Source organism: Caretta caretta, chromosome 14, assembly GCF_965140235.1.
Source record: "Caretta caretta isolate rCarCar2 chromosome 14, rCarCar1.hap1, whole genome shotgun sequence".
Classification (NCBI taxonomy): Eukaryota; Metazoa; Chordata; order Testudines; family Cheloniidae; genus Caretta; species Caretta caretta.
Window position 1 is genome coordinate 39,258,833 of NC_134219.1, and position 70,119 is coordinate 39,328,951.

Consider the following 70,119-nt stretch of genomic DNA (forward strand, 5'->3'; position numbering starts at 1 on the left):
TCCACTAAGGATTGGTGGATAGCCGACACTTGTGCTCCAGTGTCCCTTCACACTGTAACCTTCTTCCCGCTCACACTCAACTTCCTTTGCTCTGAGGGTATCTGGGAGGCATCTGGGCCTGAGGACCTTTCCTGTGACTGGTGCAATGAACAGTAGTCTGTTGGGGTTCTTGGGGCAGTTGGCCTTTACATGCCCCGGCTCGTTAAATTTAAAACATCGCCCAGCTAACTGGTCACTGGGGTGAGGTGGGTTGCTGAAGAATGGTGTGGTTGGACGATAAGGTGTCTGGGGTTTTCCTTGGGGTGTAGTTGGGGCCTTGGGTGGCCCCTGGTAGTAGGGTGTGGTCTGAGCGTGTCCCTTCTGGTGTTCGCTTAAACTGCGACCAGGGTTGTTCCTTTCTGCTTCCTCCACCTGGATTTTTCAGTTTGCCCTGCCTCTTTGGCGGTCTGGGACTGCTCGTATTGGTCAGCATACGAAGCAAGACTTTCTGCTGAGTCCATTTTCTTATCCCACTGTTTTATATTATCATTGGTCATATTTAGGAATTGTTTCTGAGTCATCAAATCACACACTCCTTCAAAGTTAGTTATACCCCTTCCTTTGACCCATTTATCTAACAGATCCTTTATCTGGTTTACATAAGCCACATTACTTAGTCCAGGCCCTCTCTTAAGGGCTTTAAATTTACTCTGTAAGTTTCAGGTGTAACTTGAAATTGTTTCAAAACCAAATCCTTGAATTTATTATAGTCAGAAGCCTCATCAATAGGCATCTTGTTGAATACGTCCAGAGCTCTTCCAGTCAATTTTGCTACCAATGTGGTCATCTTGTGAGCGTCAGGAATTGCATGAATTGCAATAGTCTCTCAAAGGTGAGGAAATATTCAGCAATATTACTGGATTCATTATACTGTGGACATAGTCGCTCCCATCTGTGGATTTTTGGGGAAGGATTGTTAGGGTTATCCAGTGGACCCATCTTAGCGCTTTCCAGATCTAAGCATTTCACCTCCATCTCCGCCTCCAAGTGTTTCACCACCGCCTCCATCGCTTTCCTGTGGGCAGCTTTTTTGGCTTTCTTTTTTCTTTCAGCAGCATCTTTCTCGAGTTGTTTTAATTCGATCAGTCTTTTATGTTCCTTTTCTTTCTCTTCTGCTTTCAGTTTGGCTAAATCCAGGTTTTGTTGGACATTGCTTTTTGTCACCCTGGTCTTTTTGTGTTTAACCAAGCTATACCCGAGAGTTAGAAAGAAAAAAAAAGCCAGCTTGTGAATTCCCTGGCTGTAATCGAATACCTCTGCCTCCAGGCAAAGAGACAGAACCTGTAGCTGTTTTCAGCTAACAGAAAACCTCTTCAGTCTGTGCTTTTGGTTCAAAATGATCTCACCTCTCCCACCATGTCAGGGTTCCTTCCCCACTCTGAACTCTGGGGTACAGATGTGGGGACCTGCATGAAAGACCCCCTGAGCTTATTTCTACCAGCTCAGGTTAAACTTTCCCAAGCACAAATTTTGTGTGTGTGTGTGTGTGTGTGTTTGAGATTCGGCACGCTGCCACCACCGAGTGATTTAACAAAGGATCAGGGAAAGGACCACTTGGAATTCCTGTTCCCCCAAAATATCCCCCCAAGCCTTACACCCCCTTTCCTGGGGAGGCTTGAGAATAAACAAGATGAGCACTGACCAGCCTTGGGTTTTTAGGACCCTAAAATCCCCAATCCGATTTTAAAAAAAAACACAGAACTTTATTAGAAGAACAAAAAAGATAAAAGAACTAGCATTGTAAGATTAGGATGGAAGATAATCTCACAGGCAATTAGCTTCAAAACATAAAGAATCCCCCTCTAGGCAAAACCTTAAAGTTACCAAAAAAACCCCCCAAAACAGGAATATACATTCCCTCCAGCACAGAGAATTTCACAAGCCAAAAACAAAAGAAAATCGAACGCATTTTCTAGCTCGATTACTTACAAACTCTATAGGAGTTGGATTGCTTGCTTCCTTGATCTGTCTCCAGCAGAGGCATCACACAGACAAAAAAGCCTTCTCCCCCTCAGATTTGAAAGTATCTTCTCCCCTTATTGTTTTTTCTTGGTCAGGTGCCAGCCAGGTTACTTAAGCTTTTTAACCCCTTACAGGTAAGGAGGAATTCTAGGCTACCCTTAGCTGTATGGTTATGACAGTCCTTCTCCTCATCTCCATGGCAGGGGGATGCCGACTGGGAGGGGAAGGGAGAGGGGGGAACTTCAGCCAGGCATAGGGAGCAGTTGGAGGAGTTTCTCTCTCTCCCTTCCCCCACCTGTGGCCCATCAGCTCAGCAGCCAGGGCTGCAGCAGGGAGGAGGGGCTGATCGGGGCTTCTGCTCCTTTGTCTGTGGTTTGCTTAGGCCAGGCAGAGCCAGAGGGTCACTGACCAGCTGATTCTCGGCTGCTGCTGGATCCTTATCTGAGTGATGGGCAGCTGGGTCCTTGGGAGCCAAATGCCCCTGATGTGTGTGGGAATGAGGAAATGGAGGCGTCTCTGATGTCCACTGTGGGGTTACTTTCATTTGGAGCATTTTCCACACTGAGAACATCTCAGAGGTTACTTCCCTGTGCAGATTTGCAGATGCCTGATGCTCCGGGAGCAGCACGCTGAACTTGATCAATTAGGACAAACTGCAAAGAATGGGGCAGACAATCCCCCAAACTGGTGGATATTCCAATACTTAGATTCACCAAACCAGCAACAAAACACCTTCTATGCCTATCTTACTGGTTACCCAGAAGCCAAAACACAGTTCCCTGAAAGCACAGGTAGTCAATTCTTTTTTTCAAGGTCAAAATTTCCTTGTCAAGCTATAGACAAAGTCCACACTCCAGAGAAAATAATAATAAAGAAACCACAACAGTGATGATAATAGAGAAATAAAAACATTTCAGGGTTCCATTCGAAAGCACCTGGTTGCCTAGATTTGGCCCATGTCTGCCTATTGACTACCCCTGCATTAAAGACACCCAGCCTTGGGCTCCCGCCCAGACAGCCCAGTTAAATATAATGCGGATTACTGAAAATCTTGTTCATCATCTAAAAAGTTCAGCCAACCCCAAACGATTGGATACATTACCCAAGAAGTTAAGGAATACTTCAGTTCTTACCCAAATACATGCTTACAGCCAATTCTTATTAACTAAAGTAACATTTATTAAAAGAAGTAAAGAGAAAGTCTTGATCATTATACACACAGACATGAATAGAGTCCTTAGGGCAGTTTCACTGCAGGGATGGTGCTTTAGAATTGAAGGGTCCTTTTTCGAATCATTTCATCAGGTTCTTGTCCAGATGTGGGCAAACCTTGGCCCGCGGGACAATCCTGCCAGGCCCCCAAGCTCCCAGCCGGGGAAGTAGCCCCCAGTCCCTCTCCTGCTGCCCCCCTCCCTCACAGCAACAGCGCGCCCCGCGGGCAGCGAGCTCCTGCCGCTTTGAGCGCCATGGTAAGGGAGCAACGGTGGGGGCAACAGACGTTCGGGGGGGCCGTCAGGGGACAGGGAACGGTTGGATGGGGTGGAGGTTCTGGGGTGGGACGGTCAGGGGTCGAGGAATGGGGGGGGTGGATAGGCGTGGGAGTCCCGGGGGGCCTGTCAGGGGGTGGGGGTGTGGATAGGAGTCGGGGCAGTCCCGAGACCGGGAGAGGTTGGATAGGGGGTGAGGTCCCGGGGGGGCCTGTCAAGGGGTGCGGTTGTGGATAGGGGTCAGGGGGGGAGTCAGGGGACAGGGAGCAGGGGGGTTGCATAGGGGGTGGGGTCCGGGGGAGGGTGGTTTGGGGCAGGGGTCCTGGGACAGGGTGGTCAGGGGACAAGGAGCAGGGTGGGGTGGATAGGTCGGGAGTTCTGAGGCCGGCAGTCAGGGGGCAGGAAGTGGGAAGGGGCGGATGCCAGGCTGTTTGGGGGGCACAGCCTTCCCTACCCAGCCCTCGATACAGTTTGACACCGCAGACGAAAAAGTTTGCCCACCCTTGTTCTAGTCTAATGTCCAAATCAGGGCAGTTCACTATCAAGGCAGTCCAGATGGGACTGGAGATCTCAGTCTTATGACTCAAGCTACCCCCAAATAAAGCTTAAGAAGATCTGAGAGAAAAGGATCAGGTCCCAAGAGTTTTTATACAGATTTTTACAGCCTCTCGATGGCACGCAGTCCTGGGGTGAAAAATAGGCTTTTGAAATAACCTTGAATTTCCTCAGCATCACCGGCAATTAACTACAGGGATTAACAGAAGGTGATTATCCATTAAGCAGTTCATGGACTATTTACTACAAACTTTAGAGAGACATGCAGACAAGGACATTATTACACCTAACTTTTATCTAAATGTTAATATTTCCTTTTGATCTCCAAGTTAACAGAATACAGCCCTAGAGAGGAACTGTTTGATTACATTGTTAACCTCTAATAAGACATAGGTAAACACAGACTACTATGGTTACCATCTTCCAATTCTTTAGGAATACAAGTTTAGATTTCAAAGCTCAAGCCTATAGAACATGCAATGGCCCTAAATACCATTGACACACTTAGGGTATGTCTACACTACGAAATTAGGTCGAATTTATAGAAGTTGTTTTTTTAGAAATCGGTTTTATATATTCGAGTGTGTGTGTCCCCACAGAAAATGCTCTAAGTGCATTAAAAGTGCATTAACTCGGCAGAGTGCTTCCACAGTACCGAGGCTAGAGTCGACTTCCGGAGCGTTGCACTGTGGGTAGCTATCCCAGAGTTTCCGCAGTCTCCGCTGCCCATTGGAATTCTGGGTTGAGATCTCAATGCCTGATGGGGCTAAAACATTGTCGTGGGTGGTTCTGGATACATATCGTCAGGCCCCGTTCCCTCCCTCCCTCCGTGAAAGCAAGGACAGACAATCGTTTCGCGCCTTTTTTCCTGAGTTACCTGCGCAGACGCCATACCACGGCAAGCATGGAGCCTGCTCAGCTCACTGTCACCGTATGTCTCCTGGGTGCTGGCAGACGCGGTACTGCATTGCTACACAGCAGCAGCAACCCATTGCCTTGTGGCAGCAGATGGTGCAATAGGACTGGTAGCCGTCATCGTCATGTCCGAGGTGCTCCTGGTCGCCTCTGTGAGGTCGATCAGTAGCGCCTGGACAGACATGGGCGCAGGGACTAAATTTGGAGTGACTTGACCAGGTCATTCTCTTTAGTCCTGCAGTCAGTCCTATTGAACCATCTTATGGTGAGCAGGCAGGTGATACGGATTGCTAGCAGTCCTATTGCAGCATCTTCTGCTGGGCAGGCAAGAGATGAGGATGGCTAGCAGTCCTATTGTACCATCTTCTGCCGAGCAGCCATGAGATGTGGATGGCATGCAGTCCTTCTGCACCGTCTGCTGCCAGCCAAAGATGTAAAAGATAGATGGAGTGGATCAAAACAAGAAATAGACCAGATTTGTTTTGTACTCATTTGCAAACCCCGCCCCCCGTCTAGGGGACTCATTCCTCTAGGTCACACTGCAGTCACTCACAGAGAAGGTGCAGCGAGGTAAATCTAGCCATGTATCAATCAGAGGCCAGACTAACCTCCTTGTTCCAATAAGAACAATAACTTAGGTGCACCATTTCTTATTGGAACCCTCCGTGAAGTCCTGCCTGAAATACACCTTGATGTAAAGCCACCCCCTTTGTTGATTTTAGCTCCCTGTAAGCCAACCCTGTAAGCCGTGTTGTCAGTCGCCCTCCCTGCATCAGAGCAACGGCAAACAATCGTGCATCTGAGTTGCGAGTGCGGTCCAGAGCAGTCACAATGGAGCACTCTGGGATAGCTCCCGGAGGCCAATACCGTCGAATTGTGTCCACAGTACCCCAAATTTGACCCGGCAAGGCCGATTTAAGCGCTAATCCACTTGTCAGGGGTGGAGTAAGGAAATCGATTTTAAGAGCCCTTTAAGTTGAAATAAAGGGCTTCATCGTGTGGACAGGTGCAGGTTTACATCGACTTAATGCTGCTAAATTCGACCTAAAGTCCTAGTGTAGACCAGGGCTTAGAAGCATGTCTCGAAAGGCTGAATCTAGATCAATTAACCTGCAAGTTGCTTCACCCTTTCTGGCCATGGGTCACAGAAGTTTAAATGCTGTGTGGATTCTCCCATGTTTAATGAGGTGTGATCTCAGTGTGAAATTTTTCCCACAGTCCAAGCACTTATAGGGTCTCTCTCCTGTGTGGATTCTCTGATGTCTTATAAGGTCTGACCTCAACGTGAAACTTTTGCCACAGTCCAAGCACTTATGGGGTCTCTCTCCCGTGTGGATTCTCCGATGTTTAAAGAGGCCTGACCTCCATATGAAACTTTTCCCACAGTCTAAGCACTTATGGGGTCTCTCTCCCGTGTGGATTCTCTGATGTCTTATAAGGTCTGATCTCAGTGTGAAACTTTTCCCACAGTCCAAGCATTTATGGGGTCTCTCTCCTGTGTGGATTCTCTGATGTTTAAAGAGGCCTGACCTCCATATGAAACTCTTCCCACAGTCTAAGCACTTATGGGGTCTCCCTCCTGTGTGGATTCTCCCATGTTTAACAAGGCCTGATTTATCCTTGAAACTTTTCCCACAGTCCAAGCACTTATGGGGTCTCTCTCCTGTGTGGGTTCTCTGATGTGTAACAAGGACTGATTTCTGTGTGAAACTTTTCCCACAGTTTAAGCACTTATGGGGTCTCTCGCCTGTGTGGATTCTCTGATGTCTTATAAGATCTGACTTCCAAAGGAAACCATTTCCGCAGTAGAGGCATTTATAAGGTTTCTCTCCTGTGTGGGTTGCCTGATGTGAAAAAAGGGCAGATCTCTGTATGAAACTTTTCCCACAGTCCAAGCACTTATGGGGTTTCTCTCCTGTGTGGGTTCTCTGATGTGAAACAAGGGCAGATCTCCATGTGAAACTTTTCCCACAGTATAAACACTTATAGGGAACCTCTCCTGTGTGGGTTGCCTGATGTGAAACAAGGGCAGATCTCTGTATGAAACTTTTCCCACAGTCCAAGCACTTATGGGGTCTCTCTCCTGTGTGGATTGCCTGATGTGAAACAAGGGAAGATCTCTGTATGAAACTTTTCCCACAGTCCAAGCACTTATGGGGTCTCTCTCCTGTGTGGATTCTCCCATGTTTAACAAGGCCTGATTTCTCCGTGAAACTTTTCCCACAGTCCAAGCACTTATGGGGTCTCTCTCCTGTGTGGATTCTCTGATGTGTAACAAGGCCTGTTTTGTGTGCAAAACTTTTCCCACAGTCTAAGCACTTATGGGGGCTCTCTCCTGTGTGGGTTCTCTGATGTGTAACAAGGCCTGTTTTCTGTGTGAAACTTTTCCCACAGTCTAAGCACTTATGGGGTCTCTCTCCTGTGTGGATTCTCTGATGTGTAACAAGGCCTGATTTCTGTGTGAAACTTTTCCCACAGTCTGAGCACTTATGGGGTCTCTCTCCTGTGTGAATTCTCCGATGTGTAACAAGGCCTGATTTCTGTGTGAAACTTTTCCCACAGTCTAAGCACTTATGGGGTCTCTCTCCTGTGTGGATTCTCCCATGTGTAACAAGGCCTGATTTCTGTGTGAAACTTTTCCCACAGTCTAAGCACATATGGGGTCTCTCTCCTGTGTGGGTTCTCTGATGTCTCATTAGTGCTGACTTTGAGTAGAAAGTTTTCCAGCACTTGAGGCACTGAGAGGGTTTCTCGCCTGTGTGGCTTCTCCCATGGTTATTCAGGTCTGAGCAATTATTGAAGCTTTCGCCACGGTCCAAGCATTGAAGGGGTTCCTCTCCAGTGTGGATTGTCTGATGTGTCACAAGGTGTGAGCTCAGAATGAATCCTTTCCCATATTCGAGGCACTGGTATGGTTTCTCTTCAGTGGGATTTCTCTGCTGGGCTGTGGGATCCTTGTGTCCTCCACCACCTATAATAGATTCATCAACTTCCCCAGGAACGTCCTCATGATTCCCATCCTCACTCTCACTCACTCTCTTAGCACCTGCTGGGAAAGAGACAATCCAGACAGGAGTCATCGTGCTGGGGAGAAAGAGGAATAGCACAGAGGGAAAACCCAACACACTAAAGTTGTGAAGAATCAGCAATTGGATTTTGACTCCACATCCCACCCAAACACTCACAGGGAAGGAAAGTTGGGAAGGAAGCTCCAGCAGCTCACAGGGTGGGTGGAAATGGCGTGAGCGATATCTGCTGACTACGGCCCTGCCCTGGCTGAGATGAGGAAGAACAGAGGGCGCTTACTCACACCACACATTTGGGATTCTCAACTTTTTCCTTCATTCACCACATGGTTTCTGTGTCAGTCCTCACCTGTGCGGGTGCCTCTCGGGATCTCTTTTTCCTCACAGGCCTGGAGATCCGCGACCCACAACTCTTCCCCTCGTTCCATCTGGGCGATCAGCTCAGGCTTGGGAATGGGAAACCCTGCGCAGGGGATGAAATCAGACCAGATCAGGGTGCATGGAGGATTGAGAGAGAGTCTGTCACAAAGGGGATTCCATGTCCCGATGCTGTGCTGGGGGAACGTGGAATCCAAGGGGAAGGGAACATGGTCACTGAGCCCCCTTGGGAGAGGCAGACATCTGGGGAAGTGAGGGGAATTGTCATGCCCTCACTAGGAGTTTGCAGAATCTGTGCATTCTGCGGGCCTTGCTGACAAACACACAGCTCGAGAGTTAAACCCCTGCCTCCTTCTAAACCTGCAGAGCCCAGAGCCCTCCCCATGGCGAGAGCTAGACCCACGGAGGGAGATGAACAGAGATGCTATGTGTGAATGAGAAATAATAGACAGGACAATTCATGAGTTCTGCCCCACTGAAAGCTGGAGGTGGGTGGGAATGGTTTCGCATGTCCATTAGGTTTTGACACTGCGGTCCCATTGGAGAGGGTACAGAGATGCAAGTCTCTCTCGCCGCAGCTGTGGACTATGGGACAAATTCTCCTCCAATCTAACTGACCAGGGAAGAACGTAACCAGAGTCAGAAATACAGGCCCTACATTTTCTAATAACCGAGGGAACGGGAATCGCTTACCCAGCGAGGTCACCGTCTCGTAGTTATCCTGCATGACGTCCCTGTAGAGGGCTCTCTGAGCGGGGTCCAGCAGAGCCCCCTGCCCCTGGGTGAAATATACAGCCACCTCCTCGAAGGTCACCGGCATCTGGAACAACAAGAGTCCCCCAGTCAGCACCTGCTGCTCCAGCCACAATCCCACTAGTCACGGGAAAGGAAGAAAAAAAAGCTCTGGGAGGGCCAGAGGAGCAGAATCCCTCTCCCACCCTGCAGCAGCCATGTGGCTTCACTGGGTGAGCAGAAAGTGAGAGCTCCTTGTCCCCCCAGCACACAGAGCAGGGCAGGGTCTTCTCATTTCCCACTCACCTGCCAGCCACAGGCAGATACGGGAAGCAGAGCTCTGAGCCGGGGACAGGAATCCCGACAGCTTCCCTTCGTATTTCACAGCAGCCTCTGGCCAGTGGGGTCAGGCTCCAGCACTGGGAGTCTGGAAAATGTTCCAAGCCCTGTTTCCTGTTTCATAAATGAGGAAAGTTCCCCTCCTGCCAATGGGCCTATTCAGAAAAGCAGCAGGTGTGAGGATGGAGAGATGCAGGCCTGGCTGTAAAGGCCGATACGCTAAGAATTTAGGTGTATTCTTATCACTTGGCTAGTTCAAGCAGTATAAAAGAAAGAATCAAAATCACTGTCTGCGGGTGGAAGGGCCTTCTCTTACTGTGACAGTCCGAGGCCCTGTGCTTAGGCTAAGGCCTTTGGCTAAGCAGCAGAGGCAGCCATATGCCGGGAAGCGACCGGTCACCTCCTCACATTTCAACCTAGTCACATTGAAATAAGGTGCTATTGGGCTGTTAGGAATACAATCCTCTCCTGATAATGCCCATCACCTCCAGAGAAAGGGAAGTGCCTAGAAAATGTAAAAGGAAACTTAGTTTGATAGCATCCTGTCTGGCAAGAACTCACTTATCAATAGCTGGGATGGGAAATCCTCACTTCTCTATTGTTTTGTCATTATAGTTCGCACTTTGCTATTGTTTATTTGCATGGTCTCTGTCTGGTTCTGTGATTGTTTCTGTCTGCTGTATAATTAATTTTGCTGGGTGTAAACTAAGGTGGTGCGATATAATTGGTTACATAATCATGTCACAATATGTTAGGATTGGTTAGTTAAATTTCAGGAAAATGATTGGTTAAGGTATAGCTAAGCAGAACTCAAGTTTTACTATCTAGTCTGCAGTCCATCAGGAAGTGAGTGTGGGGGGGTGGGGAAATGGGAACAGGGAATGGGGGTGGGGAAATTGGAATCATGTTTTGCTAAGGGGGGAAATGGGAACAGGGAATGGGGGTGGGGAAATTGGAATCATGTTTGGCTAAGGGCAGGAATGGGAACAGGGACACAGGTAAGGCTCTGTGGTGTCAGAGCTGGGAAGGGGGACACTAAGGAAGGAAACTGGAATCATGCTTGCTGGAAGTTCACCCCAATAAACATTGAATTGTTTGCACCGTTGGACTTCGGGTATTGTTGCTCTCTGTTCATGCGAGAAGGACCAGGGAAGTAAGTGGGTGAAGGAATAAGCCCTCTAACAGCAGGCTTATCACACCCTGTTTCCTCCCTGCCTCTCCCTTCCACCCCCTCCTCCCAGCAGCTCCCTTAAAATCCCCTACCTGAGCTGGCTCCATCACAGCCATTTCCCTTCCCTTTCTCCTGGAAGATGGGTTGATCTGGAGCGAAATCTGGATGTGATTTCTCAGCCTGTTGGGGTGAGAGGGGCGATGGGGGAGGTTTCAGAAGGGGCTTGAGTCCATTTCACACCCTGATTTTCCCCCAGGCTCCTTCCCTTGAGTCAGATGCTCGGGACTTTGCCATGCTGGGAAGAAACCCAGTTAGGTTATTACCACCCAGGCCAGCCCCCTCCCAGCAGAACTGAACCCACCGGGACACTTTGAAACTCTCCCTGTAACAGTGTCTCTGAGCCAAATGCTGGAAAAAGAGCAGAATCAGAGAAGCCACTTTTGGGGATTCCCTCTGACACTGTCCCCAAAGGCAGCGCCTGTCCCTCCACTCTACAAGCAATGCAGTGATTCCAGGCAGTCAGCAACTGGCTTTTCCTCTCTCAGCTCCTCTCCTTGTGCCCAGGAGAGTCAGTCTGCCCGGGATAATGCAGGGAATGGATCTGGGTAGGTCTGGGAACTTCTCTTCCTGCTGCTCCTTCCAGTCTCTCCACTCTCCCTTTTTATCATCTTCCCTCTCCCTGGAGAACTGGTGACTGCTCCATTGACGTGGGCCTTTGCTCTCCTTCGGGAGATCAGCCACTGACACTGCTAACAGGGGTTTGAACCCTAGCAGTATCCATGAGGACAGCAGCTCTGGGACTCATAGACACACGGGGAGCCCCTCCCTCCTGTACTTCAAACTCGCCAGCAGGTCCCTGAAAGGGGCCCTTTGTGCAGAGTCACTTTCCTGCCATGTGGAGGAGCAGAAACTGCTCCCTGTAGGAATTTGCTACTTAAGGTGCACTGAGCATGCTGACGTGAACTGAGCACGCTCAATAACATCTGCTGAAGTCACTGCCCTTCACCCTGCCCTTATTACCCATAAGATTCTGCAGACTTTTACAGGGGTTAAAAAGGAGGAAAGGGGGCAAATCAGAGGAGGGAGGGGTTGGTCAGATTCTGAGCAGGGGGCAAAAATTCACTGGTCGGGGGGTCAAGCAGCTGGAAGCAGGGTTAGGATAGGGGCTGAAGGGCAAAATCAGGGATGGGGGGGAAGCAGCTGGGGTTAAGCCCAGGGGTGAGGCGCTGCCAGAAGGTAACAGAGGGTAAAACCCTGGCAGAGGCAGGGGCAGACAGGGTAAGAGTTACCCCGGTGGACTGAGACACCAGTGTTTCGAAAAATAGGGTGTGTGTGGGTGGGAGAGGGTCTTTTTTATTTCTCCTCTCACAGACAGCTCCTGTCAGCATGGGCTTCCCAGGGCTGGGTTCTTAGCCCTGGTCTACACTAGGACTTTAGGTCGAATTTAGCAGCGTTAAATCGATTTAAACCTGCACCCGTCCACACAATGAAGCCCTTTATTTCGACTTAAAGGGCTCTTAAAATCGATTTCCTTACTCCACCCCTGACAAGTGGATTAGCGCTTAAATCGACGTTGCCGGCTCGAATTTGGGGTACTGTGGACACAATTCGATGGTATTGGCCTCCGGGAGCTATCCCAGAGTGCTCCATTCTGACCGCTCTGGACAGCACTCTCAACTCAGATGCACTGGCCAGGTAGACAGGAAAAGAACCGCGAACTTTTGAATCTCATTTCCTGTTTGGCCAGCGTGGCAAGCTGCAGGTGACCATGCAGAGCTCATCAGCACAGGTGACCATGATGGAGTCCCAGAACCGCAAAAGAGCTCCAGCATGGACCGAACGGGAGGTATGGGATCTGATCGCTGTTTGGGGAGAGGAATCCGTGCTATCAGAACTCCGTTCCAGTTTTCGAAATGCCAAAACCTTTCTGAAAATCTCCCAGGGCATGAAGGACAGAGGCCATAACAGGGACCCGAAGCAGTGCCGCGTGAAACTGAAGGAGCTGAGGTAAGCCTACCAGAAAACCAGAGAGGCGAACAGCCGCTCTGGGTCAGAGCCCCAAACATGCTGCTTCTATGATGAGCTGCATGCCATTTTAGGGGGTTCAGCCACCACTACCCCAGCCGTGTTGTTTGACTCCTTCAATGGAGATGGAGGCAATACGGAAGTAGGTTTTGGGGACGAAGAAGATGATGATGATGAGGAGGTTGTAGATAGCTCACAGCAAGCAAGTGGAGAAACCGGTTTTCCCAACAGCCAGGAACTGTTTCTCACCCTAGACCTGGAGCCAGTACCCCCCGAACCCACCCAAGGCTGCCTCCTGGACACAGCAGGCGGAGAAGGGACCTCTGGTGAGTGTACCTTTTAAAATGCTATACATGGTTTAAAAGCAAGCATGTGAAAGGATTACTTTGCCCTGGCATTTGCAGTTCTCCTAGATGTAGTCCTAAAGCCTTTGCAAAAGGTTTCTGGGGAGGGCAGCCTTATTTTGTCCTTCATGGTAGGACACTTTACCACTCCAGGCCACTAACACGTACTCGGGAATCACTGTAGAACAAAGCATTGCAGTGTATGTTTGCTGGCATTCAACCAAAATCCGTTCTTTATCTCTCTGTGTTATCCTCAGGAGAGTGAGATATAATTCATGGTCACCTGGTTGAAATAGAGTGCTTTTCTTCAGGGGACACTCAGAGGAGCCCATTCCTGCTGGGCTGTTTGCCTGTGGCTAAACAGAAATGTTCCCCGCTGTTAGCCACAGGGAGGGGAGAAGGTTGAGGGGGTAGTCACGCGGTGGGAGGAGGCAAAATGCGACCTTGTAACGAAAGCACATGTGCTATGTATGTAATGTTAACAGCAGGGTTTACCCTGAAAGAGTGTAGCGACTGTTTTATAAAATGTGTCTTTTTAAATACCGCTGTCCCTTTTTTTTTCTCCACCAGCTGCATGTGTTTCAATGATCACAGGATCTTCTCCTTCCCAGAGGCTAGTGAAGCTTAGAAAGAAAAAAAAACGCACTCGCGATGAAATGTTCTCCGAGCTCATGCTGTCCTCCCACACTGACAGAGCACAGACGAATGCGTGGAGGCAAATAATGTCAGAGTGCAGGAAAGCACAAAATGACCGGGAGGAGAGGTGGCGGGCTGAAGAGAGTAAGTGGCGGGCTGAAGAGAGTAAGTGGCGGGCTGAAGACAGGGCTGAAGCTCAAATGTGGCGGCAGCGTGATGAGAGGAGGCAGGATTCAATGCTGAGGCTGCTGCAGGACCAAACCAGTATGCTCCAGTGTATGGTTGAGCTGCAGCAAAGGCAGCTGGAGCACAGACTGCCACTGCTGCCCCTCTGTAACCAACCGCCCTCCTCCCCAAGTTCCATAGTCTCCACACCCAGACGCCCAAGAACGCGGTGGGGGGGCCTCCGGCCAACCAGCCACTCCACCACAGAGGATTGCCCAAAAAAAAGAAGGCTGTCATTCAATAAATTTTAAAGTTGTAAACTTTTAAAGTGCTGTGCTTAAAGTGCTGTGTGGCATTTTCCTTCCCTCCTCCACCACCCCTCCTGGGATACCTTGGTAGTCATCCCCCTATTTGTGTGATGAATGAATAACGAATGCATGACTGTGAAGCAGCAATGACTTTATTGCCTCTGCAAGCAATGATTAAAGGGAGGAGGGGAGGGTGGTTAGCTTACAGGGAAGTAGAGTGAACCAAGGGGCGGGGGGTTTCATCAAGGAGAAACAAACAGAACTTTCACACCGTAGCCTGGCCAGTCATGAAACTGGTTTTCAAAGCTTCTCTGATGCGTACCGCGCCCTCCTGTGCTCTTCTAACCGCCCTGGTGTCTGGCTGCCCGTAACCAGCAGCCAGGCGATTTGCCTCAACCTCCCACCCCGCCATAAACGTCTCCCCCTTACTCTCACAGATATTGTGGAGCACACAGCAAGCAGTAATAACAGTGGGAATATTGGTTTCGCTGAGGTCTAAGCGAGTCAGTAAACTGCGCCAGCGCGCCTTTAAACGTCCAAATGCACATTCTACCACCATTCTGCACTTGCTCAGCCTGTAGTTGAACAGCTCCTGACTACTGTCCAGGCTGCCTGTGTACGGCTTCATGAGCCATGGCATTAAGGGGTAGGCTGGGTCCCCAAGGATACATATAGGCATTTCAACATCCCCAACAGTTATTTTCTGGTCTGGGAATAAAGTCCCTTCCTGCAGCTTTTGAAACAGACCAGAGTTCCTGAAGATGCGAGCATCATGCACCTTTCCCGGCCATCCCACGTTGATGTTGGTGAAACGTCCCTTGTGATCCACCAGAGCTTGCAGCACTATCGAAAAGTACCCCTTGCGGTTTATGTACTCGGCGGCTTGGTGCTCCGGTGCCAAGATAGGGATATGGGTTCCGTCTATAGCCCCACCACAGTTAGGGAATCCCATTGCAGCAAAGCCATCCACTATGACCTGCACATTTCCCAGGGTCACTACCCTTGATATCAGCAGATCTTTGATTGCGTGGGCTACTTGCATCACAGCAGCCCCCACAGTAGATTTGCCCACTCCAAATTGATTCCCAACTGACCGGTAGCTGTCTGGCGATGCAAGCTTCCACAGGGCTATCGCCACTCGCTTCTCAACTGTGAGGGCTGCTCTCATCTTGGTATTCATGCGCTTCAGGGTAGGGGAAAGCAAGTCACAAAGTTCCATGAAAGTGCCCCTACGCATGCGAAAGTTTCGCAGCCACTGGGAATCGTCCCAGACCTGCAACACTATGCGGTCCCACCAGTCTGTGCTTGTTTCCCGAGCCCAGAATCGGCGTTCCACAGCATGAACCTGCCCCATTAGCACCATGATGCATGCATTGTCAGGGCCCATGCTTTCAGAGAAATCTGTGTCCATGTCCTGATCACTCACGGGACCGCGCTGACGTCGCCTCCTCACCCGGTATCGCGTTGCCATGTTCTGGTGCTGCATATACTGCTGGATAATGCGTGTGGTGGTTAATGTGCTCCTAATTGCCAAAGTGAGCTGAGCGGCCTCCATGCTTGCCTTGGTATGGCGTCCGCACAGAAAAAAGGCGCGGAACGATTGTCTGCCGTTGCTCTGACGGAGGGAGGGGCGACTGACGACACGGCTTACAGGGTTGGCTTCAGGGAGCTAAAATCAACAAAGGGTGTGCCTGTACATCAAGGAGTATTTCAGGCAGGACTGCACGGAGGGTTCCAATAAGAAATGGTGCACCTAAGTTATCGTTGTTATTGGAACAAGGAGGTTAGCCTGGCCTCTGATTGATACATGGCTAGATTTACCTCGCTGCACCTTCTCTGTGAGTGACTGCAGTGTGATCTAGACAGGGGAGGAGGCAAATGAGTACAAAACAAATCTGGTCTATTTCTTGTTCTGACCCACTCCATCTATCTTTTACATCTTTGGCTGGCAGCAGACGGTGCAGGACTGCATGCCATCCACATCTCATGGCTGCTCGGCAGAAGATGGTACAGTACGACTGCTAGCCATCTTCATCTCTTGCCTGCCTGGCATAAGATGGTACAATACGACTGCTAGCAATCCTCATCTCTTGCCTGCCTGGCAGAAGATGGTACAGTACGACTGCTAGCAGTCCGTATCGCCTGCCCGCTCACCATAAGACGGTTCAATAGGACTGACTGCAGGACTAAAGAGAATGACCTGCTCAAGTCACTCCAAATTTAGTCCCTGCGCCCATGTCTGCCCAGGCGCTCCCAGCCGACGTGGCCAGGAGCACCTCGGACACGACGAGGACGACTACCAGTCGTATTGCACCGTCTGCTGCCAGAAGGCAATGGGTTGCTGCTACTGTGCAGCAAAGCCGTACCGCGTCTGCCAGCACCCAGGAGACATAGGGTGACGGTTACCTGAGCTGGCTCCATGCTTGCCGTGGTATGGCGTCTGCACAGGTAACTCAGGAAAAAAGGCACGAAATGATTGTCTGCCCTTGCTTTCACGGAGGGAGGGAGGGAACGGGGGCCTGACGACACGTACCCAGAACCACCCGCGACAATGTTTTAGCCCCATCAGAGTGCTCCATTGTGACTGCTCTGGACAGCACTCTCAGATGCCCGATTGTTTGCCATTGCTGTGACGCTGGGAGGGGCGCTTACAGGGTTGGCTTCAGGGAGCTAAAATCAACAAAGGGGGTGGCTTTACATCAAGGAGTATTTCAGGCAGGACTTCACGGAGGGTTCCAATAAGAAATGGTGCACCTAAGTTATTGTCCTTATTGGAACAAGAAGGTTAGCCTGGCCTCTGATTGATACATGGCTAGATTTACCTCGCTGCACCTTCTCTGTAAGTGACTGCAGTGTGATCTAGAAGAATGAGTCCCCTAGACAGGGGAGGGGGGGAAGCAAATGAGTACAAAACAAATCTGGTCTATTTCTTGTTTTGATCCACTCCATCTATCTTTTACATCTTTGGCTGGCAGCAGAGGGTGCAGAAGGACTGCATGCCATCCACATCTCATGGCTGCTCGGCAGAAGATGGTACAGTCCGACTGCTAGCAGTCCGTATCGCCTGCCCGCTCACCATAAGACGGTTCAATAGGACTGACTGCAGGACTAAAGAGAATGACCTGCTCAAGTCACTCCAAATTTAGTCCCTGCGCCCATGTCTGCCCAGGCGCTCCTGATCGACCTCACAGAGGCGACCAGGAGCACCTCAGACATGACGATGACGGCTACCAGTCGTACTGTACCGTCTGCTGCCACAAGGCAAGGGGTTGCTGCTACTGTGTAGCAATGCCGTACCGCGTCTGCCAGTACCCAGGAGACATAGGGTGACGGTTACCTGAGCGGGCTCCATGCTTGCCGTGGCATGGCGTCTGCACAGGTAACTCAGGAAAAAAGGCGCGAAATGATTGTCTGCCCTTGCTTTCACGGGGGGAGGGAGGGAACGGGGGGCTGACGATATGTACCCAGAACCACCCGCGACAATGTTTTAGCCCCATCAGGCATTGGGATCTCAACCCAGAATTCCAATGGGCAGCGGAGACTGCGGGAACTGTGGGATAGCTACCCACAGTGCAACGCTCCGGAAGTCGACGCTTGCCTCGGTACTGTGGAAGCGCTCCGCTGAGTTAATGCACTTAATGCACTTAGAGCATTTTCTGTGGGGACACACACACTCGAATATATAAAACCGATTTCTAAAAAACCGACTTCTATAAATTCGACCTAATTTCGTAGTGTAGACATACCCTTAAAGACACAGGTATCCCAATGACTAGCCACTGGAGCTCCTCTCCGTCTGATGTAACCTACTAAGGTGCTGCAGGAGACTTAATTCAGTGAAACAGGGACTTCCCTCCCCCGCCCGCCCCATCCTTTCCCCGCCCCGCAGTGATCAACCAGTTACCCGCAGTGTTGCCAATTTAGTCATTGGCTGGAAATTGCAATAGAAATTGAAACATTAATGCACACTTTAAAATACACATACAGTGTATGATCAAATACTTGTACCTGAAAGTATAATAGGTTTGAAAAGTCTGAACAAAGACTGGCTTCCTCACACAGCTGTTGTTTTTTCTGACAACGTCGGCACATTGGTTTTGGCAATGTTGGCCAACCTTATAATTTAAAATGATGATTTGTAAGCAAGGTGTGAATGAGCTCTCCCCTGACAGCGAGTGATGAGCCAGGGGTAGGGGGAAGGCTTCAGGACCAGACTGTATTTACATGAACTCACCTACTCTGCCAAGGTATCCAGCAGACAGAGCTGCGGTGCCCAAGTGATCAATTTTGGCTGGTGTCGGGAGTTTCTGTACTAAACATTTTTATTATAATTAATTTTTGCATAAGAACATAAGAACGGCCAGACTGGGTCAGACCAAGGGTCCATCTAGCCCAGTATTCGGTCTTCTGACAGTGGCCAAGGCCAGAGGGTTCAAAGGGAATGAACAGAACAGGCAATTATTGAGTGACCATCCCCTGCCATCCACTCCCAGTTTCTGGAAAACAAGAGGCTCTCAAGAGCATGGGGTTGCATCCCTGCCCATCCTGGCTAATAGCCATTGATGGACACATCCTCCATGAACTGATCTTGGTCTCTTTTGAATCCTGTTCTAGTTTTGGCCTTCACAACCTCTTCCCCCACCCCCACCACCCCGGAAAACAGTTCCAGAGGTTGACTGTGCGTTGTGTGAAGAAGTCCTTCCTTTTGTTTGTTTTAAACCTGCTGCCTATTAATGTCATTGGTGACCCCTTGTTCTTGGTTACATGAGGGAGCTTATTCACTTTCTCCACACCAGTCAAGATTTTATAGACCTCTATCATATTCCCTCTTAGTCCTCTCTTTTCCAGGCTGAAAAGTCCCAGTCTTTTTAATCTCTCCTCCTATGGAAGCTGTTCCATACCTCTCATCATTTTAGTTACCTTCTCTGTACCTTTGCACACAGTATTCAAGATGTGAGCGTTCCACGGATTTATAAAGTAAAAGTGGAGTAACTTGGTTTGCCTGACCAGCAAAGCCAATGCTGATAAACTATGTGAAAAGGCTGCAAAACACCAATCCTCTGGACTGCATCGACATGCAGAAAGCCTCATAAGCCAGTCATTGCTAAAGCCAATCTGAGAAGAATTTAGTGAGGTGTTAAGAATGCTGGAGACACACCACAGTTTATGCGAACAAACATGGCTGTCACATCACACTTTCTCTTTAAGCAAGAGTTACCACATGCTACAAACTGGGGGCCAATGTTAAGTGCACTGTCCAGCTGACAAGTACAGTACATTGACTTGATTCTTACATCTCTACAACAACTTTTGGATTCTATCAACCTCTACGTTGCTTTTACAGATGCCTGTCTTATAAAACACCGACAGTTGAGTGGAGTGAGGCACTCCCAGCAACGGGGCTGCCATGTGATCAGGACAGAATAGAGAATATGAACAAAGAGTGGAATATCACATGATGAACAAATGAAGATTTGATTTCAACTTCTTCATCATCATCATCTCTAATGGTTCAACTCAATTTTTGTGCTGTGTTTCCTGGGATGAAAGAAGTAGGAATTCACCTCTTCCTACTCTCAGTCACAAGAGCTACAGCTGAGTGTTCTTGTTCCTCATTGAATAGAATTGTGTGTTCTGAAAGAAGTCGTCTTCTGCCTGATCATGAGCATATCTTGAAGGAAGGAAGTATCTGACACATGAGAAGTCTCCAAAAATGAATGCCCTGCATTCGAGAAGTTCATTAACAGAGTTTGCACAGTAGGCTTGTATAGCAAACTTTAATTTGTGTGATGATTTAAAAATGAGCTAAATCTAATAAAATGGTTGTGAAACATTTTTCAGTTTTTACTATGGTGCCATACAGCCCACCTTCACCCTAACAATCTCACCGGTCATCGGTCTTCCCCCCTCCCTCCAGAGGAGGAGAAGGTGATACATCTTCGAGCAATGGTGGTAGGTGCGGTGTTTGTGCTGGTGGAAGCCAGGGGAAGCCCTGGGGCCTCCAGGAGCACTGAGGAGTGAGGGTTGCCCTCACCAGTACAGAATAGGTGTAGCAGCATACACTTCACACACAGTGCATGGCTCCTCTGGACTGCTCAGGACAGCTGGCAGTTCCTTCTGCCCCACCCGTTTGCCATCAGGGTATTTCGGCAGCAGCAACATTGCGGCTTCCACATGCATGGGCACGTTTGGGGAGGGAAAGGACTTCTTGGCCCCCTTCTCACCTCCACCACCACTAATGGCGCTGTGTGATGGCAGCCATATTTTGACCCTGTAACAAATAGATAGGAATTGTTTCTGCCAGGAAAAATGTCAGGGGAGCATAGATTGTCCTCAGTAAGGGAAACAGGAAATCCAACACACTTCTCTCTCCTTTCTACCCAACCCCCAGAGACTAAAATACACCTGCACGAAGACAAACCCATCTGGCTCATCTTTACCCTACGGATTTCAAAATCTCTGTCTGAACAAGCCCTTTCATCGCCAGTGAGACATTACCCCAGGAGCTGGCTGGAATCTACCCTCCCTTGGATCAGAACCTTTCTCAGTCAAGGCACCAGGACAAGGGCATTGCTGCCTGGGCCTGCCTGCTGAGCTGATGAACGGTAACGGTCAGAGATCACACCAGCCCAGAGTTTAAATTATCCTCCATGTGTCCCACGTCCCACCAAAGGTTACTTGCACGGAAATATCAATATCAGGATGCTACATTGTTAGCACAGTAAGTGACGCTGCAAAACAAGTGATGTTTAAATGACCTCACTATTTTTGATACATCTGTACACCAGGCAGGGTCGTTTGGAAGCTGACGACTTTATGCTTCCATCCCTTGCCACTGTCAAGTTTTACCAAATTACGACAAGTCAGCCCATAAGAACAATGTTCTTAGGTATGAGTAACTGCTACTGTTAACAATTTGCTACCTCTGTCCCAGAAGACAGGAAAGGTGAGTAGCAGCAGATTTCTACAGATAGCAGTTTCTCACACTATAGGGTGTGAGAAACTGTTATCTGTAGAAATTAGCTAAGTCAGCTAGCAGTTTTTAGCAAAGTAGGACTTGTCTGCTACATGTAGCAAATTCCTACAGGGAGCAGTTTCTCATACTACACCTACCCCAGCACTTTGCCCCAGGTCTCTCCCCTCACCTGCAGGCTCCGGCTCAGGGGCTGGTGTCAGCAGAGCCTGGAGCTGCCCCGGGGCTGGTTCCAGGAACGGGAGAAAGTCCCCACCCAAGATGGGCACTGAGGGGGCTTTAACAAAGGTCGCTCCTCTGCTGGATAAGCAGCAGCTTCTCAATTTGGGTTCCCAGGTCAAAATGCAGGAGGCAGCTTCTGATCCAGGCAGCTCAACTCCAGAGCTGTATCCTGAGCAGAGAGACACACACCAGCCTCCTCCTCCGGCTTAGCAATAGCCGGAGTCTTCTGGTGGCAACACCTGATGAATGAGTTTCCCTGGACTCCCCCTGCACCAGGGCCGGCTCTAGTTTTTTTGTCACCCCAAAGGGGAAGGAAAAAAAAAAAAAAAGGAGTGCCATCCCTTCAGAAGTGCCGCCCCGCCCCGGACTGTGGCCCCTTGAGAAGTGCGGCCCCAAGCACATGCTTGGTTGGCTGGTGCCTAGAGCCGGCCCTGCCTGCACCGCCCTGGGACAGGCAGGCAGAGACTGATCTCACTGGCCCTCTGCACTCACCCCCTGCCAGAGCCAGCAGTGACTCCGGTCTGACTCCGGTGTGGCCGAGATCTGAATCCTGCACGGAAATCAGACCAGGGCCCTGGGCAGCCCCGAACGCCCAGGAGACAGACCCCAAAATCATGATTCTCTCTTGAAAAAAAACAACCGAATAATACCTTGGGAGCACCGTGTGTGGGGGGAGGAGGGGGGTTGCCTGTGGATATTTGCTGTGGAGTTTCTGAGCGGTGAGGGGTTAGATCCCTGCCCAGCCACCCCCCAATGCTTCTGTGACCAGCTCAGGAAAAAAACTCCCACCCACCGGCTGCTGGAAGGGGCAGCCCCGCCCCCTCTCCTACTCCATGGGGCGGGGAGCTGCCTTGTGTCCCTCCCCACCCCCTCCTTGCTCTCTGGCTCTTCCTTCTCCCCCCAGCCAGTCTCCCCTTGCTCTCACATTCTCCCTCCAGCCTCCCCGCCCCACATCCCCCTTTCCCTCGCAGTGACCCCCCCATCTTCTCCCTAGTCCAGCCTCGTTCCCCTCAGCCCCATAATTCCCCCCACACCCTGATTCCCTGCAACAGCCCATCCCCCCTTCAGTGCAACCACTGCCCCCATCTCCTCCTGCCCCTGGATCGCCTTTAACCCGCCTCCTGCCCCGCACACACCCCTGTCCCCCCTTCAGTCCCCCTTTCCTACACCCCACACAGCCCCTCTCCAGACCCCTCCCGGCTGCCCCCACGTGTTGCCCCAGCCCCGCCCGGCCGGGCTCCCCCCGCCCCGCGCACCGGGGGCTGCGGCAGCTTTCCCGGGCCCGGGGCAGGGAATCGCAGCCGGCTCCGCGGGGAGCAGCCCGGGGGTGCCGGGGGGGGGCGGGTCTCTCTTACCTTCCCTCCGAGCGGGGCCCCCCGGGGCAGGGGCCGGGCCGGGAAGGGGCCCTGGCCGGGCTGGGGGCTCTGCCCTGGGAGAGGCTCCCGGGGAGCAGCGGGCAGGGCCCGGCTGGAGGTTCCCCTCTCCCGGCTGCAGCCCGGGCTCCGGGCTCCCAGCACCAGCCGCCGGGGCGCGGGGATCTCGCCGGGAGCCAGAGTCCCCGCAGCGGCTGCGAGTCACTTCCTGGGGCCGGGCCTGAGCCCCGCGATCCTCCCCCCAGAGCCGCCCCCCAGCCGCTCCTGGGTCCTAGCGATCAACCCACCGATCTGCACCCGCCTGCCCCAGACCCTGCCCCCTGGGGACCCACCTCCCCTGGGCTCCTGCAGCTTCTCCCAGCCCTATGCAGGCGTCCTGCCTAGAAGCCACAGGATCGCTGGGGGGACAGAAAGGAGACGAGCAGATCCCGGGGCGGGGGGAGAAGGGGGGTTTCTAGGGAGACTCCAGGTTGTTCCAGAGGATCCAGGGGTGACGGGAGCCGGGGACACTCTGTGTGATCCGCTCTGGTAACCGACTGGCACAGGGAGCAGGTGGTCAGAGCTGGTCTCGTCTCTCCACACCAGGCTCACTGGCGACCTGCTCTGGGCTCCCAGCTCTGCTCCCCTCGCTCGGATCATGGAGCTGTCAGAGCTTTGCCCCTGGGTTCCTCTGGTTACCTGTAGGTCCGGATGAACCCACCCCTGGGTTCTATTTAAACCCCTCTCGTGTCTGCCCCCTCTCAGGGATCCCCTCTGCCCATGTCCTGGCTGGCTCCCCGTGTGGGCACTGACTGCAGCTCCCCATCGGGCACCTGGATGTCGGCAGCGAAGCTCCTGTTGCTCTGGGTCAGGGACTGGTGCTCTGCCCGCTCAGGCTTGTCACCTGTTTCCCCCTCATTGTTTTCCGATTGTCACCAAAACCTCTCCAACGCATCATCAAGGATCTACAACCTATCCTGAAAGACGACCCATCACTTTCACAAATCTTGGGAGACAGGCCAGTCCTTGCCTACAGACAGCCCCCCAACCTGAAGCAGATACTCACCAGCAACCACACACCACACAACAGAACCACTAACCCAGGAACCTATCCTTGCAACAAAGCCCATTGCCAACTGTGTCCACATATCTATTCAGGGGACACCATCACAGGGCCTAATAACATCAGCCACACTATCAGAGGCTCGTTCACCTGCACATCTACCAATGTGATATATGCCATCATGTGCCAGCAATGCCCCTCTGCCATGTACATTGGTCAAACTGGACAGTCTCTACGTAAAAGAATAAATGGACACAAATCAGATGTCAAGAATTATAACATTCATAAACCAGTCAGAGAACACTTCAATCTCTCTGGTCACTCGATCTCAGACCTAAAGGTCGCAATATTAAAACAAAAAGACTTCAAAAACAGACTCCAACGAGAGACTGCTGAATTGGAATTAATTTGCAAACTGGATACAATTAATGTAGGCTTGAATAGAGACTGGGAATGGATGGGTCATTACACAAAATAAAACTATTTCCCCATGTTTATTTCCTCCCCTCCACCCCCCACTGCTCCTCGGACGTTCCTGTTAACTGCTGGAAATGGCCCACCTTGATTATCACTACAAAAGGTTTTCTCCCCCCCGCCCCGACCCCCGCTCTCTTGCTGGTAATAGCTCATCTTAAGTGATCACTCTCCTTACATTGTGTAAGATAACACCCATTTTTTCATGTTCTGTGTGTATATAAATCTCCTCACTGTATTTTCCACTGAATGCATCCGATGAAGTGAGCTGTAGCTCACGAAAGCTTATGCTCAAATAAATTGGTTAGTCTCTAACGTGCCACAAGTACTCCTTTTCTTTTTGCAAAATCTTCCGCCTTCTCCTAATGGCCACCTAGAAATTCCCCTGAAATGTTGGAATTGATCCGATGCAACCATCGAAACAGACCAGTGCCACCGAGTTAAGTGCTAGGCCAAAAATAAATCAAGATATTCGAAAGCACTCTTAGGTCATGGCTACTGATGCAGCCACGCCCCAGTTAGCTCTCTAGTGCAGGGGTTCTCACAACAAATGTTTTGGTGGCCTCACAGCATGGCCACCAACTACCACTGGTGGCCACTCTGACAATTTGGTCTAAAATACTTAATTAACTTTAGGAATAAATGAATCTGCCCTTATCCATGCCCAAATCATTGCAATTTATTGATGTAGGGTTGTTTTTCATACTCAATAATAAAAATAATGTACAGTTGCCTCTATTCTTTACTGGACCTACACCGAATAGAAACACAAGTAAGGTGCTTTGCATGTTCTTGACTTTGTTTAATTGTTGTTTCTTTTGCTTTTTTGGTTGCTTTTTTTTTTTTGCTAGCGAGTAAGTCTGCTGCTGTGAAAAGTGATGTTTGTACGTTTGTTAATATCACGTCTCACAGCAGGAGACTTGCTAGCGAGCTGGGAGGCAGTGAAAAGTGATTCACAAACATACAAATATCACTTTGCACAGCAGCCTTCCTCAGACCCAGCAAGCTGGGGGACAAATTAAGCCCTGGATGGGAGGTGGTCAGGCTGCAGGGCTGGCCTGACCATGAGGGGAACTGAGGCGGCCGCCTCAGGTGCCAGACTGTGGGGAGGCACCACTAGGACCCAGAGCGTAGAAAACTGTGTCTGCTGCTGGTGCATCTGTATTCTCTGCTCGAGATGCCCAGAGATGGGGGAGTGCTGTGCTGGAGGAAGGAGGGCACAAGAGACCTAACAGGCAGGCAGGAGAAAAGGTGAGGGGAACAGCAGAAAGCAGCAGGAGCTGCAGGGAGAAAGAGGAGGAGGAGCCTCTTATGTACCTCTCTAGCACCCCCAGGAGCCTGGCCTGATTAACCCCAGCTTCTCAGGCAGCTTCCTGTTTCCTGCTGCTTCCCTGAACCCACCTGGGGAGAATCATAGAATCATAGAATATAAGGGTTGGAAGGGACCCCAGAAGGTCATCTAGTCCAACCCCCTGCTCGAAGCAGGACCAAATCCCAGTTAAATCATCCCAGCCAGGGCTTTGTCAAGCCTGACCTTAAAAACCTCTAAGGAAGGAGATTCTACCACCTCCCTAGGTAACGCATTCCAGTGTTTCACCACCCTCTTAGTGAAAAAGTTTTTCCTAATATCCAATCTAAACCTCCCCCACTGCAACTTGAGACCATTACTCCTCGTTCTGTCATCTGCTACCATTGAGAACAGTCTAGAGCCATCCTCTTTGGAACCCCCTTTCAGGTAGTTGAAAGCAGCTATCCAATCCCCCCTCATTCTTCTCTTCTGCAGACTAAACAATCCCAGCTCCCTCAGCCTCTCCTCATAACTCATGTGTTCCAGACCCCTAATCATTTTTGTTGCCCTTCGCTGGACTCTCTCCAATTTATCCACATCCTTCTTGAAGTGTGGGGCCCAAAACTGGACACAGTACTCCAGATGAGGCCTCACCAATGTCGAATAGAGGGGAACGATCACGTCCCTCGATCTGCTCGCTATGCCCCTACTTATACATCCCAAAATGCCATTGGCCTTCTTGGCAACAAGGGCACACTGCTGACTCATATCCAGCTTCTCGTCCACTGTCACCCCTAGGTCCTTTTCCGCAGAACTGCTGCCTAGCCATTCGGTCCCTAGTCTGTAGCTGTGCATTGGGTTCTTCCGTCCTAAGTGCAGGACCCTGCACTTATCCTTATTGAACCTCATCAGATTTCTTTTGGCCCAATCCTCCAATTTGTCTAGGTCCTTCTGTATCCTATCCCTCCCCTCCAGCGTATCTACCACTCCTCCCAGTTTAGTATCATCCGCAAATTTGCTGAGAGTGCAATCCACACCATCCTCCAGATCATTTATGAAGATATTGAACAAAACCGGCCCCAGGACCGACCCTTGGGGCACTCCACTTGATACCGGCTGCCAACTAGACATGGAGCCATTGATAACTACCTGTTGAGCCCGACAATCTAGCCAGCTTTCTACCCACCTTATAGTGCATTCTTCCAGCCCATACTTCCTTAACTTGCTGACAAGAATACTGTGGGAGACCGTGTCAAAAGCTTTGCTAAAGTCAAGAAACAATACATCCACTGCTTTCCCTTCATCCACAGAACCAGTAATCTTATCATAAAAGGCGATTAGATTAGTCAGGCATGACCTTCCCTTGGTGAATCCATGCTGGCTGTTCCTGATCACTTTCCTCTCATGCAAGTGCTTCAGGATTGATTCTTTGAGGACCTGCTCCATGATTTTTCCAGGGACTGAGGTGAGGCTGACTGGCCTGTAGTTCCCAGGATCCTCCTTCTTCCCTTTTTTAAAGATTGGCACTACATTAGCCTTTTTCCAGTCATCCGGGACTTCCCCCGTTCGCCACGAGTTTTCAAAGATAATGGCCAATGGCTCTGCAATCACAGCCGCCAATTCCTTCAGCACTCTCGGATGCAACTCGTCCGGCCCCATGGACTTGTGCACGTCCAGCTTTTCTAAATAGTCCCTAACCACCTCTATCTCCACAGAGGGCTGGCCATCTCTTCCCCATTTTGCGATGCCCAGCGCAGCAGTCTGGGAGCTGACCTTGTTAGTGAAAACAGAGGCAAAAAAAGCATTGAGTACATTAGCTTTTTCCACATCCTCTGTCACTAGGTTGCCTCCCTCATTCAGTAAGGGGCCCACACTTTCCTTGGCTTTCTTCTTGTTGCCAATATACCTGAAGAAACCCTTCTTGTTACTCTTGACATCTCTGGCTAGCTGCAGCTCCAGGTGCGATTTGGCCCTCCTGATATCATTCCTACATGCCCGAGCAATATTTTTATACTCTTCCCTGGTCATATGTCCAACCTTCCACTTCTTGTAAGCCTCTTTTTTATGTTTAAGATCCGCTAGGATTTCACCATTAAGCCAAGCTGGTCGCCTGCCATATTTACTATTCTTTCGACTCATCGGGATGGTTTGTCCCTGTAACCTCAACAGGGATTCCTTGAAATACAGCCAGCTCTCCTGGACTCCTTTCCCCTTCAAGTTAGGGGCAGTCAACTGAAGCAGTAGGAGCCAGTTAGGCCCTTAAGACGCTGATATCTTCCCTCACTCAGGCCTGTTACCAGCCTGCTTATTTGTCCCCTTCCACTGAGTGTTGAGAGCCACTATAGCTGGCACAGAACAGCAGTCATGAGTGAAAGAAGAAAACGCCCCCTCTGGGGCAGCACTCAGAAAAAGAAAGAAAGTGAAGGAAGCTTTTCTATCTAAGCAGGAAGGAGCTCTCCTGAGATACACAGACACAAATGTTCACGGTGAGCCTTCCGGCCCCAGTGAGGATGTGAGTGGTGAGGAGATGCCTGATCTTCCAGTTAGTCGGAGTGCAGGTGACCTGGCAGCTACTGCAGCATCCCTGTCTCCATCTCAAATGGATGTAACCATGCACATTCCTGAAGAAAAGTGTAGATCAGAGAAGAGTGTGGTGGAGGCACAAGAAACAGCTGCTCCTGAGTTTAGTTCCTTAAGTCTAGATGATCCAGGATTGTGGACCCACTTGAGCAGTAACCCAAGGGACTTCCTTGTACTGCATTGGCCTCAACAAGTGAAAAACTTCATGTTCCCCAAAGACAATGAAAAGAGAAGTTTCCATCCAACACTTTACTGGTGTGAAATCCCCAATGGTGACAAAGTGGAGAGGCCATGGCTTATGTACTCAAAAACCCAGAATGCTGCATACTGGTTTTGTTGCAAACTCTTCCCGTCTAATGTTCCAGCCACATTGGGTTCTGCAGAAACAAAGGACTGGAAAAATCTGGCTAGAAATCTGGCATGCCATGAGAAGGCAGCAAATCACCAGAGAGCATTCCATAGGTGGAAAGAGCATGAGATGAGACTAAGGTTAAAGGCCACCATAGATGATCAGCATCAAGAGAAGATTGCATCAGAGTCTCTTTACTGGCAAAATGTTGTGAAAAGGCTCATTGCCATTGTGAGAATGCTTGCTACCCAAAACCTAGCACTGCGTGGCACTTCAGATCAGCTGTATGTGCCAAACAATGGAAATTAACCTTAACTGATCTTAAAATTGTGGAGCTGATGGCTGAGTTTGATGCCTTATTCCAGGAGCAGCTAAGAAGTGTCACCACCCAAGAAACGTGTACACACCACTACCTTGGAAAAACAATTCAACATGAGATCATACAGTTACTGGCAACAAAAGTCAAACAGAAGATGGTGGCAGATCTGAAGTCAGCAAGATATTACCCTGTTATTCTGGATTGCACACCTGACATCAGCCATACAGAACAAATGACTTTAATGGTGCGTTTTGTAACAACAACAGAACCTAGTGAAAATGTCCCTGCAATGGTGACTGTCAGAGAGCATTTTCTAGAATTTATTGACATTGATGATACCACAGGAGCTGGTATGACAGATGTGCTTCTTAAAAAGCTGGAAGATACGGGAATTGTGATAGCTGACATGAGAGGTCAGGGCTACGATAATGGTGCCAACATGAGAGGAAAGAACAGAGGAGTGCAGACATGGATCCGAGAGTTAAACCCTCGAGCTTTTTTTGTCCCATGCAGTTCTTATTCATTGAACTTGGTGGTCAGTGATGCAGCATCAGCTTCTAGTGAGGCTGCTGAATTTTTTAATGTAATTCAAAGCGTCTATGTATTTTTCTCGGCGTCATCTCATCGATGGCAAATTTTGAAGCAACATCTGGGAACATCCTCTCTGATACTGAAACCACTGTGTGCCACTGTGACAAAGCGGGACTGTTCGTACTGTTTCCTCTGAATATTGTGGGGGTGCCTCAGTTTCCCCTAGGCAGTTCTTAAGTATCTAGGTGGTGGGATAAGGGCATATGATCGTTGCAGAGCCCTAGAGGGCAGGTATGTGCAGGAGTCTGGACACAGAGAATGGCCAGCACCCTGTTTCCTGGCAACTGATGGCCTGGGCCCTTCCCCCCTGCAAGGTGAGAACTAAAGGGTTGGAGAACAAAGGAATCAGGTGACCTCCTGGCCCGGGAAATGGACAAAGCCCAGAAGAGGAGGGGCTGGAGGGAGTTTCAGTTTTGAGGCTGGCTGGGGACATGGAGTGAAGTACAGACGTGGTTGTCTGGCTCACTGCCCCCCAAAATGGACCCAGCTGAGGGGTCCTGGTCTCTGCACCTCAAGCTCTGTGTTAGACCATGTTCCTGTCGTCTAATAAACCTCTGTTTTACTGGCTGGCTGAGAGTCACATCTGACTGCGGAGTTGGAGTGCAGGACCCTCTGGCTTCCCCAGGAGCCTGCCTGGGCGGACTCACTGTGGGAAGCGCAGGGAGTGGCAGAGGATGCTGAATGCTCTGAGGTCAGATCCAGGAAGGTGGAAGCTGTGTGAGCTGTGTGTCCTGCAGACAGTCTGCTCCCAGAAAGGAGACTTCCCCAGAGTCCTGACTGGCTTCGTAGGGAGCAGTTCCAGAGCATCACCCAGGGACTCCGTGACAGCCACACAATAGGAAAGTTGAGTGGAGGCGATAAAGCCTATCAAACACCAAATTGGGAAGATAGATGATGCCATAGTTGCTATTATGGAGGATAATGCTATGACAGGAACTGTTTGTGGGAGAACAGTGGCAGAGGGAAATGGAATCACCAGAAACATACATAACTTCAAATTTCTGTGTAGCTTAGTGTTGTGGCATGACATAATGTTTGAAATAAATGTTGTAAGCAAGAGACTCCAAGGTGTTGACCTTGACATATCTGGAGCAATGGAACAACTGGACAAAGCAAAGTCATACCTACAGTTTTACCGCTCAGATGAGGGATTTCAAAATGTTTGAAAAGTGCAGAGAAGTTGTTAGAGGAACTTGACACTGAAGCTATTTTCCCACCCATTCAAGGATACAAGAGTCACCGCAGAAGAAGACATTTTGATGACGAGGCACGGGATAATCCCATCAGACACCCCAAACAACAATTCAAAGTTGAATTCTTTAACCAGGTGCTAGATTGTGCAATACAGTCAGCTGAAGAACATTTCATGCAGCTCAAGGAACACAGCAGTATGTTTGGGATGTTGTATGATATTCCAAAACTCCTCACTGTCCCTGAAGAAGACCTACACCAGCAATGCAGGGCACTAGAGACAGTGTTGACACATGATGATATTGATGCGAGTGATTTAGGTGATGAACTGAAAGCCCTTTCAAGATACATTTCAGCAGGATCAGCTCCAAAGGCTGTCCTGGAATATATGTGCACAAAGAAGATGACTCACCTCTTTCCAAATGCTTTTGTTGCTCTGCGCATACTTCTAACACTTCCTGTAGCAGTTGCCAGTGGAGAACGCACCTTCTCCAAGCTGCAGTTAATAAAAACACATCTGTGCTCCACAATGACACAGGATAGGCTGGTCGGCCTTGCAACCATCTCAACAGAGCATGAGCTGGCCCAGACGGTGGACCTTCAGCAGGAAGCAGTTCAAATCTTTGCAGCCAAGAAGGCATGGAAAGCACCACTTTGATTATTCAAACAGACAAAAATGCCAGTGTTCACTCTGCAGACAAGAAAAGTTACATTTGCTGTTCAGGCGTTTAAAAGTTAAATGTTACTTAAAATTTTGGAACAAGGCATTTGAATTTGTTAGTTCAACGCTACGAACTGCTGCCTGCACAATTTGCGACCTGTAGTTGCTACTGACATCTCTATTCTCCCTTTTACTGCCATGAAACAATTTGCTGCCTTTGCCTTTCCCCATCCTGCCGTCCAGAGGGAGCATTCCCATCGCAACTTGCTACCTGTCACCTTTCCCCATCCTCTACCTTTCCCCATCTCCTGGCCCAGGGGTAACAGAGCACGATGATGGGGGTTCCCCTATCACAGTAATGCTACCTCTCCCTTTCCTCATGCTCTGGTCCAGGGGCAGCGCGTTATGACAGACGGGGGCATTCCTGTCACCATTTCCTAGGAGTGTGACATTTGTATTTTAAATTTGGACACAAATAAAGTACCTCTGTGATTGGGAAATGTGTTCTACAGCATTAAACCTCAGGGTGAGTGTTTGTAAACCCCAGAATGAAGGCGGTGTTATTTCTTTATTAGTCTCAGTCCATTACAGATTAGAACACAGAGTTTAATCTGATCAGGGTTTAAATTCTTGTAGTGTATTTCGCGCAGCCCCCCATGCCCTCCTCCAATATGCGATAAAAACTCCATCGGGGTTGAAAATATTTACCAGAGCTCCACTCCGGACAGCTCCAGCTGAATTTAAGCCCTGAATCTGAAAATCGACCCCCTGTTCGCCTGTCTCCCATTCTCATCCTCAGGGTTGGCTGCGGTAGCCCATGACTCCAACTCCTCCGGTAGCCATGGGGCTCGGGGGTGGCACGGCATCACCGCAGAGGACAGCGTGCAGCTCCTTGTCAAAGCAGCATGTCTGTGGAGCCGCATCAGAGCGACTGCTTCCCTCCCTCGCCTCCTGGTACGCCTGGCACAGCTCCGTGGCTGTCACATGGCAGTGCTGCGGGACCCTCTTCTAGCCCTTCTCCCCCACGCTCCGAGCAATCTGCTCATAGACGTCCACATTTCTACGCTGGATCGGAGCCGGGCCTGCACAGCCTCTTCTCCCCACAGACCCAGGAGCTCCACCACCCCCTGAGCGGTGCCGGCAGCAGAGCATTGGGAGCCTGGAGCCTGCTCAGCTGGGCAGTTGCTAGGTGAGCTCTCCATGCAGAGCAAAGAGGAAATGGAATTTCAAAAACTCCCAGTCCTTAAACAGGAGGGGCTTGATCCTGTGACCCTGGCTGATGGGCAGCGGAGTTCAAAACAGTGACCAGAGTGGGTCAGAATGGGGCATTGTGGGACACCTCCTGGAGGCCACTTAAGCTGATGTAGGCAACACAGCGTATACACTGACACTGCGTTGACCTAGCTATGTCGACGTAAGCGCCGGACCTCTCTTGGAGGGGGAGTTATTCAGTCGACGCAGCAGGCGAGTTAGGTCGGTGGGAGGTACACTGTAGTCTGGACACTGACATTATTAGGTCGGCGTTTAAGCTGCCAGACTTCCTGTAGACCAGGCCTTAGTTGCTTAAGTCCCTTTGTGAATCTGAGTCTTTCTTTTAATGTTGCTCAAATCCTTTCTCTTTCCAGTTTAGTAACTTGGAGACTTGTGTAAACAGTAGGGAAAAAATGAAACCCAATGAAATCCATTTATTGGCTTTCAGGGGCACAGTTTTAAGGTATGATCTCGAAGGCTGAAGAGAAAAGAAAGGGAAGATTTTCTCAGTAAAAGAATAATTGAACATGAAGATTGGGGTCTTGTTATCAGCATCGTAAAGTGCCACTTGCCCCAATAAACCCTGATCTTTGTGAGTCTTATGCTCAGAGTCACAGAGGTCCGTGGGTAGGTGAGAGCCTGGAATTGGTTCCAGCAGAATCTCAGAGCCCAGGTGCCCTCTTCAGGTTTTACACAGAACCATCTCTTTCTCTTCACTGATGTTCTGGCCACACCAATGGTCCAGCTTTCCCTATTCCCCACCTCCACCTCCCAGTGATGTTTCCCTGCCAGGAATCCTTCAGAGCCCAGTGCACACAGCAGAATTAAATCTCTCAGAATTGTTGGGCAGGTCCTGTCGTGTGTGTTCATGTCTGACACTTTTCTGATCCGCAGACAGGTTAAGGTGCGGATGAGCTGTTCCTGGATCCCATGCAAACTCTGCTGCGGACACAAACTCCGTATATAGTAAACACTGGGCTTTCCCCACACCCTGGAAGAGACTCACATTTGCTGAGCTGGAATCAGGCCATAGTTAAAGTTACAGCCCCTGCAGGCTATGGTAAGAATTGTAACCCAGCATGCCCTAGGAGTGGTGTGAAATTCACAGGGACAAGCTTGACTAAATGCTGGAGCTAATGTTGTCAATCTCTAGTGTCAGCTACAGCTCAGAAAATCCCCATTAGGATGCTAGCATTTTTAAAAGACAAACTCATTCGAAAGCCAGGGGAAAAGAGAAAACAGTCACACCAGTGAGGCCCTAGTGAGCACTGTGTGGGCAGATGCAAAATCATTAGTCCATCCATCTGCAGAGCAGCCTTAGAAAGACTAGGCAATAGTGAACAGCCATGGGGCAGCAAGACATAGCTCTGCAGGCCCAAACAAACATCTTAAGGCCAATCTGTAAACAGGAGTTTCCTGGGCTCATCTTCCTAGCCCCACTGCCCACCTCCCCTCTTTTCCCCTGCTCGACTTACATCTGACCTAGTTCTCTCTGGATTCCCTTCAGAGAGGCACCTGAGAAAGATTCAGCCATCCCCAAACCCCTTGTTCTGGGGAGAAACAAAGTGAGTGTCAAAGCCTTGGGGTTGGGACCAAGTAAAGATGCTTCTTTCTGGCTGGTCTGTTTCAGTTTAATAACCCAAATCCTGCCCATGTGGCCAGTGGCTGAAAGTCCATTGGGGAGCTGCTCAGGGGGCTGCATGAAATGCGCTGGGATCTCAGCCTGGTTCTCGGGGTGTAGACGTCTCCATCACACGCCGAGGTAACCAGCGAACTTTCCACTGATCGTGCCCCTCTGTGTGAGGCTCAGCGGAGAAGTCAGGGACTCAATGGACCGTGCAGACAGAGCTCCTCTTTCCCCTTTAGAGAGAGATTCATCCCAGGTCAGGGCAGAGGACCAATGGCCCAGGAAAGTGTATGTGAAGGGAACTGGTACTGGGACCCCTGCATTGTACAGGTAAGGGGTTACACAGAGTCTCCCAGCTCCCTTGTCTATTCCAGCTGCAGGAGGGGGCATCCTGGGACAGACTGAGGGGGCCTCGGAGAAGCAGCCACCTGGGCCCAGAACATGTAATGTAACCATGGTGGGAAAAGGGCAGTGACTGGAGCACCGCTGGGGACCCGTCTGGTTCCAAGGATGGCTCTGCAGAGGGATACAATGTTGCAACAAGATGCAATTTCCCTTCCTCGCTACTCTGAGTGAAGGCCACATGAAGATCATCCAAAATTCGTCTCGCCAAGCACAACCCTGCAGTGTCCTCCTTTCTGATGCACCTCACAGCGCCCTCCCCTCACTTCCCAACAGGGGGTGATTGTGAACGTGGAACCCCTGCCAGAGCCCTGTACAACACAAACTTATTTCTTGTCCTCCAAGCAAGCCAAAGGAGGTTGCCTTGCCCTGCCCTGGAAGAGCCCAGCTAGCGTACAGATGGGGAAACTGAGGTACAGAGTCTGTGTCATTCACCGAGCCTGCCCATTCTCATCAGCCACCCCAGTCTCAGCTGATTCTGTGTTGTCAGCGCTGCATGTCTGCACCATGCACAGAGCGTGGCTGCTCCCACCCCACTTCCAGCACCACGTGTCTCTGCCATGCACTAGGCATGACTGTTTGCAGCTCCCCCCGCCCCAGTCCGTGCTATGTCCGTGTCATGCTCCAACTCTGCACGTTCTCAGCGCTGTGTGTCTGCCATGCCCCAAGTTGGCCGGCTGTCAGCTCTCCCAGCCTGCTCGCACTGCTGTGTGCCTGGGACATGCACAGAGCCGACCTATTCTCAGCTACCTCCCCTGTCTGGCTGGGTGTCTAGGCCATGATCCAAGCCTGAATCAACTGCACCCTTGTTTCAGTGTTGTGCAGCTGGGCCATGCACCACTGGCCTGTGGGGCTACTTGAGCTGGTAGGTTCATTTCCAAAGGCCGCGGGGTTCAGTGATTGAGGTGTGGGTCTGCTGTATTTGACGGAGACCTGGCACGAAGGTGTACGTTTCTAATGGTGAGAGTAATTAAGCACTGGAGCAATTTGCCAAGGGGCATGGCAGAGTCTCTGTCACTGACAAGTTTTAAATCAAATTCAGAAAAAAAAAATCAAAACGATGCTCTAGGAATTATTTGGGGTAAGTTCCGTGGCCTGTGTGACACAGGAGACGAGGAAATCGGTCTAGAAGATCACAGTGGCCCCTTCTGGCCTCGGAATCCATGAAACATCGTCCCAGCTTTGTCTGAGTTCACCTTCTGCAGCCTCTTACCACATCTGCAAAGCACAGGTACCTCCCCCAGGGTGCGATGCCTCAGCCAAGACAAACTGCTGAGAAACCGCCGCAGAAGAGATTGAGTTCTTCTGCCTTCCAGCCCCGGGCCGGCTCCAGGGTGTGCTGGGAGTCTCCCTCACCCAGCCCTGGCCAGGATTCTGCTGGTATTCCAGCCTAGCTCAGTTTTGGAAACAGCTCGTGTTGGGAGGGGCTGCATCTCACGCACCCCTTGACCAAATGACTCCAGATTTGTACCCCTGACCCTTCCCTCTGCCCTCAGGTGGTGGATCAGGTTTCTAGCCCCTCAGACTGCGAATGTGAACTTAAAGAAAAAGGGATAATTTGGTTTGGGAAAGAAATGCTGCTGCAGCACCATGGTGCGGCCAGGTGCCAGCCCATAATATTACTGCAGTTGATAATGTGAGCTGGCTACTTTATTGCCAGTTTCCTTCTGTTCCTCGGCAGCTGGAAGTTGCCAACAGATTTCTTTCACAGCGAGGATGTTGTTGCTTCTTTTCTTGCCCGAGGAAAGCATCGCTTGATGCTTTGATTTTATTTACTCTTTCCTCAAGCTTTGCTTTTAGAGCTTTCGCTTAAAGTTACCCAGCTGCTTTTCTTCAAGCCCCTTCAAGGCATTTGCTGGTGGGTCTGTCTAGCCTTTCAGGGCAGAGCCGTACAGATCTAGTACCCTTGTGACAAAGTCCAAGACCAGAAGATTGAAATAAACTTTATTCTGTGAATTTACTCATCTGAATCTACAGCATCCAAATAACGAAACAGAGCAAAATAGGAGCATTGAGCTGGGGAATTGGAGGGAGAGGGAAACCCCACTATGGTTTTTATATTCAGAAGTAAAGAGCAGAGGACTTTGATGGATGACCTGAAATGAGTCAGAACTTAAGCCAGGTCTACGCTATAAACTTCCATGGGTAGAACCATATCGCTCAGGGCTGTGAAAAATCCACACCCCTCAGTGAACGCAGTCGTACCGACTGAACTCCTGGTGTAGACAGCGGTACATTGACCGGAGAGCTTCTCCCCTGGACATAGCTACCGCCTCTCAGAGGTGGATTAACTACACTGGTGGGAGAAGCTCTCCTGTCGGCATAGGAGCATCTTCACTTAAGCATTACAGTGGCGGAGCAGCACCGGTGCATTTGTTCTGCTGCAGTATTTTAAGTGTAGACCTGCTCTACCAGAGGCAGGCTCTGCTGTGACCCTGAGAGTGGCTCCTGGTGTCTGCTGGTTGGCCAGTTTTTGTGTGCCTGGAGGATCACAGAGTTACAGAGACAGGCATGTAAGAGGGTCGGGAAACTCCTGTCACCAGTATAATGCTAAGCAAGTCAGTCTTGTCCTCTCTCATCATTTTATTGTGAGTCTCGCAGCACTTGGTGTTTTTCTTAAAGTCCCGGCAGCTGGAGTAGGTAGATTGCAAGGCAACCTCAGATTATACTGCAGATACATTTCCTGCCTTCACGTTTGTGTAGCAAAGATTGAAAATCGGAAACAAGAACACCCCAAAAGCTGGGAAACCAGAAGGTAAAGAAAATGACACAATATTTAAAAAGATGTTGCAGCCAATCTCATGATTCTGGGGGGCCTGACACACTTTTTGAATGCTTCAGGCTGGCAAGACTGTGATTAGAATGGCAAAGTGTGATAGCTGTAATTTATATATTACCTATGTCTTTGCTCTACTTTAGACAGCTCATATTGAGTGATCCCTACTCCTCTGTCACAGGGATTAACAATATGTCGGCCAGTGAACACATAACGGTATGCTTACCAGTGAACTCAAATTCTACACGCCGGCTCCCAAAGAAGGGGATGATCTTCCCCGTGAAAGAGGATGTGAAAGTAAAGATCGGCTCTCTGCCAGAAGATGTAACGTCATAAAATGTAACTTTCTCCCCTTCATAATCCAGATAAACCCCAATGTTACTGGGGCTACGAGGTAGGGCCAGAGCAGTCTCAGGGGAGGTGAGGGCCGAGTACTCATTCCCTGTACTCTGCAAAGCCCAGATCCCCTCCTCTGGTGTACGGCTTTTCGCTCCCTCATGTATCACAGACTCTTTGGCAATGCCCAAAACCCAATTACGTTTGTTCCCCACCTCCACTTGCCAGTAACACCTCCCTGAGGTGAAGCCCTTATAGCCCAGCACACAGGCAGCAGGGTAAAACCTGTTCTGTGTCACTAAATATCCCGTGTCTTGGTATTTCTGTATCACACTCTCATCTGTGGACACGACGGAACAGGGAATCCCCAGGTCTGGATCCGGAGTGGCCTGCACTGCACGAGGGGAGAGAGAGGCAGGAGGAGAGTGTTAAGTACCCAAAGCACCTCCCACCCGCCGATCAGCTCCTCCCCCTCCCTCCCAGCGCCTTCCTCCTGCCACGGATCCATTGTTCAGCAGTAGGCAGGAGGTTCGGGGGGGGGGGGGGGGAAGAGGGAGGAGTGGGGGCAGAAAGAGGCAGGGGAAGGGGGCAGAATGGAGCGGGGCAGGAAGAGATGGGGCAGGGGTGGGGGCTTGGGGGAAGGGGTGGAGTGGGGGTGGGGCCCGGGGCAGAGCAAGGGTCAAGCACCCCCTTGGGAACTGGGGAAGTCGGCACCTCTGTGCAGGCTAAACCACTCCAGTGCTGAGAGTGAGAGAGTCTGAGGCCAGAAGGGACCATCAGGTCATCTAATCTGACCCCCGTATATCACAGGCCACCAACCCCACCCAGCACCCACCTAACGCAACAACCAACATGAGCCCAAAGCCTGACAGCCTGCAGCCGACTGTGCTATGATGTGCCACAGGCAGAGAAGAGGAGGCCCCGAGGGTCACCAGTGCCCGAGGCCCCCGCAATGCAGGGAAATGATTCGGTGAGATACCCCCAGATAATCCTGGCACATCACCCGCAGCCACATGCTGCGGAGGAAGGTGAAAAGCCTCCCCCCGAATGCCACTGCCAGCTTGACCTGAGGGAAAATAGCCCTCCAGTGCCTTCCCCCCAGTTCCCCTGTGAAAGACAGACCGGGTACCCCACGAATCACTGGGAAAGAAACTCAGAATAGCTGGTCAGCCAGGGGATGTGCTCCCAGAGTCCCAGAGCCACAGCAGCACCCGTGAGGACCCAGTAAGTGAGGTCAGGCTCAGCAGCATGGCTCCTTGCACCCAGCCCAGGCTAACCTGGGTGCTGAGCCCCAGGGTTCACTCTGCAGTGCAGACAGACCCTTACGGGCAGAGCTCAGCCCTGGGGGAGGCTAGGACCATTTCTCAGGCTCCCCAGTAGCCTGGCTGGGGTGGGCCCTGAGTGTCAGTCCTGGGGAGCTGCCTGTTGGCTGAAGCTGAGCAGGAAATTCCCCATGGTTCCCGCCAGGCATCAAGGAGGTATTGTTCGGAGGGTGTGAGAAACTGGGATTTTTTTCAATTTTTTAATGAAGCCTATATATGCCTCAGTTTCCCAATATGCAACGTTGTTACCCAGTGGGTGACAAAAATACCGCAAAAATAGAGATGATGAGTAATTATAGGCACCTACAAGGTTTGGTTGCAGCTAAGTGGGGGTCTTTGTGAATCCCAGTGTGGTCTAATTCTGGGACTGAGGTGCCTAAAATGGCAAGTAGACCCCCTCACCCCAAGTCCTTTTGTGAATCTAGCCCATACCCTTTCTCTCTGCATTTGAGCTCAGTTCATAGGGCCGGGTCTCAAGAGAAAGGAAGGATTGGAAGAGAGGTGATTTCATGTTGTCTTGACTCTGGTGACATTTCTACCGTTAATTAATGTAACCGTGATTGAGAGAGACAAGCTTTGGAGCTTACTCAGAGCTCTTCTTCAGGTCCATGTAGCTCAAAAACTTGTCTCTGTCACCAACAGGAGTTGGTCCAATAAAAGCTATGACCTCCCCCACCCTGCTTAATATCCTGGGGCTGACATGGCTGTCGCAGCACGGCATGGAACCGTTCTGATTCCATGCCGTGGAATGAATTACCGTTTAATTCTGAGAGACAGCCCAAAGGAAAAGACCATAGAACGAGAGGCAGATCGGAATGGGGAGACCTTTCCAGTGAGACCAAACTAAAGTGAAATCATCGTCCAAAATATATCGTCCATCTCCTGCCTTACTCCAACGATCTCAAAGCACTCGGTGGCATTCACTAATTAGCACAACAAGGTAGGTTGGCCATTATTTCCTCCTTTTTCAAGATGGAGGAACTTGAGGTACAGAGTCTGGGATTTTCAAAAGGGCTGAGGCCATGTGGTGGCCAACTCCCATTGACAGTCAGAGAGAGATGGGGCCTAAATCCCTTAGGTCCCTTGGAAAATCCCAGCCATGGAGGTGAAATTCAACATTTTCTAAAACATCTGGCGATTGTGTGTCTCTGAAATGCTGAGTGGCCAATTTTGACACCCATGGTTGGGTCTGAGACAATCCAAGTGGAGTCCTGGCAAACTGGCATCAGCCCTGAGCCCTCCCCATCCCACCCACAGACGTCTAGCTGTGACGAGCTGAGAACTAATAGGCCAGAGTCCATCTCCTTCCACAGTCAGAGGCACATCTCGATGTGCCATCGCCATATCATGAGCCCAAATAACTGTTAAGTTACCTCTGAATTTATTCAGAGCCTCCTGTAGACAAACATTTCTTTGGGAAGAGACGCCAACTTTCTCGCTCACATCCTGTGGCACAGCCATTGGTTTCTCGAACTTCACCTTCTCACACCTGGGGGGGGAAGGGGGAAACACCCTAAATCTTTTCTTTCTTGAGAATGAGCTACCAGAGGCTGCTCTCTTGTGGGCTCAATGAGAGCCTCTATCTCCCACTGGTGAGACAATTCATCTCCTCACTGGAGTTTTTAAATGCCTAGCTCCTCCAATGGGAGTTAAAGAGAGTAAGGGGTCCACAGGCTGCCCCTCAGAGAGAAGGGCCTAATCTCATGGAAAAGGATGCTCCAGTGGTTAAGGGGTTGCTGTAGGACTCTGGAAACCTATGTTCCACTCCCTGCTTCTCGTCCACTGTAACCCCTAGGTCCTTTTCTGCAGAACTGCTGCTTAGCCATTCGGTCCCTAGTTTGTAGCAGTTCATGGGATTCTTCTGTCCTAAGTGCACTTGTCCTTGTTGAACCTCATCAGATTTCTTTTGGCCCAATCCTCTAATTTGTCTAGGTTCCTCTGTATCCTATCCCTACCCTCCAGCATATCTACCCCTCCTCCCAGTTTAGTGTCATCTGCAGGTGCAATTGCTGAGGGTGCAATCCACACCATCCTCCAGATCATTAATGAAGATATTGAACAAAACCGGCCCCAGGACTGACCCTTGGGGCACTCTGCTTGACACTGGCTGCCAACTAGATATGGAGCCATCGATCACTACCTGTTGAGCCTGACAATCTAGTCAGCTTTCTATCCACCTTATAGTCCATTCATCCAGCCCATACTTCTTTAACTTGCTGGCCAGAATGCTGTGGGAGACCGTATCAAAAGCTTTGCTTAGAACGATTAGTCTATAAATATTCACCTTCGATAATTGGGCCACACCATTTGCAGCGCATACGCTCAACTTCATCCTTCTCTCCTGTTGTTGTTTCTTTAGCCCTTTTGAATACTTCCTTGTGTTCTGAAATGTATTCTGATGTAGATTTTCATTTTCTTCCCATTTCAGTGCGTCAAATCTTTAACCCGTTGTCTACTAACAGTTTGAAATGTGTACTTGGTGGGTGTGTGATTTATCAGTAGGTTCAGACGCACACGCACTTCAGAGCTTGCGTGCGTGCCTGTTGGTTTATTGTGTGCATCTGCTAGAACAATACGTTCTTTCTTCAGCAGGCAGCTTTGCATATACACACAGACTAATGTATTATCGGAATACAGAGATCTCATGCAATGTATTGTATTTTCTTAATAAAACAAGTTTTTAGTATATATTTGAATGATAAAAAAGTAGGATGAAAATCAGAAAAACCTCAATAATACTTTTTTGTAAAACCCAGAAATTTTTTGATAAAAATTGGTTTAAACTGAAAATGAAGGGGCTTACACAGGATGTCTCAAAAAGGCCTGAACCATCTGCCTTTAAAACAGCAAAACTGTTTCCACATTGGAAATATTAGAAATGTCACATTTTGTTTTCCCTCACTTCGTTAAAGGACACACTGACAGTCTCCATTGTGGAGTAGGACCTCTCCAAGAACTTAATAAACTCCAAAGCTAATCAATCAGAATCTCTCCCTTCCCTGGGCAGGGATCTGGGTGTCTCTAACTGTCTCACCTGCAGGAATTCACTTGTTGGCTGCTGACACTTCTCTTCTATCTCACTGATCAAGTCACCGAGACGGGAAATCTTTTCAGACAGTTTGGTGACATTTTCATCCTGTATCTTCACAATTTCCTTGTCCAGCTCTTCCAGTTGGGCCAGCAGGAGTCGCTCTTGCTCATCCAGGAACTGCCGCAGTTGCTCAAATTCAGACATGATCTTCTGCCTCTCAGCTTCTATCTTTCCCTATAATGAAGGGACACAAACAGGAAAGGACAGATCAAGGACAAGGGTTGCCAGATGTCCAGTTTTCAACTGGGAAGTCCAGTCAAAAGGGAAACCTGGCAGTGTCCGGTCAGCACTGCTGACTGGACATGAGAAGTCCGGTTACCCACAGTAACTGGCTTCCACCACCAGAGGGCGAGAAGAGCAGCAGCTGCTGCTGGAGCCTGGAGGAGCACTCAGGGGTGGCTCCATGGGGGGGAGAAAAGTACCGGCATCTCCCCCATCCTGCTCCAATCACCCCTCCACCCCTGGAGCGTGGCTCTCCCTCTCCCACCCTGCCCCAGTCACCTCCACCACACCCCTAGAGCTCTGCTCAGCTGGCAGGGGGAGGGAGGTGGAGAGAGCAGCAAGCGACAGTGGGAGAGGGACAGAGGAATGGGGGGCGGGACCTCGAGGGAAAGTGGCGGCAGGGCACAGGGCAGGTTCCAGTGCTCAGCATCCAGTTTTCACAAATGAGAAAGTTGGACATCCCAGACTCTCCCCATGTCCCTGATAGGAACAGTTCTTAGAGCCCTCTTTTCATATCAACCTACTACAAACACATGGTTGAGATTTCAGGAGAATATGCCTGACAGTCTCTCAGCTGGCCTGAATGAACAACATGTTCCGAAGTGCCTTCGGGACGTACGCCTCCAGTTCCCATTTTCAAAAGGTCACTTTGGATGCTAAGGAGCCTAAGTTTCTTTGAAAGTGACTTTTGAAAATAGGACAGCTCTCCCTGCATTTTAAGCCCCTAAATACCTTTGAGAATCTCGCCCTTAACCACTTGCAAAATTGTTAACCCTAGGCTCCGAAATCACTTAGGCACTTCTGAAAATGGCACCCAATCTCTCTAAAATGATGAGTTTTCAGGTCTGAGTGGCTCAGTATATTCTGTTGATCATCTAGAATCTTCCAATAGCAGAAAGGTTGGAAGGGGGGAGGTCTGACTCAGAATCAGAAATACATTGGCAGAGAGTTGTGGAGAAGACTGAAGAAGGAAAGGGTTCTGCTGGTTATCCACATAAAACACCAGTTACAAAACACACCATGCAAAATGCTTCTTCTCCAGCTTTTGCATGTTTCATCTGGCATTCTGTTAATTACACTGTCCCAGAGGAAACCAGTTGTGCCTGGTGGAGATTCAGGAGGAAGATTTCTGAGATACAAAATAGCCACTGGGTGCCTAAGTCCTGCTGACAGTCCATATGAATTAGGCACCTAATCACCATACGTGCCTTTGAAAATCTCCCCTGAAATCAGTGTTTGTAGCTGGATGTGTGGGGAATAAGATCAGTGCTTTGAGTTGAAACTGGAAGCCAGTGGAGGAATGAGCCCAGAGGGATGATAAACAAAGATAAACATGATCACACCCTGCAAGGGTCTCTCAACAAGAGACAAAGTGCTTGAGGTTATCAAGATGATGTTTAAAAAAACTGTGAACGGTACAGAGTAGAACCGTGGTTCTCAAACTTTTTTACTGGCGACCCCTTTCACATAGCAAGCCTCTGAGTGCGACCCCCCGAATAAATTAAAAATACTTTTGAATATTTTTAACATCATTATAAATGCTGGAGGAAAAGCGGGGTTTGGGGTGGAGGTTGACAGCTCACGACCCCCCATGTAATAACCATGCGACCCCCTGAGGGGTCCCGACCCCCAGTTTGAGAACCCCTGGAGCAGACGTTTCTGGATACCAGGGAATAATGTACGGATTATCAAGAGGAGCGAAGTTCGGTTTCAGATCGAGTGGCGTAAGGAATCCATACTCTGCAATATCCCCGATTGGGGGTAAGAGGTTAAGGGGTCAAAGTACAGACATTGAGACATGAGGGTACGTTGTTCATAGAATGGCTATGTTCAGGTGTGGTATATAATGGGTGGACACAATCATGAGGATGGATTGACCCTCATTTTGTGAGATTTAACGTTCAGTGAGTTTATGGTTCCAGTTCATATGGTCCAACGGACAAAGTCTCTCGGTCCCCAATACATCACAGCTAACCCTGATCTGAGCTTGACCTTGCTCCCAGTTAGCACATTTTATCTCAGTTTAACTGGACAAGGTGAACCCTACACACCACACTAGGGTCAAATTAAACTAGGTTCAAAATGTTTGCCTGTGAGGGCCTTGCACCAGAACAAAGACATTACATTAAAAAGTGATTTGAGGTACATCTGTACTACACAAATGTTGTGGTGGTGTGTAGAGGACCTACACTATATGCACCCGCTAACATGGGCATAAATAGCAGTGTAGATGGCGAGGCATGGCTTAAGCAAGTAGAGTCGCAATATGCCTGAACCCTCTGGGTATAAACCCTACACACAGGGCTCTATACACCCCCAAGCAGGGCCTCCCCCATCTACACTGAGTGTCCCGCTGCTTCCCCAGTGCCAGAGCCTTTCCCCACCACAGGAAAAGGCTCCAGGGAGTGGAGGAAGGCTCCGGCCGCTCCGCAGCCTCCCCCTGCTGGAGTCTTTTATTCACACATGTAGCTACACATGACAGTGTGGACACAGCCTGTTTCTCACTGTGCTGTGTAGCTACACATACCCTACAGGATGCCCCCAGCGGTGTGCCGTGTAGATGTAGCCAGAGCTAAATCAAAGCAGTGCTGCGTGTAGACAAGGGCTGACACTCTCCCCACAGAGAGAAATATCACCCCTGACTGATGTAACTTCTGGACCATAACAATGGGGACCTACCAGATATTCCTGGCTTTGCGTCTCTGCATCCTGTTTCCACTCCAGAAGTTCTCCTCTCTCTTGCTTCAGTGTGTTCAACTGGGTTTGAATTTGTTCCTGAGGCAAGAAAAACAATGTTGGGGGTGGAGGGGAAGGTCAACCTGCTAAGGAGTCTGTCCTCTGTGCAATTTATATACAGTGCAGTGCTGATTTCATGATCTGAAGCTGGGATTTTCAAAGAAGTCTCATGAAGTTGGGTTCTGAACTACCATTGACTTTCCATCTCCCTCTCAAGTTGCCCCAGGACGGTGCTCATGGCAATGTCACAATTGACTCTTGAGAGGTGGGAGACTCAAATCTCTTCTCCTCACCAGGCAGAGGGAGAACTTGAACTGGAGTCTCCCCATACAAGGTGAGTGCCCTACCCCCAGGCTAACAGTTATGAAGAAAGTCTTCAACCTCTTCCCTGGCCACGTTGTGCGGAGCAACACAGGTGCAGAACTCCATCTTGCATGAAACAGCTTAGGTAGCTAAGCCACTCGACTCCAGGAGAGGGGTTCCCAGGTGTGGATCAGAGACAGGCCCATTCCTACACCAAACTCTGAGGGAGTTGGGGCTTAGGACACACCCCTCTCATCAGTATCTCCGGAGGGCTAGTCTCCCCAGCTAGCACGCTGGCTTTTGTGGATGCCTCTCTCCCCCCACATGCCTAATTCAGGATTTGTTGTTCCAAACTGTACCAGATGACTGGAGGATAGCTGATGGAAAGCCAGCTTTTTTAAAAAGGCTCCAGAGGAAATCCTGGCAATTACAGGCCGGCAACTGTAAGGGCTTGTCTGATTGTCAGATGCTGGGACTGGGCAACAGGGAATTAATCCTTTGGTAACTGCCGGGTTCTGTTCATTCCCTCTGGGGCACCTGGCATTGGCCATTGTTGGAAGACACGATACTGGGCTACATGGACCACTGGTCTGACTCAGTGCAGCCGTTCTTATGTCCTTAGTGATTTTCTAGGTGCCTAAAAGTTAGGCATTGCAGCGCTGAGCATCACAACACCCAAGTGCATTTGGGGATTCGGGCCTAAATCTCCTTTGCAAATGGGACTTCGGCCCTAAAGTCAGTTGGTGCTCTTGAAAATGTGCTCGAAGGATCTTCTTCTGTAATTCACCGGGGGTGAGGTGTTGCAGAGCCACAGAGAGGATTTAAAAGCACAGCTCCCATTCATTTCATGGCAGCTGGGCATCTCAGGCCCCATTGTCAGCCCTGCTTACTTTCCTTCTATGCTGTATATGTCATGCTGCCAGGGAAGAGAGAGGCCTTGGGGGCACCAGACCTAATATAGAGACTTAGGGACTCTGTCTAGAACAGCCCTTTGCCTCCAGCGAATCCTCCAAGTGCTGCAGGGCAAAGGGTTGAAGTCGTATCCATTTTGCAGCAGTGTAGGGTAGGGTGCCCTGCTCCCAGGCAATGACAGAGAAAACTATATGAAGAAAGCTGGACATCAGAGAGTTAAAGCTGAGCAACTTAAAGGGAAGGGAGTTTTGGTAAGAATGTTTAACACACACACTTTAAAAAAAAAATAGTACATTAAACTCCGGTGCCTAATGAACACTTGGGAGAAAGAGACTCCTGGTTAAAAATCCAACACACTCACAAGGTGCATAAATATTGCGCTCGATTGTTCGGCATGGGGGAAAGGGCTTGTTCAACATGGTCCTGGGAATCAGCCATTTTCTTCCTTTAATCTTATTGTGGCACTACTAGAGCCCACTTCGTCCTTACAGCTAGCGTGGCGTACAGCACAGCGGATTCTGCCCCGAGGGGATTGCTCTGTCCAACAGGCTTTTTAAGGTTCCAATCCACTTGGGCTTCATGGGCCCTAGAATGTTGCAAAACTTCAAAGGTTGTATGGGCAAGACGTGAGCCACTGGTTCAGGGAGGCTAACCCCCAGTCTGGCCCCTTCTGCCAGAGGCCCCCCCAGACCAGCCATGGGGGAAGAGCTGCAGATCCCCAGAAGGAAGCAAGAAGGAGTCTGAGGGTGGAGGGGGCCACGCAGGGCTGTGCCTCCCCTGGCCCGTCATACCCGTCGCCCATGATTTCTGCTTCAGGAGCAGCGAAGTGACCATCCTTCAGCAAACCCGGGAAAACGGGAATTCATCATCCTGGTTTTTCCTTGAGGAAAAGGTTACGCAGATTAACCTTTGTTTCTTAAACAGAAATCTTTCAGGGCACCTTATGCGTCAGAAAGTAGCAGAGAACAAACTCCTTGAGAACACTGCTGACCATGTGTTATTTTCCTGTGGCTCGCCTGAAAGCAGCGGTCATCAGCTGTGAAATGCTCAAGCTGGGGCGCTACGGCTCCAGTCTGCAGCTGTGCTGAGATGTTGGTAATGTGACGGTAGAGAACTGCATGACAGGAGTGATGAGAGGCAGTGTGGTCTAGTGGCTAGGGTACTAGGATGGGCATGGGGAGGCCAGGGTTTAATTCCTGGCTCTCCTACTGAGCTGCTTTGTGAGCTTGGTTAAGTCACTGCCGCTTCTGTGCCTCTGTTTCCCTCCCACTCCTTTGATTTGTCTCCGAGCATGCCCACCAGATCAGGCCCCGTAGAGGAGAGAAGCAGAATGCCTGGTTTTCCCCAGCTCATGGATTGCTCTGGGTGTGGCCAGGAGACAGGCAGCCAGATGCCATGGGGGGCAGCTGTGCACATGCCCAGAGACAGAAACACAGGCACTGAAAGAAGTTGTACCCTGAATACACAGGCACTGAGTGAGTCTGGGCTCCTCCATAATGACAGGTTTCAGAGTAGCAGCCGTGTTAGTCTGTATTCGCAAAAAGAAAAGGAGGACTTGTGGCACCTTAGAGACTAACCAATTTTTTTGAGCATGAGCTTTCGTGAGCTGCAGCTCACTTCATCGGATGCATAAAAGTGGATTATCATACACATTGTAAGGAGAGTGATCACTTTAGATAAGCTATTACCAGCAGGAGAGTGGGGTGGGGGGAGAAAACCTTTTGAAGTGATAAACACCCATTTTTTCATGCTCTGTGTGTATAAAAACATCCTCACTGCATTTTCCACTTTTATGCATCCGATGAAGTGAGCTGTAGCTCACGAAAGCTTATGCTCAAATAAATTGGTGAGTCTCTAAGGTGCCACAAGTACTCCTTTTCTTTTTGGGCTCTTACAGGAATTCTGGGGATTGCAGTGGAGCCTAAAACTGGCATTTAGGTGCCTAAACTCCAGATTTATCCACTTAAATCTGGGGTATAGACACCTTAAGTACCTTTCAGAATCCAGAGCCTTTGTCTACCTTGACTGTTTACATCAGTGGTCCCCAAACTGGAGCACAGAGGAACATTTGAGGGAGCATGGCAGGGCCAAGACCAGCCCCCACAAGGGGCAGGAAGGGAGTGCCACTCAGATCTGCTATGGCCCCCTTGGCCCTGGCTCCTACCCCAGCTCCACTCCCAGCCCCAGTCTTGACCCTGGCTCTGCTCCCAAACCCAGTTTGAGCCCCCGACTCCCGGCCCAGCCCCACTTCCAACCCCAAGACACCCCCACAGCTGTGGCCCCAGCCTCTGATTGTGGCCCCACTCACAGTTCCCAACTGCAGCTGCGGGTGGGGGGCCATAGCCAGGGTAAGGGAGAGCCTGAGGGGAAAAATTTGGGGACCACTGGTTTAGACTCTCTGTGTGTTTGTACAGAGCCTCGCACAACAAGGGCCCTGATCTCGGTGCCGTTAGGAGCTATTGTAATACAAATTGCAAACATGCCCAAACCGAAGTAATTACCCTGCACAGCAGATTCCTACCTTGTAGGCCTGGGCAGCCTCCTCTGTGGGGACCACCCTGTGAGTACGGTGAGCCCGGGACTCTCTGCAGATCACACAGATGAGCATTTGGTCCTGGTTACAGAAGAGTTTGAAAGGCTCCTGGTGCGCCTTGCACCAACCTTCTCCTGCTGCTGTTTGGAAACTCAGCTGCTTGGCTATTTCCACAAAGTTCCCCAGTTGTCTGTTCGGCCTGAGGGTCCTCTGGGGAAAGTCCTCTGCACTGAGGACAGGAGACAGCTGTATCCGATCCCTCTCAGCACTGGGTGATGCAGGCTTGGCAGAAACCGTGCCAGCAATCTAAAAACACGGGATCCTTATAAAAACTCAGACAGATGGAGCAAGTTGCTTCATCTTGGAAGCTTTTCAGAGGATTCACTGCAGCCATGGCTCCCTGCAGACAGTGTCACAGGGATCTAAGATGTGGTTTAACCCCAACTGGGCGTTTTTCACGTGGCTTCTTTGGGGGCTTTTTTGGCTGCTTTTTTTTTTTTTTTTTTTTTAAATGTCCTGCCGGAGAACATGATTGGCTCCCTGTTGCCCAATCCCTCTCCCAACACCCAAAGCAAGGAGAGGGGAAGAAACCAGGACTCTGAGACTGACAGTGCCCAGGGCCAATGGGGGAGAGGCCAGTGCGACAGGTCAGCCCGATAGGGCATTACAGATGATGGAGGGAACCAGGAATCCAGCTCAGTCAGCTGTGGGTTGGGTTTGTCTTCCCTAAGTGAGGTCCTCGCGGTGAGAGTGTTGCATGATGCGTGTGTGTGTGTCCGTGCCCTGCAGTGCCTACTCTCTCCCCACCGCCTGCCTCCTGCCTGGACTGCTCGGGGGGTTGGGTGAGCTGATAACAGTGGGCTGTGGTCAGTGATCTTTCTGTTGGTGCATTTCTGGTGGTGGTGTTGCACCTGCATGGGGGAGGGGGGACGCAGGCAGTGGGTGACAGGGGGTTGCAAAGCTGGGGGGGGCTGCAGCACAGCTTGGGCCAAGTTGGGGCCGGGGAGGACTGGGGAGTGGCCAGGCTGGGTTTGGGGGTTGTGGGGGGAGGGAGTGGCGTGCACAGCACCACCGCTGTTGGCCAGTGATGCTTGGGGCATTTCTGGTGGGGTGGTGCGCTGTTGAGGGGGGTCTTTTGGGGGTCCGGTGTTATTACGGCTGTACTAGCGGTCGGCCACTGGCATGATGGACATGGACCGGTGCCGACCCAAAGCAGATTGGCTTGTTTTGGGTGATTTGGAGGGGTGGGGAACGTAGGCAGAAATTAAACCTTGTCTGTCTGAGGAGAGGAATGAAACTGATGTGTAAAAAGTTGCTTAAATCCACCTCCGATTTTGCTTTGGTTTAGTGTCTATAATGGGGCTACTCAGTCTGCTGCCTCAATTTTGTCACTGGAACATAGTGACGCTGATCCAGGCTGGATCAAATCCAGGGCCCAACTACACCAGAATCCTGTCTCCAGCAGCAGTCGGCCCCAGGTGTCTCTGAGGAAGATGGAAGAACCACACAGTCGACAGATTCTACACCACATAGTAAACCCGGGCTCAGATTCAGGTTTAAGGCCAGACCCCTCTCTGGACCTCAGTTTCCACACCTCTAAAATGGGGTCAATGATAGTGACAATGATAGGCTCAGCTCCCAACCCTAGCAGCTTGGCTGTTCCATGCCCTACTGTGTACCGAAACTGACTTGAAAAGACTATCCAAGCCCCTCCCAGGCCTGTTCCCATTGTGGGTCTCTCTCCTGGCCGAGCACAGGCTGTTCTTATATCGTCCAACAGGCTTGGATCCTAGTTACATGCTGCTCCTTCTCATGTGACCCCTGCACTTATTCCCTTCACCTGGGGATAGGTTCAGTTGAGCTACTTCCCCTTTCATGGCTATCTCACCCTGGGACAGCCTGAAACTGGAAACCTGTGCTCGAACAGTAACTGTTTGCTAGGAAAGGTGCTGAAGACACAATGGAAGAGGAAATCCTTTGGACTGGATTGAAATTATTCCAAAGGAAAGTGAATGAGAGAAAATGTCCAGCGTTATCCTCCTAGCGAAAGAAATAATTGAAGGTCAGAAAGGACCATTCTGTCCATCTTCTGTGTAACACAAGCCCTAGAACGTCACCGAGTGCTTCCTCCAGAAAACCTACTACGTGGGACTGAGCCAGATCACGACTTCTGGAAAGACATCTCCAAGCATTAGAGCCAGCTGGTCAGAAACAATCTTTCTTCTCCAGTGACGTGAAGTTAAAGGACACGGAGAAGAAGAAAACCTCGACTCAGGTTGTTACTGGAGCTGAAGCAGAGAGACCAGGACAAACACGGCTAGGGCCCAGGACTGACTATCAGCAGATCTGCCATTTTCTCTTCCTGGCTTTTTGACCATGAGCGAATCTCTTTGCTTCTGTGTGCCTCAGTTTCCACGACTATAAAATAAAGTTACTCAAGGTTATGTTTTTTCCTCTCCTGTTTTTCAAGGCGGGACACTTAGATACATTTGGGGCCTGTCTACGCTACCGGTCTAGAGTGTATTTGTAAGCTGATGACCCCCACATGTTGTTCAGAAGCTGTGGATGACACAAGCTCCCTATGTTTGTTCTGTGCTTAGCCCCTAGGGCACAGCTGGGCTGGGCGGCTTTTTCTCGCTGTGCTGTGCGGAGCAGGTTCTGAGCACGAGGGATACGAAGAGGCTCTCAAGGACTAATTCTTGAAAATAAATATCAAAGAATCATAGAATATCAGGGTTGGAAGGGACCTCAGGAGGTCATCTAGTCCAAGCCTCTGCTCAAAGCAGGACCAATCCCCAATTTTTGACCCAAATGGCCCCCCTCAAGGATTGAGCTCACAACCCTGGGTTTAGCAGGCCAATGCTCAAACCACTGAGCTATCCCTCCCCCCAAATAGAACTGCTATCCCTCCCCCCCAAAATAGAACTGCAACCCAAATAAAAAATCACTGCTGCTAACATTGGTGGGTGATAAAATAGTAGCAGAGTGGTAATTAAGGATGAGGAGAGGGCAGTGACACAGAGCAATCGGATCCCTTGAGAAGCTGGAGCCATTCAAAGAAAACAAGTTGGAAAAGAACCAAATGAAGGGTCCTATAGCTAGCGACAAGCATGCAGGCCACACCTACAGAGTGGGGAAGTGTATCCAGGAAAGCACTGACTGTGAAGAGGATTTAGGGCCATGCTAGGCAAGCCATTCAACATGAGCACCCAGGGGGATGCTGTGGTGAACAGGGCTAAAGCCATCATTAGATGTATGAAAAGAGCAGTGAGGAGCATAGGGAGGTGACACACCATGAGGAAGACAGATCATGGAGTCCTGCATTCAGTTTTGGCGTCCACCTTTGAAAAAAGATTTGGAAATATTGGAGATGGGGCAGCAAAAAGCAATGAAACGTTTTGTGGGCTGGAGAAAAATGCCTGTAAATGAGCTATTGAAAGAGCTCAGCCTGTTTAGATGATAAAAAAGATCGGGAGGTGACGTCATTGAAGTGTTGAAGTGACTTCACGGAGAGAAAATATCGGGTATGAAAGGGCTCATTAATCTAGCCGAAAAAAGCATAACAGTGGCTGGAAACTCAAAAGAGACCAATTCGTATTCAAAAGAGGGCACACATATTCAACCGTGAGGATGAATCACCAAAGGAACAAACTAGAAAGGGAAGTGGTGGGAATTCCCCACCACTTGATGTCTTCTAATGAAGACGAGATGCCTTTCTGGAATGTGTGTAGTCAAAAACTAGCTACTTTGCTCTCCAGAAAGCATGTGATATGCAGGGGGTGAGATGACATGCTCTAATTGTCTCTTCTGTCCATAAAGTCTGCTCATGTATGAAAAACTGAGCATAGCATGGGGAGAAGCCTCTGATGTTTTACTGTGTACGGCTTGAGCCCACAATGAACGCTCATTGCGTGGGGTGATCCAGGGGAAGCAGCTCAAACATCCAGTGTGGCTGGACAGGGGTAGGACATCAGCACTGCAGGGGAGGGGTGGGTGTGGCAGTGACATCACAAGGGCCTTTGGCAGGACCTCAGCCTATTGGACAAAGGTGGCGGGGAGGCGATGATCTCACAGAGAGATCTTGACATCAGCCAGGCAGGACAGGGGTGCAGGACAGGGGCAACCTTGGAGATCCCTGTGGCTTTGCTTCAGCACGTCTCCTTCTCGAGGTCTCTCCTGGAGGACTGAGAGAGCATTCACTTGTACGTTCGTGAGCGCAAGGAGGACCCTCTTCGGAGTTTTCTCCTTTTCTTGTAGTGGTTTTGCTCGAAAACAGACGTCCCTATAGAAAAGGTAAGAGCCTCGGAGAGGTTTGGAACCTGTTCAGTCTGATCTATCACGTGCCGGCTGATTTTTAGGAAAGGAAAAGCCTCGATTGTGGGGGCAGTATTTTATTTCCGACCTAGGACTTTGTCCCTTAGAATTACTGGGGACGTTGGGGTTTCTCCTTTTTGTTTTCCCTTTTCCTGTCTCTCCCTCTTTTCTCATCTTCTCTTGCATCTTTGTCCCTTTCCCCTGCTTTCCTTTCACCACCAGGACCTGTCTGTGCATGTGGAGTTGGGGATGGAGGGGGGGCGGGGGCGGTTTGCATTCCAACTCTCATTGCGGGAGGCCCTCCCAAAGACATGTGGCTGGAATGGTGCTCTAAGAGTGACTCCCTCCGGTGGTGACCCGGGACATCTGGTGAGAACTCTCAGCTTTCTGCTTCTCAGAGTCTCAATGCTGATTGGGGGAGCTTGGGGCTATTGTGAGGGAGGAGGCTCAGGTCTTTGTTACCCTCTTTTAAGACCAAGGAAATAGGCTGTAACCAAACATGTATTTGATTGCTCTTTCCGCTTTTCTCCATTCATTGTCTTTGAGTAATTCACGATTCTCTCTCTAATGGGCTAGTTCTTCTAAAACACTTACTAAAGAATTAGGTTTTTATAAAGCCAAATGCAACCCCATAGCTCCAGTAACAAAGGAGTCAGGTGGCACCCTACAGAATGGGGGTCAATCCGCTGGAAAGCATTGACCCTGAAAAGGATTTCGGGGCCATAGTGGACGAGCTGCTCAACATGATCTGTCAGTGTGAAACTGTGTTAAAAAAGGTGAAAGCCATTCTTGGCTGGATAGAGTAGTGAGGATGGAAAGGGAAGTGAAAGAGCATTGGTGAGACTGATGTTGGAATGTTGAATCCAGTTCTTGTGTCCACATTTTGAATATTATGTTAAAACAATTGGAGAGGGTACAGAAAAGATTTGTAAGTGAGTGATGGGGATGATGCCTTCTAATGAGACATTGAAAAAGCTCAATCTGTTTAGTATATACAAAAGAAGAAGGAGAGGTGAGTTGCTTGACTTCATGGAGAGAAAATGTTGAGTGTAAATGGCTCTTTTTATGTAGCAGAGGCATGACAAGACCCCATGGATGGAAGCAGAAATCAGAAAAAGTATAATGACAATAAGACCCAAATTTGTAAGAGGGTGGTTCGTCATTGGCACAAAGAACCAAGAGAAATGATGGCTTCTCCATCTCTTGATCACTTTGAATAAAGACTAGATGCCTTTCTGGAAAACGCTGAGTAAAAGAAAAGCCCAGCTCTTCTGACATACAGGAGGCCTTAGGATACGCAGGGGATCAGATTAAATGATCTAACGGTTCCTTCTGGCCATAAAGTCAACTAACTTGTGAAAACCTAATTGCGGCCTGGGGAAGAACCTCTGTGTTCGACTGTGTAGTCGGTGTCACCTCACAAGGAAGAGTCATTGAGTGGGATGATCCAGGGGAAGCAGCTCAAACATCCAATGTGGCTGGACAGGGGCAGGAGATCAGCACTGCAGGGGAGGGGTGGGTGTGGCAGTGACATCACAAGGGCCTTTGGCAGGACCTCAGCCTATTGGACAAAGGTGGTGGGGAGGCGATGATCTCACAGAGAGATCTTGACATCAGCCAGGCAGGACAGGGGTGCAGGACAGGGGCAACCTCGGAGATCCCTGTGGCTTTGCTTCAGCACGTCTCCTTCTCGAGGTCTCTCCTGGAGGACTGAGAGAGCATTCACTTTCACATTTGTGAGAGCAAGGAGGACCCTCTTCGGAGTTTTCTCCTTTTCTTTTAGTGGTTTTACTCGAAAGCAGACATCCCTATATAGAAGGTAAGAGCCTCGGAGAGGTTTGGAACCTGTTCAGTCTGATCCATCAGGTGCCGGCTGATTTTTGGGCAAGGAAAACATTAGATTGTGGGGGCAGTATTTTATTTCCGACCTAGGACTTTGTCCCTTAGAATCACTGGGGACATTGGGGTTTCTCCTTTTTGTTTTCCCTTTTTCTCTGTCCCTCCTACTTTTCTCTTCTTGCTTCCTTTTTTCTTTTCCTCTGCTCTCCTCCCACCACCAGGAGCTCTGTGTGTGGAGCGGGGGCCGGACAGTGTGGGGGGGGGGTGTTGTGGGAGGCCCACACAGAGAGGTGAGACTGGAATAGTGCTCCGAGAGTGATTCCCTCGGGGGTAACCAGGGCCATTCTTTGGGCTATTTGATGAGAACCCTTAGCCTCCCACCCCTCAAAGTCTCAACCTTGATTGGCTGAGGAGGGAGCTATTGACAGGGAGGAAACTCTAGTCTTTGTTGTTCTCTTTTATGACCAAGCAAATAAGTCACAACCAGTTAAATGTTTGACCAATGTGGATGCTGCTCTCCATTCATTGTCTCGGAGCAGTTCGTGATCCTCTCCAACATTCCAATTCTTCTCAAATATTTGCTGAATAATTACTATGAACCATTGTTGGTCTGTAGCTCATTTGAGAGCAACTCTGCTACTGACTGGCTGCATCAGCTAAGACAAGTCCCTGCTCCTTTCTCAGCCTTCGTTTCTCCTTCTGTCAAGAACGAATAACAATCCTCTCCCACCTACCTCGCCATGGGTGGATGCTGGGGATCCACTGAAGAGTGTCACTCGGAGCAGTGCAGACTAGGGGTGTCCTATCACACTGAGCCATATCCGATTATGACCTAATATTCTATTGGTTTTGTATTTTATTCTTTTGAAATTGTGAAGAGCAGCAACTACTTAGCTCAGACTGAAGCATCTCATCTAATTTTCTAGATCATAGTTGGTTTCAGAGTAGCAGCCGTGTTAGTCTGTATTCGCAAAAAGAACAGGAGGACTTGTGGCACCTTAGAGACGAACCAATTTATTTGAGCATAAGCTTTCGTGAGATACAGATGCATCCGATGAAGTGAGCTGGAGCTCACGAAAGCTTATGCTCAAATAAATTCGTTAGTCTCTAAGGTGCCACAAGTCCTCCTTTTTCTTTTTGCTAGATCATAGTGTCTCCCCTTTGTGAACGACGAGACAGTTGACTGCACTGTGACAAACAGGAGATGCTCTTGTTTTGCAAACAAATATTTTTGCAAAGAAATTTCATCCTACTTCTTATGATTTCAAGAAACAAAGTGGTTTCGTCTGAATGGATTTTCTGACAGAAAATGGTTTCCATGAAAATGTTCACACCTGATTTCCTGGGCTTTATCCTGCCTCTGGGGGGTTGTTGTCTGTTTGTTTGAACAGGAGTCAGGACTGTTGTCTTCTTTTTCTGGCTCTGTCACCGCTTTGCTGTGTGACACCTTGGGTAGGTCCAATGGGAACAGGGTAAATTCTCTAACTCCAGGCAGCAGGGAGCCTAGGTGAGATAAAGGATGTTAAGGCCGTCTGCGAAGGAGAAAGGGATGTTTCCAGGTGATGAATGTCAAGAATTCTAAACTTTGCTAAAATGGCTAGTCTTGAGAAAGAAGAACTAGTTGGGGCCAAACTTTAACCATTGTTTTTTTTAAAGCCCATTCAGGGATGTGAGTCCCAGAGAGCCATAGAGAGGGGGAGCAACTTGCCCAAAGTCCCACAGATCAAGAGGCAGCAATGGAAGCAGGAGTGACCCTCCCTCTCAAAGTCAGGGGGACCAGACATTAGGGCCTGGTTGCAATTGCCAGCTGTGGGAGGGAGTGTGCGGCAGTGGTTAGTGAAGGGGTCCATCCATGGCTCTGACACTCAGTGTGGCCCTGAGCCGGTAGCTGAGGCCCGTTTGCCATCAGTAGGGTTGGGGTCCCATGGCTACAGCCCAGTGGGTTTGGGAGGCTCCAGGAAGGTGTGTAAAGTGCTGGGATGTCAGGATCCCGGAGGCGCTGTCACCTCCACCCTAGGGCCGTGTTCTGCACCCCCCTGCTGCTGGCTGAGTTTCTCCGTCCCTTGGCAATCAGACAGACTCTTGTTTTCACAGCCAGTCGATTGCCCTCGTGTCATCACCCTGCCTGCTGGCTGGGCAGGGTAACTCCTGAGGTCACCACCCTCTCCAGCCTGCCTTGGGCTTGGAGAGTGAGGAGGAGGGCGAGGGACGTCTGCTGACCCTGAACATCCGCCATCCATTATCCCATCACTGAGAGCAAGTGAGTGGCATTCGGGTTCCTCGGTGGCTTCCCCTGTCTGTCTGGGGAGAGGCAGAAACGGGGAGAGACTATCTCCAAAGGGGGATTTCCTTTGCAAACAGCCCCCAAGAGCCCCTCACTCTTAGGCCAGGCAGGGGCTTCTCCAGAGCCATCTCCAGTGTGTTTGGAAAGGTTCCAGCAATGGGGCTCCCAGCCCTTCCCTTGTGGGACACTGTTCCCCAGGCTGAGAGTCTCCCTGTGAGCTGCTGAGCCTGGAAATCAATGGGGAATGAGGAGGGCCCTGGTCTTCCTGTGCCTAGGCTCTTTGTGACTTTACTGTGGGGAATGGTTTCCCAGGAGAAGTCCAGACTCCTGGGTTCTGTTCCTTCTCTAGCCTGGGTGGGAGAGTGGCCTGGGACGACAGGAGCGGGCTGCTTGTCCAGAGGAACCGGTGGTGTTTGGGGCTGACCCCACTGCTCGAAAAGGATGAGACTTCCTGGATATTGCAGCAGCAGGGATTATGAGGGGGAACGTTGGGAGCAGATCATGCAATGAACTCCTGCTTGTGTGTGTAGATGGCACTCCCTGCACTCCTGTAGGGGCAGAGGGGGCGGCTGTGGTTGGAGCAGGGAGGAGGAGGGACAGAAAAGGCCCATGAGTGAAAGGCTGCCTTGAGCCCAGATTCACCCCTGCTCCCCGTGTGGTTTCAGGATGGCCAGGCTCCTGCGGATGTTGCGGAGGAAGGCTCTGCAGGTGGCCCCAGAGCCTGAGGGAAGCAGCTGCCATCTTCCCAAGGGGCAGAGCAAGCCCTGCGTCCCCGCTGGCGGGGAAGCAGGTCCCGTCCAGGCCAGACGGCGGAAGTGCCCGGCCTTCTGGAAAAGGACCCCGGCTCCCGGCGCAGGCGCCGAGCTGGGAGAGGCCCCGACCAGGCCCCAGTGGAGCTGGCCCAGGCTGCGGTTTGGCAGACAGGACCCAGCCCAGGAGGGGCGCCGGGCAGGGTGGCTCTGGGGCTTGTTGTGTGGGCAGCAGCGGCCCCAGGAGCCCAGCCCTCCTTCCCATCAGGAGGCCTCGCCCTGCCCGGTCTCTGAGGACCTTCCAGCCCCCGCCGGCCAGGAGGTGGAAGGTCCCTGTCCCAGCACCGGCAGCTCAGCCTGGGACAGCGGCAGCACCTGGGCCTCTGGCAGCAGCCAGGCCGATGGAGGCCACTGCTTTGTTCCAGGTGAGGAGCCAGGCTGGGCTCCAGGAGGGCTGAGGACGGGATGTGAACACCCTGGGCCCAGACGCTCTCCCAGGGATATGGGGGGGGTCCCCAGCCCAGGTGTCTGGCCTGAGCCCCGCGAACCCCACTGAGAGCAGCAGCCGTCACACAGCTGCCCCTTCCGCACGGGGACCTGGGGGTGGGGGTGCGAAGAGCTGCTGCCACTTTGGTCCTTGCTGCTCCGGGGCCGGGGGAATCGGCACCTCCCCTGGAGTCCTGGCCAGCGGAGGGGGGCTCTGCTCTGGGCTTCTGAAGCTGTTGGGGGCTGAAGGCATCCCTGAGAGGGAGGTTTGGGGCCCGATCTGCCCTGGGTGCCTGAGGTGGGAAGGGGGGTCTTGAATCCTGCTCTGCCCACCACGCCCCTGTCCTTCCCTCCCTGGTGCAGGGACCCCCCTGGATTCGGAGCAGGAGGAAGGGGTGGACATGGCCAAAGATGAAGCTGCTCTCAAGGTCATCCGAGAGCAGCTCCAGTGCAGAGATAAGGTACAAATGTTCCCCACCTGGGCTGGAACCAAGATTGCCCTGTCCCTTCCCAGCATCCCCACCCCCTGCCAAGGGTCTTGTCCCTCCTGATCCACCACCCCTAATGGGGCCCTTTTACATCCATGATGTGGGACCCCAAGATGGGGGTGTTTGTCCCACAACAGCCAAGGTCGTCTCCGCCCACAGGCACTGTCCCAGTTCCTGATCCTGCTTGTGTAGGAGTGGTGAGGGATTTGGACAGTAGGCGGGTCCCCACAATCCCCCATTGAAACCTGAGCCCTGGAGCTGGTTTGGGTGGTGCAGGAAGGTCCCAAGCTAACAGGTTCTCTCTCACTATACCCCACTCCCAGTGGGTCCAGGATGAGGGGCAGCAGCTCCTGTTCCTTCAGGCCATCTACCCCGCATGTCTGGCTGCACAGGAGAGAGGGGAGGACACGCTGGAGCCGCGCTGCTGCAAGGCGGCTGTGGTGAAGAGGATCGTGGTGAGTGAGACACGCCATACGGCAGCTGGAGGGAGGAGGGAGACATGGGATTGGCAGGGGTATGGCCGGGCTAATGGGTGGGGGCCGGGTGGTGTTGGAGGGGGCAGCAGAGGACAAGGATTGCTGGGGCTGAAGACTTGGGAGAAGAGAAGGGAGAAATTGTGAGATTGGTCAGTCATGGGCAGGGGGGGAATTGTGGGGCTGGAGGGCAGCTGAGAGTTGGGAACAAGGAATCACATGGTTCCAGCTCGGTCGTCGGGATGGGGCTGAATGGGGGCAGTTTTGACAGGGAGGAGGAGAGAAGGGGATTGGGAGTGAGCTGGCCAGGAATCCGGGAAGGGGGACAAGTTTGATTGGCAGGAAGGAATTGGAGGAGCGGGATGTGGTGGGGGATCCTGCTGGCCATGTGAGCACTGGCTGTGTCATCTCCTCACTGGGAGGTGTCAGTCGGGCCTTAATCTCACATGCTCCTTTGTCTCTTTCACCTCTCACAGGAGCTCATCGAGGAGCTTCCCGATGACTCGTCACCCAGCGCCGTCCTCGCTCACTCCCTGGCTGCAGTGGGCTACCTCTGGTACCGAGACAGCCCCACCCCCCCACCCCGCCGGCTCCCCTCACCCCAGTGCTGCTCAGGCCCAAGGCTGGGAGTCACCGTCACTGTCCCTCCCAGGTCACCTCCCCAGAGTGGGGCCTCTAACAGAGATGGTGGGGTGGGAAGGTTCACTCTCTCCATGACAGGGACCTTGGGGAGGGTCTCACTCCTGGTCTCAGATACAGGAGGGGCAGCAGGCTCCAGGGAACAGGAGCTATTCCTGTCCTGCCACTGTCTGTCTGGGACGCCTTGGCCTTGTCATTCCCTAGCTAAGTGCCTCAGTTTCCATTCTCGCCAGCCTGTGCCTCTATCCCTGTGGCTTGGTGTCCGTGTTGGCGACAGTCCCACCCCTGTACTGCACAGTCTAATACCAGCTCCTCTCTCTTGCCAGCACCATGAAACCTGCCCTGGAGCCAGCCCTAGAGACCCACCTCTTGCGAGCTGCCCTTCACTCCGTCTTCACCCTGGGCACGGAAAAGGACGCCACCGGCATCCAGGTACCTCCTCGTCCTCCATCCTCCTCCTCTTCCAGAGTAGTCCTTGGTCCCTGCTCCCTTGATTCGCTGGAGCTCCAGCTTTAGGGATGGGGCAGCGGAGATGGAACAAGCTGCAGGATTGGATCCTTCCCTCCAGCAGGGAAGAGATTACCCCTCCCTGGGGGATTTCTTTCTTTCTTTCTTTCTTTCTTTCTTTCTTTCTTTCTTTCTTTCTTTCTTTCATAAGCCGTGTTTTGCCCAGAAGCCCAGCTTCCATCCAAAGCAACTTGGCTGTTTCATACTCTTCTGCCTACAAGGCCCTCTGCAGAGACCTGCTAAGCTCATGGATCAAAGGTCCAGAGGTCATCAATTCTTGCAAATTGCCTGCAGTGCGATGTGAAGGAGAGAGGCCAGGAGATGTGTTTGGGAGTCTCCCCAGTGCTTCCCAGAGAGCCCACTTCCCATCCTGTGGCAGGTGTAGGCCCAGGTTCCCTAACTCTGACCCATGCTTTGCAGGCTCTCCACAAAGTCATCCCAGAGGTCCTGGATGCCATGCTGGGGAACCTGCTGGCAGAGTCCCCAGACACAGATAGGCTCCACTTCATCTTGGAGATGAGCCCCATTTTATCTTAACTCTTAGGGGGACTGGTAAGGAGAGTCTGGAAGATCCATTTTCTACTCTGTCCTCCTAGCTGGGTCCCCAGTGGGCCGTCCTTGGTTGGGGAGGTCAGTGCAATGTAGTGTCAGGTCCTTCCTTCTTGAGGGACAGAGGAAGGAGCTGGGACTTCAAGCCAGAGCTCTGCCTGGTTCTGCTGAGCACTAAGCACAGGGCTCCTGGCTGTCTTGGGGAGTGAGAGTCTGAAAACCCACCCTTCCCCCACCCCTCCAACACACAGAGCCCATGAGATTTGGGAGATGGTTCTCAGAGCAGAGGCACATGCTCCTTCCTAGAGAAACAGGAGGAGCCCAGGGAATCAGCCCTTTCCTCTGATCTGCTCTGAAATTCCTGGGGGGATTGTGCTCTCAGTCACTCCCTACATCCCCCCAAGGATTTGCGTAGCAAGGAAGGGCCGAGGGTTCAGTCTCCTTTCTGGTGAACTGTTCAGGAATCAGGAGTTCTGGGAGGATGGTACCAGCCCTGACCCTGAACATTGTCCCAATCTAGAGAGAAGTTGAGAAGTTGTGACCTGAAGGGTACAAGCTGCGTCCTGGGGGAAAGAATCCCCTTCTAAAGCTCTGCCATCAATGACTCAGCTATTCCCCCACGCGCAGAATGTCTCAGGCCCCTGGGGCTGGGGGCATGGGGCTCATTTGCAAAGCAGGTGCAGCTGGCCACTGAGTCTGACCTGCCTCCTTTCCCCACAGCATGTCAACCTCTGGGTCGTGTCCAGGGTGTCGCCGGAGCGAGCCAGGGCTATCAGGAGCAGCACAGCCCTGCTGAGATACACAGTCACCCTCCCTGAGTTTGATGTAAGTGAGCTCCGAGCCCAGCTTGCTGGCTCCAGGCGGAGGCGGGCTGGCTCCCGTGGGCTGCAGGATCTGCTGCTGCTGCTGCCGGGGCTGTGGCTTAGGAGGGTTCTTCATGGGGAGGCAGAGTCAGAGCAGGACTGAGCTAGGCTTGAGTCAAGTTCTTCTTGTCCTGGTTCAGTGTTGTCCCTGGGCCTTTAAGGGGACCATGCTCCAGCCCCTGCTTGGCATCCCAAAGCAGGTGCGGGCTCCCTTGGCAGCAGAGCAAATGAAGGGTCGATCTCAAGCTCCTGTCCCCCAGCATCTCCTGCAGAGGGGCTAAGAGGAAGGAGCCCTCTGGCCCAGGGGGGACAGGGAGCTGAGAGGAAAATGCTGATGGAGTCCCCTCTGCTCTCCCTTCCATTAGATCTCAGCCGAATTCCCTCGGATGGGTCACCATGTGGCCCAGCTGGCTCTGTTTGTTAGCGATCCAGACAAGGACATCAGCCGGCAGGCCAGGGAGGGGACTTACCGGCTCTACCAGCTGCTGCTCCAACAGAGGGGTAAGGAACCCAGCTGGGACACGGAACCCAATAGGGGACTAAGAGTGACCACAGGTGGATAATGGGACCCCAGACCATTTCTTTCAGACTGACCCCAGCCGGAGGACAAGTCTCTCTCTGCCTCTGTTCTTCTCCACTCCACTGTGCAGCCACCAATGGGCTTGGAAGGACATGGAAACTGCAACCAGAATGAGGAGAAAAGTCTCTCTCTCTCTCTCTCTCTCTCTCTTCCAGGCCTGACCATACATGACGTGGAAGATCTCTGGTGCTATGACTGGCACCAGGACAGCAGGCTCTTGGGCTACAAGAACACAGCCAGAGTGGGGGAGGTAAGGGCACTGTGCCAGGGCATGACACAGCTCAGGGAGTGGGGCTGGCTGGGTTCCCTGCAGTGGATGCCTCCTGGAGACAGAAAAAGAGCCCGCTCCTTATTTCCAGCTCAGAGTTCCTCATCCAGCAACCAGTGGGACAGGCTGGTGCTAAAGGTCCCACATTGGAACCTCGCTAGTTGCCGTGATTTGAGGAGAATCCCCCGTGGGTGAGTTAAGATAGGATTATGGCTCTGGGTGTCTCTCTGCTCCTTGTCCCCCTGGCTGATCCCCAAGTGTCTGAGAGGAGAGCACTGGCTCAGTCAGTCACGATTGCTTGATCAGACCCTTGTTTCATTCCCTGCACCCTGTAGAAGCAGAGAAAGGAGGTGGGCTTTGCCCAATTCCATTTCCGGTCAGGAAGCAGAATGCCCCAACCTGGGAACTGGGTAGGGGACATAGTGAGCTCCAGAGCCAATATGGACCACATGGGCCCCCCTCATGTCTCCAGACCTGGCCAGGGAATGGCAGAGTATCTGGACCTCAGCCACTGTTCCAAAGAAGCACATTGTCACTGAGCCAAGTTGCGGCTCCTTGCTGCACAAGTAGAAAATCAAAGACACCTCCCACCCCCGTCTCACAACTGTGGTGAGAATATCCAAACCTTCGAACACACCGGAACACAGTACCCCCAGACTGGAGTCAAAGGTGAAATGGGTGATTTCCACAACATCACAGAGGAGGCCTTGGAATGGCTCCTGGATCGACAAGGGCATCTACAGAACGCTCCTCCACAGACGCCCCGTGAGAGAGACTGTGTGAGCTTGTCCCGCCTCCCACAAAGCTGAATTGCTGCAGCGGAAGAAAAGTCTCCGAGGAGCGTCTGGGACGGGGACTGGGCCATGAGTCTCCTTGTCCTTGTCAGGCTGCAGGTTGGATTCCCCTTGAAGAAACCAAGGAGCTGCAGAGGCCATAGCCAGCAACTAGAGAAATTACTTAGCTGGGGGAAGAGACCTCTGGTCTGTCAGCTCCAACCCCCTCCCCACCACAACAGCACACACAAACTCCTCTAGCCGCTGAGGTGCAGGAGATCTCTCTGCTGGAAGCAAGACAGGGTCCCCTGTCGTCTCTGTGCCCTGCACAGCAGAGTGGGCCTGCTCACACACATTAGAGATCCATTTCCAGCCCATCCTGGCCCCTGCCATAAATTGCCTTCCCGAAAGAGCCACCGGAGGCTTTGGTCCCTCAGCATCTGCCACCTTTTAATAAAGGGGCTTCCCTGAGCCCTGGGACCCTGAAAGCCTCCTGGGGAATGAAGTGCCTTGGTCACAGCAGCTCTCTTCCCCACCCTTTGGGGCACTAGACACCATTGTACTGCCAGGACTTGGAGGCTGGCTCTGGGCAATCTGCTTGATCCTTGTGTCCTCTTGGTTTTAGGTCTTTGGTAAATTTTTCTCCATCGAGCAGAGAAGATCCTTCCTGCGGACAGCAGTGCTGGCCATCCACGACCCTCTGCTGCGTGTCAGCCAGGCTGGGCTGGTGCTTGTCTACTCCCTCCTGGGGGAAGCCCAGCAACTGATGGGGGACACAGTAAGCAGCTGCAATCGACTGAGGAGCTTGGGGTGGGGCCCAGGGCCCCATTCCCATCCTATCGGCATTCGCTGGCCTGGTAGCAAGGAGCCTAGTGGGGACTTCTGGACTTCATGGACTTCTGTTCTTAGGATATGGTGCTCTGCTATCACTCCTGGGAAGGACAGGAGAGTCCCCTAAGTGCCCTCTGTGAACCTTTCCTACCCCACAGAGCTGCACCCATTTCCCCATGGCCTAGTGTCCATGTCACCCGAGCCACTATCGAGAGTTGCTCCCTTCCCTAGCAGCCTGGGAGGCCAAGGACTGACTGGTGATGGTGACTGAGCAGGAAGGGCTGAGGCACATGGGCGTGGGAAGCTGGTCTTGCTGCTGGTAGGGCTGGACCCGCTCTCAAGAGATTGGGAGGATTCAGTCAGCAGGGGCTGCTGACCTGCCCCGTTCACCAGGGCTGCCATCAGCTTTTGTCACTGGGGTGACTTGGGGAAAGGTCTCAAGCTCTCCCCATCCCACGTCACTGCTGCCAGAATCCCTCCTGCCCCCCGCCACCCTTCTAGAGCCCCCTCTCTGCCCTACCTGGGTGGGGATGGAGGTGGGGGTGGAAGAGAGGGTTCTCCGAACTTGAGCGGTGTCCCCAGGTGTGTTGGAGGTGGAACAGCTGTCAGGGGCACTGGTGGGGAGGTGGCAGGAGCTCACCCGACAAGGAGGGGGGTTGGCACTGGAGGTCACTAGAGAGGACAGCAAGCCTCCATCCTGGGGGTCAGGAGGGTGAATCCACCACTCAGACATGAGCAGCTGCTGGGTGGAAATGATGGCGCTGGTTCCAGGTGCCCTTCATCCTCCCTGATTCCTGGGGAGTGTCTCAGTCTCTGACATGTTCTCGTTCCCCTGCAGCATGAGGATGTCACAGACAAGGTCATGGGCCAGCTTCACATCATCCGGCACTTGCACCAGATGCCCGAGGCGCTGCAAGGGCTGTGGCTCATCTGATGCTCTTAAAGGTTCCTCTCCCTGTTCAGCAAGTCCCGCTCCCTGCTGCAGGTACTGCTGTGTCTCACTATAAATGGGGGACTAGTGGAAGCAGAAATGGAGGCCCCTGGCACTCACAGAAACTCTCTCCTCTCTGTGGAGCTGGGTCCTTCCCTCGGCCCCCCAAATTCCTTCATCTGGGGCAGGAGCTCTTTTCCTCACACCCACATCCCTCCCCTCTTTCCTTGATCTCACCCCCATCCCATTCCCCGTGCTCCCAGGCAGAGATCTTCCTGCCCCATATGGCACAGAAGGACCTTTGTGTCAGGGCAACAGACTGTCTGCCCAACTGAAGCTCAGGAAGCTCAACATTTGAGGAGGTGAGGATGGGACAGAGGCTCCAGGCTAGCTTCATCTCCTGCCCTTTATTCTTCCTTTGGCCCTTCTCTGGGCTCTCAGAGTCTGACATGAAGAGGAGCCTCCTCCCCCCGTATCTTCTAGGCCCTGGAGTGTGTGACACCCTCCCAGATGGGTGCAGTCAGAAGCTGAACCACCTCAGGGAGCAGTGGGGACAGGTCCCTTGTCCTAGGAAACCAAGCAGTGGTAGTTCTCAAAGAGGCTGAGAGGGAAGAGCCCGCTCCCTCATGGAGGTAAGAGCCATTGACTTCTTTGGGCATATGGGTTTCTTGGGGGAGAAATGGGATCCCTGCTGCATAGCCTGGCTGGGAGCTTCCCCCATCCCTGGGACAGAGACATCTCCATCAGTGTGCCACCCTTGTTTTTTTCCTAGCAAGAGGCTCCTCAGAGAGCTCCTCAAACCTGTTCTCCTGGGAGCATTTCTGGGAGGAGGCTCCCGTCCCTCAGTCTCCAACTCCATCACCTAACATCTTTCACCTAACATCTCCGCTCTCCAGCTCCACTTCCCGCAGCGGGAGAAACGGACCTTCAGCTCCCAGAGAACAGACTCTGACCTCCTTCTGATCAGCAATGGGGTTTCACCATCCCCTTCAGCCAAGCTGTCAGCTGGGCTGGACCGGATTTGAAGGAGGAGGGTATCTAACAGGGTGGCTTGGCCTATGGCTGCCTAGCCTGGGGCTAGGCCAAATTGATGACCAAGTGAGCCCCACCTGAGGGGACACAAGCGAAAACAGCAGCAAAAGTACAGAAGCAGAGTGAGCTGTTCAGTAGACGGCCTTGGTCCAAACCCTGGAGTCCAGGGTAGGACTGGCTTCTCTCACCGTCCCTAAGGAAGGGGACATAGAAGACCCTAGAAAACCAAGAAGGGCAGACCGAAGCAAAATCAGGCTGAGGAAGAACTCCCCACGAGGGTGGAAGGCCTTGTTTCTGTTCAAGACATTTTTGGACTTTGTTTGCAAGGAGCTTGACCCAGGAAGGAGTGGAGTAAAGGACAGTCACCTGGTTGGAGGGCTGAGTTCCCAGCCAACAAAGTGCAAGAGTGAGTATCAGCGGGGTTGCTAGCCCAGCGAGAAAGCGGTGACACGAGGCCTGCTCAGCATCTAGCGGTGAGTGAACTCTGGTACACACCCAAAGTGGCTGTGTCTTGAGCCCTGGTAGCCACTTCTGTGGGAAGTTCCCATGGGTCAGTGGGGCCGGAATCTCTCCTGCTCCTTTGGTCTCTTTGGGCTTCACACGAGATGTCTGGTGAACTGCCCTTGGACTCTGGGCCCAGCACTGCTCAGAAATTATTCGCTACCTTCAGAGAGACAGGGCACAGCTCAGCCTGTTAGGTAGGCTGGAGACTCACACTTCACTGGAACACACAACACTGAGGTGGTTTGGGAAGCATAGTGACAAAGAGAGATTTAAGTGATACTAAGCAAGAGAAAGAGACAAATTTCAAAGAGAGAAACAAAACACAACACACTTTGTCGTGACTAAAACTGAATCTTAACAAGTCACAACCTTTGCCTTAGCAGTTTCCAGACTAACATCTCAGCTTTCCTAACAGACCTTCTTTGATGTCCCTGTAGGGTAGAAAACTTCTCTGTCGAATCCGCTGATTTGATTGCTTCGTCTTCTGGTTTCAGACCCTCTGTTCTCCTTCTGGGGTGCCTGGACCCTGATTGTAACATCTCTCTGGCCCAGCCTCTTACACAGATGTGTGCTGCAGCCAGCCCAGCACAGGGAGCAGTGGGGACAGATGATCTCCTCCTGTCAGACCAAGCAACAGGGGTCCCCTTGAGGCTTAGATGGAAGATCCCAGGCATCTCCTGGAGGTAAGAACTGTCCACTCTTCTGGGCACTTGGGGCTGTTGCAACAAAGAGGGGGCTCCTGTTCCATAGCCTATTTGTCCTCATGACTGTGTTTTTTTTCTTCTCAGAGGATGCATCCGGGACCCTGGAGACTGTTTCATGCAGGAGGTTTGAGCTGGGAGAGATCACTCACTGTCATGACCCATGGGTCATTAACCCGGGTCTGCAGGGTTTCTGGGAGCAGCCACCCTCCAGCACGCCACCTGGAAGCCTACGAAAAACTGCTTAAGCTCGGACTGACGAAGTCCAGACCCAGTTTGAGGCTCCTATTGGCAGAGTCCCAGGGCAGCTAAATGGCCCCCAGGAGCTCATTAAACCAGCAGCAGGAAGAAGAAGCTGTCTGAACAGCCGCGCTCCTCCCCGGCTCTGGACCGTTTGTTGGCTGTTCCTGCTCCCACTCCCCAGGCTTGATTTCCTGGCATCCGGACTCGGGTTGACTCATCTGATTTGAGGTTCTGAACACAATTTGGTTTTTTGCTTCTGCTCTTCCCGTGTCCTGACCCAGCTGACTCTCGACTCCTGTCTTGTGAGTGTGGACTCTGCCTCTGACCACTAGGTCTGGGTGCCCATGACCCAGCCATGACACTGACTTTTCTTCAATTCCTCCAATGCCCTTTTCTGCTCTCCAGCTCTGCTCTCCCAGCAAGACACACCGATCCCTGGCTCCCAGAGTCCTGCTTGCCTGCTAGTCAAGGGCTCAGGGGGAGTGTTTGTCTTGCTTCCTCCCCCACCACAGCTGCTTTTCCTCGGGGACTCTCCCTAGCGCAGAGGAGAATCCGTCCTGGCAGCAATTCAGGAAGTCACAGAAGGGATGGTCTGCTCAGCTCCCTCTGCAATGCCACTGCCCGAGACCATTACGAGTGAGTGCCCAGTGACTGAGCTGGCAGCTCCTTGAGAGACTCCTGGGGGCAGCGTAGTCGTGTTTCACGGTGACGGCGTGGCATTGAAGAGACTCTCCTGCTGTCCCAAAGGGTTTCTGTTCTCCTGCACGGTCAGACCGTGGGGCCAGGTTGCAGAATGGGGAAGAGCTGTTTGGCGATGAGTCGGAGGATTCACCATACAGGTGGCTGCAGCTGCCGAACCTGGAGTCCCTGTGGTAGGGTTACCATGCATCCAGATTTTCCCAGACATGTCCAGGCTTTTGGGGTTTTAAATTGCCCTCCGGGAGGAATTTGTCAAACTCTCCAAAGGTCCAGGATTTCCCTCCCAATGCAGCACTCTGGAGGCCGGGGGGGGGAGCTGCACGCTCTGCGGGAGAGCGCTGAACTGTGTCTGGCTCCGCACCCCAGACACAGTGCTCTGAGCCGCAGGGTACGGGGGCTGGGGGGGCTGGAGAAGGGGCATGGGGTCCCAAGGGACAGCCAGGGAGCAGGGAGGGGTTGGATGGGTCAGGGGTTCTGGGGGGAGCCTGTCAGGGGGTGGGCATATGGAGAGGGGATGGGGGAGTCAAGGGACAGGGAGCAGGGGGGGTTGGATGGGGCGGAGGTTTGGGGGGAAGTCAGGGGCAGGGAGCATGGGGGATTAGATGGGTCAGGGGTTCTGCGGGGGCAGTCAGGGGACAGGGAGTGGTTGGATAGGTGTGGGAGAGCCGGGGGTCTGTCAGGGGGCGGGGGTGCGGATAGGGGGCAGGGCAGTCAGGGGACACGTAGGGGGTGGAGTTCTAGGGGGGCAGTTAGGGTGGAGGGGTCTCAGGAGGGGGCAGTTGGAGACAGGGAGAAGGAAGGCTTAGATAGAGGGCAGGGTCCTGGGAGGGGGCGATCAGGGGACAAGGAGCAGGCGGGGTTGGATGGGTTGGCGGTCCTGTGGTGGGCAGTCAGGGGGCAGGAAGTGGTAGGGAGGAGATAGTGGGCAGGGCTACCACTCCCCCCCCCCCCCCCCCCCCCCCCCCCCCCCGCCACCGGAGTGTCCTCTGTTTTGAAAGTTCAAATATGGTAACCCTACCCTATTGGCCCAGCCTCCACTCCTAAGAGTTCAGGCGAACCTCCCCCTGTTCTCAGGGAGTCTTTGGCTTTGGCGGCTGGGCCTGCCTGCAGAGACAGAGGACTCAGTGTTTCCATCAGGCTGCTCAGTTGCAAATGCAGCCATCCAAAGACGTGAAGAATGGAAGCGAAAGAGCAAAGCTGGACCATCCGCTGAGCTCCTGCAATCAAGTGAGCCCAGCCTGGGACAGACCAGGGAAAGCTCCAAGGTGGCTGATGGGTGCAGGAATCCAGGGGAGGAGAAATAAATAGTTCATGATGAAACCTACGGGCTTTTTCTTGTGTGGTGAAGGGTTTAAAATGGGTCTAGTTACGATCACATTCAACTTTACAATCGCTGTGTGTGATTGAAGGGCAGGTCTAGAAAGGTCAGAGGTCACTCAAGGAGCTTCAAGTCTCAGATTCTGTCCCTATTGCCTGCTTTGACCAGCTGATCTCAACCCAACACATCCCTCAGGTGGTAGCAGTGGTGAGCTCTTTCCCTCTTTTTCTGGATTAGCCACCAGCATGGGGACAGGATACATGTGGCTAAGGAAATGGAGAGGCGTGGGGGTCACGTGCAGAGGCATGCAGATAACTTGCAGAGTTGCCTGTTAATGCAGCTCCCATGGGGGAAGAACGGTAGGGTACCGTGCACTCCGGGGCACCATTTCC

General features: G+C 51.4%; 2 protein-coding genes across 3 annotated transcripts; both read right to left on the reverse strand.

The window, feature by feature from the left end:
* Positions 1–3,156: 3,156 nt before the first annotated feature.
* LOC125621550 (uncharacterized) lies at positions 3,157–22,889 on the reverse strand. Of its 2 annotated transcripts, XM_048818488.2 has the most exons (5): positions 22,633–22,889; positions 10,697–10,784; positions 9,056–9,182; positions 8,334–8,447; positions 3,157–8,007 (listed from the first exon to the last, which is right to left on the reverse strand). In XM_048818488.2, the coding sequence occupies exons 2-5, from the start codon at positions 10,718–10,720 to the stop codon at positions 6,101–6,103; spliced, it is 2,172 nt and encodes a 723-aa protein (XP_048674445.2). In that variant the 5' UTR covers positions 10,721–10,784; positions 22,633–22,889; the 3' UTR covers positions 3,157–6,100. The 2 variants fall into 2 exon arrangements, with proteins under 2 accessions (XP_048674445.2, XP_048674446.2); XM_048818489.2 differs by lacking the exon at positions 22,633–22,889 and having other exon boundaries at positions 3,157–8,004; positions 10,697–12,224.
* A 13,900-nt stretch (positions 22,890–36,789) lies between these two features.
* Positions 36,790–42,378, reverse strand: LOC142068967 (E3 ubiquitin-protein ligase TRIM15-like). Its single transcript, XM_075119086.1, has 4 exons — positions 42,373–42,378; positions 41,886–42,124; positions 40,233–40,348; positions 36,790–37,931 (listed from the first exon to the last, which is right to left on the reverse strand). Exons 1-4 carry the CDS (start codon positions 42,376–42,378, stop codon positions 37,366–37,368), a joined length of 927 nt encoding a protein of 308 aa, XP_074975187.1. The 3' UTR covers positions 36,790–37,365.
* Positions 42,379–70,119: the final 27,741 nt, after the last annotated feature.

Coding starts and splice junctions, on each gene's coding strand:
- LOC125621550 (XM_048818488.2), bottom strand. CDS start 10,720: ATGGCTGTGATGGAGCCAGCTCAG. Junction 8,448..9,055: donor CGAGACGGTGACCTCGCTGG/GTAAGCGATTCC, acceptor TCCCCTGCGCAG/GGTTTCCCATTCCCAAGCCT. Junction 8,008..8,333: donor CCCGAGAGGCACCCGCACAG/GTGAGGACTGAC, acceptor TCTCTTTCCCAG/CAGGTGCTAAGAGAGTGAGT.
- LOC142068967 (XM_075119086.1), bottom strand. Junction 40,349..41,885: donor GAATTCCTGCAGGTGAGACA/GTTAGAGACACC, acceptor TTCCCCCCCCAG/GTGTGAGAAGGTGAAGTTCG. Junction 37,932..40,232: donor GGCTCTGAATAAATTCAGAG/GTAACTTAACAG, acceptor CCCCTCGTGCAG/TGCAGGCCACTCCGGATCCA.